This window comes from Achroia grisella, unplaced genomic scaffold, assembly GCF_030625045.1.
Source record: "Achroia grisella isolate CSIRO2021 unplaced genomic scaffold, CSIRO_AGI_Agris_v1 utg16252, whole genome shotgun sequence".
Taxonomy (NCBI): Eukaryota; Metazoa; Arthropoda; class Insecta; order Lepidoptera; family Pyralidae; genus Achroia; species Achroia grisella.
The window spans coordinates 56,206-128,294 of NW_026712664.1; the positions used below are offsets into that span (position 1 = coordinate 56,206).

General features: G+C 33.5%; 2 protein-coding genes across 2 annotated transcripts; both read left to right on the top strand.

The window, feature by feature from the left end:
- The first annotated feature begins 10,582 nt into the window (after window positions 1–10,582).
- Window positions 10,583–13,302, top strand: LOC131841376 (uncharacterized). Its single transcript, XM_059189693.1, has 2 exons — window positions 10,583–12,439; window positions 12,757–13,302. The coding sequence occupies exons 1-2, from the start codon at window positions 10,583–10,585 to the stop codon at window positions 13,300–13,302; spliced, it is 2,403 nt and encodes an 800-aa protein (XP_059045676.1).
- A 227-nt stretch (window positions 13,303–13,529) lies between these two features.
- On the top strand, window positions 13,530–14,702 carry LOC131841378 (uncharacterized protein K02A2.6-like). Its single transcript, XM_059189694.1, has one exon. It carries the CDS (start codon window positions 13,530–13,532, stop codon window positions 14,700–14,702), a length of 1,173 nt encoding a protein of 390 aa, XP_059045677.1.
- Window positions 14,703–72,089: the final 57,387 nt, after the last annotated feature.

A 72,089-nucleotide genomic window follows, 5' to 3' on the forward strand; every position in this document is an offset into this window, starting at 1 on the left:
TCCGCGTTGCTTATCTTTGACCATTTACGGACTGAAGTCCATACGGATGCAAGTGCACTAGGTTACGGTACTAATTCAAATAGGTAAAGACAGACACATATACGCAGTAGCTTTACAATATGTGCAGATCCAAGGTACTACTCCGGAGCTCGAGATACTTGCTGTTGTCAAGGCGTTGCAACATTTTCGTCATCTCATCGGAAAACATTTTTAGGGTAGTAACTAACTGCAGCGCCCTGAAAATTACACGAGGATTTCTTGCCTAGGGTAGTGCGCTGGTGAATGTGCCTACAGGATCGTAATTTGACGTTTGAATATCGTAAAGGTTAGTTCATATCTCACGTATCGAAATCCTTTTAATAACCTCACGAATCGTAGTAGCATATGCTGCTGATGAGGAAACTACTTGTACAAGGGCAGTTGAATAGTTTGCGATATATAAAGAAAATAAATCTTAAAGAAAATAATTATTAACATATCTCTATAGGAAAAGGTCGCGATTGTTATATTTTTAAAGACTACGTGTTGACCATATTGACGTGGAAACGTTGTCGAGTTCAAATTAGTTGACGGTTTCAAAGTAGGGTCCATCTTGTAAAGAAATACTATAGGGCACGGAATTGTTTGTTTAATGTGTAAACATGTTACCTTATATCTTATATCACGTTCCTGTCCACCCAATGTCCAGGTCCACTATACTTTCAATACCTTATGATGCAGTACATAAAATGTAACAAATACAAATATATTCTCGTACACACAGATGCTTTCTCTATTGTTCTAACCTATACAGAGTCAAAATAGTGCAGAGTCATAAAGGAATTTGAGTTTTTCTAATGTAATTTGTATTTTTGAGATAAATTTTATCGTAAGGTACTTAGGTAACACCTCGTGTAAGGCTTTGTGCAGCATCGAGCGTGTTATAGGATACACCTCGTGTAAGGCTTTGTGCAGCATCGAGTGTGTAATAGGTAGCACCTCATATAAGGCTTTGTGCAGCATCGAGGGTGCTATAGGATACACCTCGTATAAGGCTTTGTGCAGCATCTAGTGTGTTATAAGATACACCTCGTGTAAGGCTTTGTGCAGCGTCGAGTGTGTAATAGGTAGCACCTCATATAAGGCTTTGTGCAGCATCGAGGGTGCTATAGGATACACCTCGTATAAGGCTTTGTGCAGCATCGAGTGTGTTATAAGATACACCTCGTGTAAGGCTTTGTGCAGCATCGAGTGTGTTATAAGATACACCTCACCTCGTGTAAAGCTTTGGGCAGCATCCAGCTTGTTATAGGATACATCTCGTGTAAGGCTCTGTGTAGCGTAAAGTGTGTTATAGGTTACCTCTCGTATAAAGCTTTGTGTGGCTTCTATGTATACAAGCTTAGATCAGATTTAGATTAGTCCTTGTGAGGCAACGTGATCCTACTTCCAAAAATAAAATGCTTACCACTAACTTATGGTTCACAGGTTGTGAAGAGTCACTGTTGACTCGTCTCCGAGCAATAGCCCAGAGAATACCTTCAGCCTGGACAGAGCGCATAAGATTTGCAGTCGGACCAGACGACGCGCCGTGACCAGAAAGCATCGGGGACGATGCTCCGTCAGGAGAGGCCGTGTTAGGTGTAACTTCCTGTGGTGGCGCCACCGTCGTGCGGCGCGTCTATAAAAGGCTGCGAAACCCGGTGTGCGGCCTCTTTTGGTCGACAGACGTGCTCTCGAACGAATCTCCGTATCATACCGTGTTTGCTTTATAAGTTCTTTTACTGATTTTGTTAAAATTAATTATACGATTTGTTATCAGTTTCTTTTATTTAATTAAATTTAGAGGATACTCCTAACAATATATTAATTTACGAAAAAAATCTTTGTATTTGTATCAGTTGTGGGTACCAGACAACTGATACTTTTTTCGTAAATTAATAACACAATGTTCAGCTAGCTCAACTTGGGTCTAGATGAAGCTGTGTGAATTGTCCTGAGATTATTATTATTAGTATAATAAATCTTTTCAAATCAGCCGATGTTTATTTTTGCCATAATACGTGCTGTTACCGTGTGATAATATTATGTACTTACTGTTTGATAATGTGATAATATTACGTACTTACTGTTTGATAATGTGATAATATTACGTACTTATTACTGTTTTAAATGTGATGCGTTCATTATTTATATTTCCTTTGAATTAAAGACAAATGTATATATATATATATATACGCGCACTTAATTGCACACTGATGTTGATCCAGCCACGACCCGTAGACACATTTGCTGATTCCACTGTCTCTCTCTTTCTACCACTATAACGTTATGGTGGCGGAACGGCAACTTGTTGCCGTTCCGCGTTCCCGCGTGTTCCCTAGATAAAGTATTCGTCGATAGTACCTGTACTCGATATATATTTTTTCAACAATTTCCTGCAATAGTGACTCCGTATCACCAAAATTTTTTAAATGCACAAAAACTTTTTGGCTCTGTATATATTTAAAAAATCATTTACTTGTGTGTTGATGAATTTATATACTAGTACATGAAGTACCTAAAATACTTGTTTTGATCCGAATAGGTAGCGATATTATGAATTTATTATACGTAATCTAAAGATTTCGAATAAATAAGAGTAATTAGTTATATATATATAGGGGATATATATATATATATATATATATATATATATATATATATATATATAAATATAGCCACAAAGTGCCCAAGGGTGCACAACTGTCACGACGAGTAATAATAATAATTAAGCGATTTATACACGATTTTATACAAATCCACCTTTTTGGCATACGACCAGTTCTTGATCTAATTCAAACGGGCCAATCAGGGCGCAGCATTTGCCAAGGGCTTCCTCATTGGTACGTTTGGGCTATATTATGGCTACAGTAACTTAATAATGTCTAGCCAGTATTTCAAGAATAATAGTCTATCTAATCTAAATATTTATAGAAATCAGTCTGGAGTAACGTGACTCCAGATCAAACCTCAATACTTGTTATTTTTTGGACGGGAATCTTTTCTTTTGTAACAACGTTACTGAGAAAATGAAGAGAAGACGCAACGACGGATCCAGGGGGAGCGTCGTGGAGGTCTTGGGAGTCATGGGGGGTCATGGGGGTTGGTGCATTAGTATTAATTATAATTAAACATTGTTACTTAAAATATAACACTTAAAGTACTATAATACTAAAAGCAAAATAAGTAGTTTCAAAATACTTTTACAAAATAAATTATCTTTTGAGTTTTTGTCCAAACCTCAGATATTTTATTTATTTTAGGTACTATGTAGGTACTATGTAGGTACTAGGTAGGTATTTCATTACATAGTATAGTATAAAACAAAGTCGCTGTCGCATCTAACAAGTACATAAATAAAGAAAGAAGACTTTTTGGCTCTGAATATATTTCAAAAATCAATTACTTGTGTTAATCAATTTATATACTCGTTCTTATTTCATAGTACTTGTTTTGATCCGAATATATACAGATACCGTAACGGTCTATTAATTATGAATTTATTATACCTAATCTAGGTATTTTATTTTGACGAAACTCCGTGTAGTAGTAGTATCCGATAAGGGTATGCGAACCCTAAGTATTATTTCAAAATGGCCAGTAATTTCGAAGAAATAAGCCTTTGAATTTCAAATCAACTTACCAAACGGACGCTCAAGGTTCGATTCCCGCCATAGAATTTTTTTTTATTATTTTTTTTGTTTTGACTTTATTTTATATTTTAAATTAACTATTTTAATAATTAAATGAATTTAATCGAACAAAAAGTTGTCAAGTATTAAATTAATTTTAATTTACATTAACTATTATACTTTCTAAATTGTAAAGTAGCTAACAATTATAGTAAGATCTTATAAATAATTAACACAACATTTCAAATGTATTTTCTTTATTATTACAAAATATTTTTTGTGCACGCTATAATTGTTAATGTCACTTAAAATTTATTTAATATTTAACAACGTTTTTATCGATTAAATTCATTTAATTATTAAAATAGTTAATTTTAAATATTACTTTAAAAAAAAACAAAAAAAAAGTCAATGGTGGGAATCGAACCCGGGGTGTCTGTGTGGTAAGTTGGTACACAGGTACACTCCTAACTAGTAAAATTAATTTATACTTAACTAACGTTTTTCTCGTATAAATTAATTTAATTATTAAAATATTAAATTAAAAAAAAAAAAACAAAAGGAAGTAAATAACAATAGTCAATGGTGGGAATCGAACCCGGGATGTCTGTGTGGTAAGTTGGTACACAGGTACACTCCTAACTAGTAAAATTAATTTAATACTTAACTACGTTTTTCTCGTATAAATTAATTTAATTATTAAAATATTAAATTAAAAAAAAACAAAAAGAAGTAAATAACAATAGTCAATGGTGGGAATCGAACCCGGGATGTCTGTGTGGTAAGTTGGTACACAGGTACACTCCTAACTAGTAAAATTAATTTAATTATTAAAATATTAAATTAAAAAAAAAACAAAAAGAAGTAAATAACAATAGTCAATGGTGGGAATCGAACCCGGGGGTGTGTAAGTTCGTACATAGGTACACTACCAACTAGGCCATTCTGCTTTTGTTCATTCTTGTGAAAAAACTAGTATATATATAAGTTACACGTACAATTTCAAAGACTTATTTCTTGAAAACTACTGGCCATTCTGAAATAAAACTTTAGGGTTTGTATATGTAATGTTTGCATATAAAATATGATTAAAGGTTACCAGTGTATTTACACTTTTACTGAACAAACAGAGTTGTTTAGTACTGAAAATATTGTGTGGAAGCCATCAATTACTTTCAGTGCACTTATAGCTTTGATCTTTTCCTAATTATTATTATTAAGTTTTAAAGTGGTTGAATTTTGCGTAGAGTGTTTTTATACGTTATTTCTAATTACCATTTATTTTAAGTTTTTTAAACTCTATTCATCGAGACCAATCTAATGAGTCCAAACACGATATTTCTGCTGTAAGTTTTCGAAGAGTATGTTCATCATCTGATAATACTGGTGCCAGTATGAAGTCAAGGTTAACAGATAACTAATTACTCTTATTTCGTCAAAATCTTTAGATTACGTATAATACATTCATAATATCGCTACCTATTCGAATTAAAACAAGTATTTTAGGTACTTCATGTACTAGTATATAAATTCATCAACACACAAGTAAATGATTTTTTAAATAAATTCAGAGCCAAAAAGTTTTTGTGCATTTAAAAAAATTTGCTGATACGGAGTCACTATTGCAGGAAATTGTTGAAAAAATATATATCGAGTACAGGTACTATCGACGAATACTTTATCTAGGGAACACGCGGGAACGCGGAACGGCAACATGTTGCCGTTCCGCCACGATACCGTTATAGTGGTAGAAAGAGAGAGACAGTGGAATCAGCAAATGTATCTACGGGTCGTGGCTGGATCAACATAAGTGTGCAACTAAGTGCGCGTATATATATATATATACACTTGTCTTTAATTCAAAGGAAATATAAATAATGAACGCATCACATTTAAAACAGTAATAAGTACGTAATATTATCACATTATCAAACAGTAAGTACGTAATATTATCACATGGTAACAGCACGTATTATGGCAAAAATAAACATCGGCTGATTTGAAAAGATTTATTATAGTAATAATAGTAATCTCAGGACAATTCACACAGCTTCATCTAGACACAAGTTAAGCTAGCTGAACATTGTGTTATGGGTACCAGACAACTGATACAAATACAATGATGGTTTTTAACTTTATTTTTCTAAAATAAAAGTAGCCTAAGTTACTCCTTATTACATCAGCTACCTGTCAAAAAAGGTCCCATCAAAATCGGTCCAGCCATTTCAGAGATTAGCCGGAACAAACAGACAGACAGACAGACAAAAATTGTATAAAAATAAATTTTAGTATATGTACCGTATTTATATTCATATGCTCGTAGTCAAAAACTATTATTTCAATATTATAAACAACAGGCTTCAACATCCTCAAGTACCACAAAAAAGATGTTTTTATAAAAAACTAGCTGATCCCGCGATTCGTCCGCGTGGAATTTAACTTTATTTTTCTAAAATGAAAGTAGCCTAAGTTACTCCTTATAAATCGGTCCAGCCATTTCAGATATTAGCCGGAACAAACAGACCGACAGACAGACAGACAAAAAATATAAAAATTGTTAATTTGGTATATGTACCTTATATATATTCATATGCATGTAGTGAGGAACGGTTATTCCAATATTACAAACAGACAGTCCAATTTTATTTATATGTATAGATGTATAGATTATTATTTATTCATCCAAAATAATACAAATAATACAAATAGCCCAAAAATAGTTTTGTGTTTTGTATTTCAAATACTAAATGCAAAATAGGTATTTTCAAAATACTTTTTCAAAATAAAGTACCTTTTGAATTTTTGTCCAAACCTCAGATATTTTATTTATTTTAGGTATATCAATCATTACATAGTGTAGTATAAAACAAAGTCGCTGTCGCATCTAACAGTACATAAACAAAGAAAGAAGACTTTTTGGCTCTGATACCGTAACGGCCTATGAATTATGAATTTATTATACCTAATCTAGATATTTTATATTCGCAATGCTACCTACATTGTAATATCCGCCTCCATTCATTGTAACGGTGGAGGGACTAAATAGTTGAATAAAACTGAATAAGCAGTTGCTCCACTCTATAGGTACTGCGTCGTCGTCGTATGCTGTTCATTTTTTCACTCGTTTTGGCGCCAAGAGAGGGTCACATAGTCGTGGTCAAGTTAAGAACTTATAATTTAATTTTAATAACAATAGATACAAGTAAAAAGTAGGTATTATATTAATGTACGTAAGTACTGTACTTAAAAATATTTATTCTTCTTTCATTTGAAAAACTTAACACTTAAGGACTTGTACATATACACGTACATACTGCCATTTTCTCTTAAAGACATCCAGAGAAGCACTATTTATCAAATACGAGGGGTGCACCGACCTTTGACCTTATAACAGCTGATTCGCGCGTAACGAATTACATTGCTACTTTTTGGTGTTTTATAGTGGATATATCACTATAAAATATTATTATTTCTTTAGATTATGGCATAATAACATTGTTTACATGATTTTAAGGGAAACATACGATAAAAACAATTCCCGTCAAATGTAAAAGATAAAAAATGGTTATTTTTGGTTATCCTTAAGAGATAGAGATATACCATCACGGACTTTTTTGTTGACCTTATTTTGATACATCTCAAAGCACTAGACAATACGCATTTTCATTAAACAGTAGTGTATTTTTTTTATTTCTGTGACGTTAATGCACAAAAAAATTTGTACATGTGGGGGACTTAATATTTTGCCGCGTTATTTAACTGGCAAGCATGGGTGGTGCAGCGAAAGATTATTGGCGGTGCACTAATATAAATAAGAAATGTCAAAAAAAGATTTATAAAGATAAGCAAAATATACATTTCTATAAAAAAATAACAATATACATACATAAATATATATGTAAATATAACCCATAAATGTATAAATATTGTATATAAGTAAATACATAATGATCCGATAATCAAATTATAAGTACAGTACAGTACAAGAAAAACAGAAAATATAGAGAGAACTATAGGGATATAACAGAAAGATGTGAAAAAAGGAGAAGGACAGTAAAAAAGTTACAAATTTAAATAATGTTGCCGCAATTTCTGTTTAAATGAATTTATTACATTATTATATATATATTAGGCATACGACTAGCCTTATGACTGTTACTTTTTTTAAATCTATACATCTATACATGTAAATAAAATTGGAGTGTCTGTTTGTAATATTGAAATAACCGTTTTTTACTACTTGCATATAAATATAAATACGGTACATACACCAAAATAACACATTTTACAAGTTTTGTCTGTCTGTCTGTCTGTTTGTTCCGGCTAATCTCTGAAATAGCTGGACCGATTTTGACGGGACTTTTTTTGGCAAGTAGCTGATGTAATAAGGAGTAACTTACGCTACTGTTATTTTAGAAAAATAAAATAAAATTTCATGCGGACGAAGTCGCTGGGGCCAGCTAGTCTATAGATATACCGAGATTTAATGTTTAAGTTACTATTATGTTGTTGACAAAATTTTACTGTAATGTTACTATTACGTTATCCTACACAATTTGTATTATTTTGGATGAATAAATAAATAAATAAATAATAATCTATACATATAAATAAAATTGGAGTGTCTGTTTGTAATATTGAAATAACCGTTTTTTACTACTTGCATATGAATATAAATACGGTACATACACCAAAATAACACATTTTACAAGTTTTGTCTGTCTGTCTGTCTGTTTGTTCCGGCTAATCTCTGAAATAGCTGGACCGATTTTGACGGGACTTTTTTGGCAAGTAGCTGATGTAATAAGGAGTAACTTACGCTACTGTTATTTTAGAAAAATAAAATAAAATTTCACGCGGACGAAGTCGCTGGGGCCAGCTAGTCTATAGATATACCGAGATTTAATGTTTAAGTTACTATTATGTTGTTGACAAAATTTTACTGTAATGTTACTATTACGTTATCCTACACAATTTGTATTATTTTGGATGAATAAATAAATAAATAAATAATAATCTATACATATAAATAAAATTGGAGTGTCTGTTTGTAATATTGAAATAACCGTTTTTTACTACATGCATATGAATATATATATAAGGTACATATACCAAATTAACAATTTTTATAATTTTTGTCTGTCGGTCTGTTTGTTCCGGCTAATCTCTGAAATGGCTGGACCGATTTTGACGGTACTTTTTTTGGCAGGTAGCTGATTTATAAGGAGTAACTTAGGCTACTTTTATTTTAGAAAAATAAAGTTAAATTCCACGCGGACGAAGTCGCGGGAACAGCTTGTTTTTAATAAAAACGGTTTATTCGGTAGAAAATATATCTTTTTTGTGGTACTTGAGAATGTTGAAGCCTGTTGTTTGTAATATTGAAATAATAGTTTTTGACTACGAGCATATGAATATAAATACGGTACATATACTAAAATTTATTTTTATACAATTTTTGTCTGTCTGTCTGTCTGTTTGTTCCGGCTAATCTCTGAAGTGGCGGGACCGATTTTGATGGGACCTTTTTTGACAGGTAGCTGATGTAATAAGGAGTAACTTAGGCTACTTTTATTTTAGAAAAATAAAGTTAAAAACCACGCGGACGAAGTCGCGGGAATAGCTAGTGTATAATATATTAGAGATACCTACGTGTTTTTTTTATTGATGAGTAGCTGTACACGGGATTTCGTCCGTGTGGAATTTAAATTTATTTTTCTAAAATATAAGAAGTTACATTCCACGCAACGAAGTCGCGTGTACAGCTAGTTGTCGGTAGTCTAGCGATTTAGCTAGCACACCGCTTTGATTCCTGCTTGGTGGTCGAGGGTTCGATTCCTCGCACGCTGCAAACATTTGTATTCATGAGTATGATTGTTTGTAACGGTCTGGGTGTTTTCTATGTATAGATAATATATATTAATTTACGAAAAAAATCTTTGTATTTGTATCAGTTGTCTGGTACCCATAACACAATGTTCAGCTAGCTTAACTTGGGTCTAGATGAAGCTGTGTGAATTGTCCTGAGATTACTATTATTACTATAATAAATCTTTTCAAATCAGCCGATGTTTATTTTTGCCATAATACGTGCTGTTACCATGTGATAATATTACGTACTTACTGTTTGATAATGTGATAATATTACGTACTTATTACTGTTTTAAATGTGATGCGTTCATTATTTATGTTTCCTTTGAATTAAAGACAAGTGTATATATATATATATAAACGCGCACTCAGTTGCACACTTATGTTGATCCAGCCACGACCCGTAGATACATTTGCTGACTCCACTGTCTCTCTTTCTACCACTATAACGGTATCGTGGCGGAACGGCAACATGTTGCCGTTCCGCGTTCCCGCGTGTTCCCTAGATAAAGTATTCGTCGATAGTACCTGTACTCGATATATATTTTTTCAACAATTTCCTGCAATAGTGACTCCGTATCAGCAAAATTTTTTAAATGCAAAAACTTTTTGGCTCTGAATATATTTAGAAAATCATTTACTTGTGTGTTGATGAATTTATATACTAGTACATGAAGTACCTAAAATACTTGTTTTGATACGAATAGGTAGCGATATTATGAATTTATTATACGTAATCTAAAGATATTGACGAAATAAGAGTAATTAGTTATCTGTTAACCTTGACTTCATACTGGCACCAGTATTATCACATGATGAACATACTCTTCGAAAACTTACAGCAGAAATATCGTGTTTGGACTCTGTAGTATTTGATGCGGGTATTTGGGTTATTTCTTATGTCGCGGGTACATAATAAATATACTTGTACTTTTATCTTAATAAACCAGTTAGCGATAGACCGTCTTTCATTCAATACACTACATTGGCGCAGTCGTTTTACGAACTAGTTTACTTTATAAATTTAGAAAATTGTACAGTAATTTACCAGTGTAATTATGCCGTTAGGAAAAATAGAAAGTTTCGAAATAGGCAGTCATAATTGGGATACCTATTGTAGAAGAATAAGACAATATATGACATTAAACGGCATTGCAACAGAGTTACACGTGGCGACTTTAGTAACTCATGTTGGTGTGGAGTGTTATGAGCTCATGTGTGACTTGTGTGCGCCTGACCTACCGGAGATGAAGACATTCGAGGAACTCGAGCGCATAGTAAAGGAACATCTGGAGCCACAGAGGTCGGAGATCGCAGAAAGACACGTATTTCGGCAACGAAAGCAGGGACAGGGCGAGACAATAAACGAATACCTTCAAAATTTAAAACATCTCGCTAAGACATGCAACTTTGGTGGAACATTAGAAATAAACCTCAGAGATCAGTTCGTGTCTGGCCTGTACCATGAAGATATGAGATCTAGGCTTTTCGCTGAACGCGAACTAAATTACAAACGGGCGGTGGAGCTCGCACTGGCACTCGAGGCGGCCGATAGACACGCAGCCACGGCGGCGTCGGGCATGTCGAGCGCGGCGAGTGGAAGCACGAGTGCTGCAGCGGCGAGCGAGGGCTTGCATCGAGTGGCTCGTGCACGCGGCCCACGGACCACGGCGGCGGGCGGCGGTGGCGCGCCGGGCACGGCCACCGGCCGAGGCGGCGGCGGTGGCGGCGGCGGCGGCGGCGACCTCCACCGGGGCGACACGCGGCGCGCGGGACCGTGTCCGCGTTGTGGCAGGGATGGCCATGCAGCGGCAAAGTGTCGATTTAAAATGTATAGATGTGATCGGTGTGGTGAAAAAGGACACTTGAAGTCAGTGTGTAAGCATTCGCAAAGAGATAAAAGTCAGTTTTTTTTAAATGAATCTAATTCAGACTCTGAGATTGATTTGGATTTTTTTAATTTATCTTGTAGTGGCAAAGATGCACCTTATTATGTCAGCGTTAAGGTTGAAAATTGTAAAATTAAGTTCGAGATTGACACAGGTAGTAAAATATCGGCGATTTCGAAGGTATGTTATGATAAGTTGTTTTCACATCTTACATTAATAAATCAATCTCTTAGATTAAAATCGTACACAGGTAATATAATCAAACCCTTAGGCTATATTTTAGTGAATGTTATCCATGATAAATTTTCAGATAAGTTGCAACTATTTGTATTCGAAAATGGCGGTCCCCCGTTGCTTGGTCGAACATGGATAAGACGCTTACAGCTAAATACATTAGAATGTCATAATAATATAGCTGAAGTCAATCATAATAGTATTGTTAAAATGCTACGTGTTGAATTTCCCGAAGTATTTGCTGATGGGTTGGGAACCTATAATAAATCTTGCATACAATTACATTTAACTGATAAGACGCCCGTGTTTGTTAAGGCGCGTCCCCTGCCGCTTGCTTTACGCGAGCCAGTGGAACGAGAACTAGAACGATTAAAGCGGGATGACGTTATTTATAAAGTAGAACGTTCGGATTACGGGACACCTATTGTCCCCATTGTAAAAAAAAATGGTAGTATCCGTATATGTGGTGACTACAAAATCACTCTAAATCCACTGTTAAAAGATTTTCACTACCCGCTTCCGCGCGTTGAAGATATATTTGCTAACCTAGCGGGTGGTGAGCAGTATTCAAAATTAGATTTATCTCATGCCTATCAGCAGGCACTTTTGTCTGAGGAGTCACAGCCCATGACAGCAATCACAACACATATAGGGACTTTCGTTTACAAAAGAGTACCCTTTGGTTTAAAGTGTATACCAGAAAATTTCCAAAAATTAATTGAAGAAATCTTGAGTGGATTGCCCTCAGTGGTAGCATTCCAAGACGACATTTGTGTGACAGGAGTAGATAGGGTAACGCATCTTAAAAATCTGAGAGCTGTATTGTCTAGATTAAAAGATGCCGGGTTACATGTAAATTGGTCTAAATGCGAGTTTTTTCAATCTAGTGTCACCTATCTAGGCTATCGTATCGATAAGGCAGGCCTTCATACAGATAAAAAAAAAATAGAAGCTATATTTTCAGCGCCCACCCCTAAAAACGTTACGCAACTAAAAAGTTTTTTAGGTTTAGTAAATTTTTATGCTAAATTTTGTGCAAACATTAGTGATATATTGCATCCATTGTATACATTATTAAAAAAAATATCAAGTGGCATTGGACCGATCAGTGTGAACAGGCATTTATGGAAATTAAAAATACATTAAGTAAAAGTCCTGTGTTGGCGCATTACAATGCTAAGTTACCACTCGTGTTGTCGGTAGACAGCAGCGCGTATGGACTGGGCGCGGTACTCGCACACAAGTATACCGATGGCTCCGAGCGGCCGATCAGCTGTGCCTCGCGTACGCTCAACGAAGCGGAACGTAACTCACAAATAGATAAGGAGGCGCTGGCGATTGTTTTCGGTGTTACGAAGCACCACCAGTACATATATGGCAGACGTTTTATTATACGTAGTGACCACCGTGCTCTCAGTTACATATTCGGTAAAAATAAAGGTATACCGCAAACAGCAGCGAGTCGTTTACAAAGATATGCTGTACGGTTAGCGGCGTACAATTTTGATATTGAGTTTGTACCATCGAATAAAAACTGTGTTGCCGACGCGCTGTCTCGTTTACCTTTAGAATATACAAAACAGGTTTATGAGCAGGATTGTTATAGTTATTTGAATTTTGTAGAAGATAAATTACGATTACATTTAATCAGATAAAAAAAATTACGAGAACTGATACACAATTAAATAGAATTATAGGATTTGTTAAATTTGGTTGGCCAGACAGTTTACAAATTGTTAATGATAAAATATTTTTTTCTAAAAAGAACAGTTTGTTTTTAGAACATGGCTGTTTGGTTTGGGGATATCGGGTGGTTATACCGAGCAGTTTACGAGCAACAGTACTGAATGAATTACATTCTGGACATATAGGTGTGGTAAAAATGAAGCAATTAGCTAGAAACTACTTATGGTGGGAGGGACTGGACGCGGACATAGAACGTGTGTGTCGTGAATGTTCAGCATGTGCTTCACAGCGAGATCAACCTCCCCCAGCGCCCTTACATTCGTGGGCCTGGCCCACAGAACCTTGGGAACGCCTTAATATTGATTTCTTGGGACCATTTCGCAATAAGTATTACTTAGTTATCATTGACGCTCATTCTAAGTGGCTTGAAGTGGACAACGTTTCAAGCACTTCAGCAGCCGCGGTTATACACAGCTTGCGTAAGATTTTTGCACGTTTCGGTCTTCCAAAGTCCATCGTGAGTGACAATGGACCTCCATTTTCATCCGCAGAATATCTAAATTATTTAAACAGGAACGGTATTAAGCGTATATTAGTAGCTCCATATCATCCGTCTAGCAATGGAGCAGCTGAAAATGCTGTAAAATTAGTTAAACAGGTACTTAGAAAGGCGACTATGGAGCGGGAAGACTATGATACCGCGTTATGTAAATTTTTATTTACGTATCGAAACACGGAACACTGTACGACACAAAAGGAGCCTTCGTTAGCATTGTTGGGACATAGATTGAGAGGTAGACTGGATTTATTGAGGCCGGTTAACAAAGACTTAGTTCAGGCACGGCAAAATCGGCAGGCGACAGGTCGCGACAGAGTTTTGCGGGAAGTACTTCCTGGGGAGTCGGTGTTAGTACGGAATTATGGTAATAAAGATATTAAATGGAAGGATGCTACTGTGATAGAGAAAACAGGCCCCGTTTCTTATGTTGTCAAAACAAAAGATGATCATTTACACAAACGCCATATTGATCAAATAATAGGTAAAAATGTTAGAAAGTCTAGACATTCTCTACCTAATAGCAATAGCGACCCTGGTGTTCTAAAGGATTTGCCACGTAATCATGATGCATCTATTATGGAATATTACAATAAAGCGGATAGTTGGTCTACACCTTTAAGTCAAACTAATAATGACAGTCCCAGTGTCTCCCCTTCTAAAGATATCGATCAGTCAGAGAGCGAGTACGATCCGCAGCAGTCCATACCGATAGCACAGCCGATAGCAAACACAGATAATGATAGAGCAATTGGTAATTATCAAATTGATGCTGTTACTCACGGTATGACCTTACGGCCAAGAAAAAAATGATGTTGTTTTAGCGTTAAAATGTTAACTACATATAGACATAAATTACTTTATACATAAAAATAATAATGTGATACATAAGTTTATAATAATGTAAAAGTACACTTGTCATAATTAGCATGTTATTACTCCTTAAGATGTTTGTTTATTATAGAAATAAGTTAGTATGTAGTTTAAAGATTTAAGGTGAGAAAAATGTAGTATTTGATGCGGGTATTTGGGTTATTTCTTATGTCGCGGGTACATAATAAATATACTTGTACTTTTATCTTAATAAACCAGTTAGCGATAGACCGTCTTTCATTCAATACACTACAGACTCATTAGATTGGTCTCGATGAATAGAGTTTAAAAAACTTAAAATAAATGGTAAATTAGAAATAACGTATAAAAACACTCTACGCAAAATTCAACCACTTTAAAACTTAATAATAATAATTAGGAAAAGATCAAAGCTATAAGTGCACTGAAAGTAATTGATGGATGGATTGATTGATTGATATCCACACAATATTTTCAGTATTAAACAACTCTGTTTGTTCAGTAAAAGTGTAAATACACTGGTAACCTTTAATCATATTTTATATGCAAACATTACATATGCAAACCCTAAAGTTTTATTTCAGAATGGCCAGTAGTGTTGAAGAAATAACCCTTTGAAATTGTACGTGTAACTTATATGTATACTAGTTTTTTCACAAGAATGAACAAAAGCAGAATGGCCTAGTTGGTAGTGTACCAATGTACCAACTTACACACCCCGGGTTCGATTCCCACCGTTGACTATTGTTATTCATTTCTTTTTGATTTTTTTTAATTTAATATTTTAATAATTAAATTAATTTATACGAGAAAAACGTAGTTAAGTATTAAATTAATTTTACTAGTTAGGAGTGTACCTGTGTACCAACTTACCACACAGACACCCCGGGTTCGATTCCCACCATTGACTATTGTTATTTACTTCTTTTTGTTATTTTTAAATTTAATAATTAAATTAATTTATACGAGAAAAACGTAGTTAAGTATTAAATTAATTTTACTAGTTAGGAGTGTACCTGTGTACCAACTTACCACACAGACATCCCGGGTTCGATTCCCACCATTGACTATTGTTATTTACTTCTTTTTGTTTTTTTTTTAATTTAATATTTTAATAATCAAATTAATTTATACGAGAAAAACGTTATTAAGTATTAAATTAATTTTACTAGTTAGGAGTGTTCCTGTGTACCAACTTACCACACAGACACCCCGGGTTCGATTCCCACCATTGACTTTTTTTTTGTTTTTTTTTTAAAGTAATATTTAAAATTAACTATTTTAATAATTAAATGAATTTAATCGATAAAAACGTTGTTAAATATTAAATAAATTTTAAGTGACATTAACTATTATAGCATGCACAAAAAATATTTTGTAATAATAAAGAAAATACATTTGAAATGTTGTTGTGTTAATTATTTATAAGATCTTACTATAATTGTTAGCTGCTTTACAATTTAGAAAGTATAATTTACCATTTATTTTAAGTTTTTTAAACTCTATTCATCGAGACCAATCTAATGAGTCCAAACACGATATTTCTGCTGTAAGTTTTCGAAGAGTATGTTCATCATCTGATAATACTGGTGCCAGTATGAAGTCAAGGTTAACAGATAACTAATTACTCTTATTTCGTCAAAATCTTTAGATTACGTATAATAAATTCATAATATCGCTACCTATTCGAATCAAAACAAGTATTTTAGGTACTTCATGTACTAGTATATAAATTCATCAAACACAAGTAAATGATTTTCTAAATATATTCAGAGCCAAAAAGTTCTTGCATTTAAAAAATTTTGCTGATACGGAGTCACTATTGCAGGAAATTGTTGAAAAAATATATATCGAGTACAGGTACATTTGCTGACTCCACTGTCTCTCTCTTTCTACCACTATAACGGTATCGTGGCGGAACGGCAACATGTTGCCGTTCCGCCACGATACCGTTATAGTGGTAGAAAGAGAGAGACAGTGGAATCAGCAAATGTATCTACGGGTCGTGGCTGGATGAACATAAGTGTGCAACTAAGTGCGCTATATATATATATATATATATATATATATAAATATCCCCTTGGGCACTTTGTGGCTCAGACGTGCCGTATAGGTAGTTTTTTGTTGATCCTTTTTCACTTGTTGATCCGGAGGCCTTTTGATATTTATATATTATATATATTTATATATATATAAAAAATATATATGATCTAATGCCAGATGACCATATATAAATGTTGATCCCTTTTGAGCCACAACTGTCACGACGAGTAATAATAATAATTAAGCGATTTATACACGATTTTATACAAATCCACCTTTTTGGCATACGACCACTTCTTGATCCAATTCAAACGGGCCAATCAGGGTGCAGCATTTGCCAAGGGCTTCCTCATTGGCACGTTTGGGCTACTACATTATGGCTACAGTAACTTAATAATGTCTAGCTAGTATTTCAAAATTAATAGTGTACCTAATCTAAATATTTATAGAAATCAGTCTGGAGTAACGTGACTCCAGATCAAACCTCAATACTTGTTATTTTTTGGATGGGAATCTTTTCTTTTGTAACAACGTTACTGAGCGAATAAAGAGAAGACGCAACGGCGGATCCAGGTGGGTAGCGTCATGGAGGTCATGGGAGTCATGGGGGCGTCATGACTCTCCCCCCCCCTTAGCCCAGAACTTAGGTAGACCACTACTTGAACTAAAAAATAATGAAACAGCAAATTTTTTTGCACGATCGGAGTGTTGGTGCAGTAGTATTAATTATAATTAAACATTGTTACTTAAAACATAACAGTTAAAGTACTATAACACTAAAAGCAAAATAGGTATTTTCAAAATACTTTTTCAAAATAAATTACCCTTTGAGTTTTTGTTCAAACCTCAGATATTATATTTATTTTAGGTATATCAATCAATACATAGTATAGCATAGTACAGTCTGTCTGTCTGTCTGTTTGTTCCGGCTAATCTCTGAAATAGCTGGACCGATTTTAACGGGACTTTTTTTGGCAGGTAGCTGATGTAATAAGGAGTAACTTACGCTACTGTTATTTTAGAAAAATAAAATAAAATTTCACGCGGACGAAGTCGCTGGGGCCAGCTAGTCTATAGATATACCGAGATTTAATATTTAAGTTGCTATTATGTTGTTGACAAAATTTTACTGTAATGTTACTATTACGTTATCCTACACAATTTGTATTATTTTGGATGAATAAATAAATAAATAAATAATAATCTATACATCTATACATTTAATAAAAATTGGAGTGTCTGTTTGTAATATTGAAAAAACCGTTTTTTACTACATGCATATGAATATATATAAGGTACATATACCAAAATAACTATTTTTATAATTTTAGTCTGTCTGTCTGTCTGTTTGTTCCGGCTAATCTCTGAAATGGCTGGACCGATTTTGACGGTACTTTTTTTGGCAGGTAGCTGATTTATAAGGAGTAACTTAGGTTACTTTTATTTTAGAAAAATAAAGTTAAATTCCACGCGGACGAAGTCGCGGGAACACCTTGTTTTTAATAAAAACATCTTTTTTGTGGTACTTGAGAATGTTGAAGCCTGTTGTTTGTAATATTGAAATAACCGTTTTTTACTACTTGCATATGAATATAAATACGGTACATACACCAAAATAACATATTTTACAATTTTTGTCTGTCTGTCTGTTTGTTCCGGCTAATCTCTGAAATGGCTGGACCGATTTTGACGGGACTTTTTTTGGCAGGTAGCTGATGTAATAAGGAGTAACTTAGGCTACTTTTATTTTAGAAAAATAAAGTTAAAAACCACGTGGACGAAGTCGCGGGAACAGCTAGTGTATAATATATTAGAGATACCTACGTGTTTTTTTATTGATGACTAGCTGTACACGGGATTTCGTCCGTGTTGAATTTAACTTTATTTTTCTAAAATATAAGAAGTTAAATTCCACGCGGACGAAGTCGCGTGTACAGCTAGTTGTCGGTAGTCTAGCGATTTAGCTAGCACACTGCTTTGATTCCTGCTTGGTGGTCGAGGGTTCGATTCCTCGCACGCTGCAAACATTTGTATTCATGAGTATGATTGTTTGTAACGGTCTGGGTGTTTTCTATGTATAGATAATATATATGTATTTACGAAAAAAAATCTTTGTATTTATATCAGTACCCATAACATAATCTTCAGCTAGCTTAACTTGGGTCTAGATGAAGCTGTGTGAATGGTCCTGAGATTACTATTATTACTATAATAAATCTTTTCAAATCAGCCGATGTTTATTTTTGCCATAATACGTGCTGTTACCATGTGATAATATTACGTACGTACTTATTAAACTATTAAATTATTAACTATTTATACTGTTTTAAATGTGATGCGTTCATTATTTATATTTCCTTTGAATTAAAGACAAATGTATATATATATATATATATACACTTGCACACTTAGTTGATCCAGCCACGATCCGTAGATATTGCTGATCCACTGTCTCTCTCTTTCTATCACTATCTTTGTATTCTAATATGCGATGTTGCCGTTCCGGCCGAGACCATGCGTTGTTGCCAAAAGTATTCGTCGATAGTAGTAGATACTTATACTCGATATATATTTTTTCAACAATTTCCTGCAATAGTGAATCCGTATCGGCATTTTTTTTAAATGCACAAAGATTTTTTGGCTCTGAATATATTTAAAAATCATTTACTTGTGTGTTGATGAATTTATATACTAGTACATGAAGTACCTAATACTTGTTTTGATTTGAATAGGTAGCGATATTATGAATTTATTATACGTAATCTAAAGATTTTGACGAAATAAAAGTAATTAGTTATCTGTTAACCTTGACTTCATGCTGGCACCAGTATTATCAGATGATGAACATACTCTTCGAAAACTTACAGCAGAAATATCGTGTTTGGACTCATTAGATAGGTCTCGATGAATAGAGTTTAAAAAACTTAAAATAAATGGTAAATTAGAAATAATGTATAAAAACCCCTTACGTAAAATTCAACCACTTTAAACTTAATAATAATAATAATTAGGAAAAGAGAAAAGCTATACATGCACTGAAAGTAATTGATGCCTTCCACACAATATTTTCAGTATTAAACAACTCTGTTTGTTCAGTAAAAGTGTAAATACACTGGTAACCTTTAATCATATTTTATATGCAAACATTACATATACAAACCCTAAAGTTTTATTTCAGAATAGCCAGTAGTTTTCAAGAAATAAGTCTTTGAAATTGTACGTGTAACTTATATATATACTAGTTTTTTCACCATAACAAACAACACCAATATGGCCTAGTTAGTAGTTTACCTGTGTACCAATTAATAATAATAGTAATCTCAGGACAATTCATACAGCTTCATCTAGACCCAAGTTAAGCTAGCTGAAGATTATGTTATGGGTACTGATATAAATACAAATATTTTTTTCGTAAATACATATATATTATCTATACATAGAAAACACCCAGACCGTTACAAACAATTTAATAATAAGTTAATAGTTTAATAAGTACGTACGTAATATTATCACATGGTAACAGCACGTATTATTGCAAAAATAAACATCGGCTGATTTGAAAAGATTTATTATAGTAATAATAGTAATCTCAGGACAATTCACACAGCTTCATCTAGACCCAAGTTAAGCTAGCTGAAGATTATGTTATGGGTACTAGACAACTGATACAAATACATAGATATTTTTTTTTTCGTAAATACATACATATTATACATAGAAAATACCCAGACCGTTACAAACAATCATACTCATGAATACAAATGTTTGCAGCGTGCGAGGAATCGAACCCTCGACCACCAAGCAGGAATCAAAGCAGTGTGCTAGCTAAATCGCTAGACTACCGACAACTAGCTGTACACGCGACTTCGTCCGCGTGGAATTTAACTTCTTATATTTTAGAAAAATAAAGTTAAATTCAACACGGACGAAATCCCGTGTACAGCTAGTCATCAATAAAAAAACACGTAGGTATCTCTAATATATTATACACTAGCTGTTCCCGCGACTTCGTCCACGTGGTTTTTAACTTTATTTTTCTAAAATAAAAGTAGCCTAAGTTACTCCTTATTACATCAGCTACCTGCCAAAAAAAGTCCCGTCAAAATCGGTCCAGCCATTTCAGAGATTAGCCGGAACAAACAGACAGACGGACAAAAATTGTAAAATATGTTATTTTGGTGTATGTACCGTATTTATATTCATATGCAAGTAGTAAAAAACGGTTATTTCAATATTACAAACAACAGGCTTCAACATTCTCAAGTACCACAAAAAAGATGTTTTTTCTATCAAATAAACCGTTTTTATTAAAAACAAGCTGTTCCCGCGACTTCGTCCGCGTGGAATTTAACTTTATTTTTCTAAAATAAAAGTAACCTAAGTTACTCCTTATAAATCAGCTACCTGCCAAAAAAAGTACCGTCAAAATCGGTCCAGCCATTTCAGAGATTAGCCGGAACAAACAGACCGACAGACAGACAGACAAAAATTATAAAAATTGTTATTTTGGTATATGTACCTTATATATATTCATATGCATGTAGTAAAAAACGGTTTTTTCAATATTACAAACAGACACTCCAATTTTATTTATATGTATAGATTATTATTTATTTATTTATTTATTCATCCAAAATAATACAAATTGTGTAGGATAACGTAATAGTAACATTACAGTAAAATTTTGTCAACAACATAATAGCAACTTAAATATTAAATCTCGGTATATCTATAGACTAGCTGGCCCCAGCGACTTCGTCCACCTGAAATTTTATTTTATTTTTATAAAATAACAGTAGCGTAAGTTACTCCTTATTACATCAGCTACTTGCCAAAAAAGTCCCGTCAAAATCGGTCCAGCTATTTCAGAGATTAGCCGGAACAAACAGACAGACAGACAGACAAAACTTGTAAAATATGTTATTTTGGTGTATGTACCGTATTTATATTCATATGCAAGTAGTAAAAAACGGTTATTTCAATATTACAAACAGACACTCCAATTTTATTTACATGTATAGATGTATAGATTAAAAAAAAGTAACAGTCATAAGGCTAGTCGTATGCCTAATATATATAATAATGTAATAAATTCATTTAAACAGAAATTGCGGGAACATTATTTAAATTTGTAACTTTTTTACTGTCCTTCTCCTTTTTTCACATCTTTCTGTTATATCCCTATAGTTCTCTCTATATTTTCTGTTTTTCTTACTTTCAATTTGAGACTGTACTTATAATTTGATTATCGGATCATTATGTATTTATTATATATAATATTTATACATTTATGGGTTATATTTAGATATATATTTATGTATGTATATTGTTATTTTTATAGAAATGTATATTTTGCTTATCTTTATTATCTTTGTAAATCTTTTTTTGACATTTCTTATTTATATTAGTGCACCGCCAATAATCTTTCGCTGCACCACTCATGGTTGCCTGGTAAATAACGCGGCAAAATATTAAGTCCGCCACATGTACAAATTTTTTGTGCATTAAAGTTAAAGAAATAAAAAAAAATACAATACTGTTTAATGAAAATGCGTATTGTCTAGTGCTTTTAGATGTCTTAAGGATAACCAACAATAAACATTTTTTATCTTTTACATTTTACGGGAATTTTTTTTATCGTATGTTTCCCTTAAAATCATGTAAACTATGTTATTATGTCATAATCTAAAGAAATAATAATATTTTATAGTGAAATATCCACTATAAAATACCAAAAAGTAGCAATGTAATTCGTTACGCGCGAATCAGCTGTTATAAGGTCAAAGGTTGGTGCACCCCGCGTGTTTGATAAATAGTGCTTCTCTGGATGTCTTTAAAACACAAAACTATTTTTGTTTTTAGAGTGACATTTGTATGAATTCACTTATTTGATAAATAGTGCTTCTCTGGATGTCTTTAAGAGAAAATGGCAGTATGTACGTGTATATGTCACACACAAGTCCTTAAGTGTTAAGTTTTTCAAATGTACAATAAAGAATAAATATTTTTAAGTACAGTACTTACGTACATCAATATAATACCTACTTTTTACTTGTATCTATTGTTATCAAAATTAAATTATAAGTTCTTAACTTGACCACGACTATGTGACCCTCTCTTGGCGCCAAAACGAGTGAAAAAATGAACAGCATACGACGACGACGCAGTACCTATAGAGTGGAGCAACTGCTTATTCAGTTTTATTCAACTATTTAGTCCCTCCACCGTTACAATGAATAGAGGCGGATATTACAATGTACGTAGCATTGCGAATATAAAATATCTAGATTAGGTATAATAAATTCATAATTCATAGGCCGTTACGGTATCAGAGCCAAAGTCTTCCTTCTTTGTTTATGTACTGTTAGATGCGACAGCGACTTTGTTTTTATATTACTATGCAATGATTGATATACCTAAAATAAATAAAATATCTGAGGTTTGGACAAAAATTCAAAAGGTACTTTATTTTGAAAAAGTATTTTGAAAATACCTATTTTGCATTTAGTATTTGAAATACAAAACACAAAACTATTTTTGTTTTTAGAGTGACATTTCTATGAATTCACTGTCGATAGCGAGCGGTGCGATGGAAAAAGATAACCGTTTATAAAAATATAATAAATAGCCCTGGACAATTAACACAGACTGATACTGAACTGATATAGATATTTTATTTTGTAAATACATATATAATATACATATAAAACACCCAGACCGATGAAAACAATCGATGCGATGAAAACACCGTGCGAGAAATCGAACCCGCGACCATCGGATGTAAAGCGGTGTGACCACCGAGGCAGTCGAAATATATAAATAATCTTATGAATTTAATTTATTCTAATTTGTTTGTGTGCGCGGGGTGCGGTGTACGGTGCTCCCCCCTGCCTCCACCGTTGCTGGAGCTTGCATGTATGGAGCATTGCGAATATAAAATATCTAGATTAGTAAAGTAAATTCATAATTGATAGACCGTTACGGTATCTATATATATTCGGATTAAAATAAGTATCGCAATAAGGACCAGTATATAAAGTGATCAACACAATTAATTGATTTTTGAAATATATATACAGAGCCAAAAAGTCTTTGTGTATTCAAAAAATATCTAATTTGTTTGTGTGCTCGGGGTGCGGTGTACGGTGCAGGGGGGACCCTGCCTCCACCGTTGCTGGAGCTTGCATGTATGGAGCATTGCGAATATAAAATATCTACATTAGTAAATTAATAAAGTCATAATTGATAGACCGTTACGGTATCTATATATATTCGGATGAAAATAAGTATCGCAGTAAGGACGAGTATATAAAGTGATCAACATAATTAATTGATTTTTGGAATATATTCAGAGCCAAAAAGTCTTTGTGTATACCAAAAATTTAGCCGTTCGGAGCCATTCAGTCACGAATTATTAGTAAAAAAAGTGTCGAGTATATCGTACTATCGACGAATATATATGGCCACATCGCAAAATAGAATGCGACGTTGCCATACCGCCTGAGATATACGCGATAGAGGTCAAGTTATTCAGTGCAAAAGGTGGAATCAGCAAGTGTTTAGGTTGTGGCGTGATCAACAAAGTGCCCAAAGAGGTGTTTATATAAATATATATATATATTAATTAATAATTTCGAAGAAATAAACCTTTGAATTTTGAATTTTGATTTTAATAAGCCTTTGAATCAACTTACCAAACGGACGCTCAAGGTTCGATTCCCGCCACCGATTTTTTTTTGTTATTTTTTTTGTCTTTATTCTAATTTTACATTAACTATTTTAATAATTAAATGAATTTAATCGAACAAAACGTTGTTAAGTATTCAATTAATTTTAATTTACATTACCTATTGTACTTTCTAAATTGTAAAGCAGCTAACAATTATAGTAAGATCTTATAAATAACTAACACAACAAGTAAAACATTTTAAATGTATTTTCTTTATTATTACAAATATTTTTTATGCATAATATAATAGATAATATCACTTAAAATTAATTTAATACTTAACAACGATTTTATCGATTAAATTCATTTAAATATAACCCATAAATGTATAAATATTATATATAAATAAATACATAATGATCTGATAATCAAATTATAAGTACAGTTTCAAATTGAAAGTAAGAAAAACAGAAAATATAGAGAGAACTATAGGGATATAACAGAAAGATGTGAAAAATGGAGAAGGACAGTAAAAAAGTTACAAATTTAAATAATGTTGCCGCAATTTCTGTTTAAATGAATTTATTACATTATTATATATATTAGGCATACGACTAGCCTAACCATTTTTACTACTTGCATATGAATATAAATACGGTACATACACCAAAATAACATATTTTACAAGTTTTATCTGTCTGTCTGTCTGTTTGTTCCGGGTAATCTCTGAAATGGCTGGACCGATTTTGACGGGACTTTTTTTGGCAAGTAGCTGATGTAATAAGGAGTAACATACGCTACTGTTATTTTAGAAAAATAAAATAAAATTTCACGCGGACGAAGTCGCTGTGGCCAGCTAGTCTATAGATATACCGAGATTTAATATTTAAGTTGCTATTATGTTGTTGACAAAATTTTACTGTAATGTTACTATTACGTTATCCTACACAATTTGTATTATTTTGGATGAATAAATAAATAAATAAATAATAATCTATACATATAAATAAAATTGGAGTGTCTGTTTGTAATATTGAAATAACCGTTTTTTACTACATGCATATGAATATATATAAGGTACATATACCAAAATAACAATTTTTATAATTTTAGTCTGTCTGTCTGTCGGTCTGTTTGTTCCGGCTAATCTCTGAAATGGCTGGACCGATTTTGACGGTACTTTTTTTGGCAGGTAGCTGATTTATAAGGAGTAACTTAGGTTACTTTTATTTTAGAAAAATAAAGTTAAATTCCACGCGGACGAAGTCGCGGGAACAGCTTGTTTTTAATAAAAACATCTTTTTTGTGGTACTTGAGAATGTTGAAGCCTGTTGTTTGTAATATTGAAATAACCGTTTATTACTACTTGCATATGAATATAAATACGGTACATAATACACCAAAATAACATATTTTACAATTTTTGTCTGTTTGTCTGTTTGTTCCGGCTAATCTCTGAAATGGCTGGACTGATTTTGACGGGACTTTTTTTGGCAGGTAGCTGATGTAATAAGGAGTAACTTAGGCTACTTTTATTTTAGAAAAATAAAGTTAAAAACCACGTGGACGAAGTCGCGGGAACAGCTACTGTATAATATATTAGAGATACCTACGTGTTTTTTTATTGATGACTAGCTGTACACGGGATTTCGTCCGTGTTGAATTTAACTTTATTTTTCTAAAATATAAGAAGTTAAATTCCACGCGGACGAAGTCGCGTGTACAGCTAGTTGTCGGTAGTCTAGAGATTTAGCTAGCACACTGCTTTGATTCCTGCTTGGTGGTCGAGGGATCGATTCCTCGCACGCTGCAAACATTTGTATTCATGAGTATGATTGTTTGTAACGGTCTAGGTGTTTTCTATGTATAGATAATATATATGTATTTACGAAAAAAAATCTTTGTATTTATATCAGTACCCATAACATAATCTTCAGCTAGCTTAACTTGGGTCTAGATGAAGCTGTGTGAATTGTCCTGAGATTACTATTATTACTATAATAAATCTTTTCAAATCAGCCGCTGTTTATTTTTGCCATAATACGTGCTGTTACCATGTGATAATATTACGTACGTACTTATTAAACTATTAACTTATTATTAAATTATTAACTATTTATACTGTTTTAAATGTGATGCGTTCATTATTTATATTTCCTTTGAATTAAAGACAAATGTATATATATATACACTTGCACACTTAGTTGATCCAGCCACGATCCGTAGATATTGCTGATTCCACTGTCTCTCTCTTTCTATCACTATCTTTGTATTCTAATATGCGATGTTGCCGTTCCGGCCGAGAACATGCGTTGTTGCCAAATGTATTCGTCGATAGTAGTAGATATCTATACTCGATATATATTTTTTCAACAATTTCCTGCAATAGTGAATCCGTATCGGCAAAATTTTTTAAATGCACAAAGATTTTTTGGCTCTGAATATATTTAAAAATCATTTACTTGTGTGTTGATGAATTTATATACTAGTACATGAAGTACCTAATACTTGTTTTGATTTGAATAGGTAGCGATATTATGAATTTATTATATATATTCTTTATTGCACAGATAATAAAAAGATATTATAATTTAGAGACAATGTGAGCAAAGGTGGACTTATCCCTAGAAGAGATCTCTTCCAGTCAACTTAAAACAGTCGGATATGTGGTACTGAGTGGGTAATAATTGGTGCAAACAAAAAAAAAATGTCAAAGGATAGATACTAAATAAATTTCAAAGAACAAATTGTATAATCTAAAACAAAAGTAAAATACATAAATACGAATATACATAAATATAAATAGTAATACAAAAATATAGGAATAAACATACATATCATATAATACATAAATATATTCATCATAATAAACAAATAAATAATGATAAAAGTAATCATTCAATGGCAGATAGGTAGTATGATTTTAATCTTTTCTTGAAGGAACTAACAGACGGGCTCTGCTGAATACGTAACGGAAGTCCATTCCACAATTGAGCAGCACGAAAGGAAAAGGAGTTACCCATGAATTGCGACTTACAACTTGGAAGCTTAAGTGCCCTTGAGTGACGACAAAGGCGTTTGGGTCTCGAGGGAGGTGGTAACAATTGGAATCGGGAACGAAGGTAGCAAGGGGAATTGGGATCATTAAGAATATTAAATAACATGGTCAGGATATGCATATTAAGTCGTTGACGGATTGGGAGCCACTTTAACCGAGCGCGGAATTCGGAAACATGATCATATTTGCGCAAATTGAAAATGAATCTTATTGCTAAATTTTGTAAGCGCTCTAGTTTATTAAGGAGCTCCTCAGTCACGTCTAAGAAGCAGACGTCGGCATAGTCTAAAATGGGAAGTAAAATAGATTGTGCGAGCATAATTTTGGTACCGAAAGGAAAAAAAAAATTGGAGACGTTTAAGAGAGTGATATGAAAAGTGTGTCCGTCTACTAATATCATTTATATGAGAAGTCCATGACATTGTGCTGTCCAAAATTATACCCAAGTTTTTTACCCTATCCGCATATTCTATCTGAACACCCTCATAAACAAGTGGAGGTACTACAGACCAATTCACCTTACACCTTAGTCTGCTACTACCAATTATCATAGCTTGAGATTTAGACGGATTAACAATGAGGCCAAACGAACTGGCCCACGATTGAATGGCCAAGAGATCACAATTTAAAGCAGCAATTGTTTGTGTCACCTCTAACAATGAGCAGTGACGATACAATTGCAAGTCATCCGCATACAGATAGAAGGGAGAAGTAATGGCTCGAGAAATATTGTTGATAAACACAGAAAAAAGTAATGGAGAGAGTACACCGCCTTGAGGTACACCAGCAGTTAAAGTAATCCAGTCAGAGGAACCCTCATTAATCTTAATACATTGCTGGCGACCGAAAAGAAAAGAGGAGAACCATTCTATAACAGAACTAGAGATATTAACGGCACGGAGGGTACCAAGGAGAATGTCATAATCGACAGAATTGAACGCACTGCTAAAATCTAATAAAATAATAGCAGTCAATTTAGTGTCATCCATAGCCTGTCGTATATCCTCGGTAATATTGAGGAGTGCCCCGGTAGTGCTGTGGGAGGGACGGAAGCCTGACTGGAACGGACATAACAGATTATGGGTGGAAAGGAATTTGTATAGCTGATTGTGGACAATTGATTCGAGAACTTTGGATAGTAATGGAAGAATGGATATGGGGCGAAATTGGGAGAAGCATTTTGGATTGGTGGATTTAGGAAGCGGAATGACAAAAGCCTTTTTCCACTGTGATGGAAAGACACTGTGCACAAGTGAAAAATTAATAATGTGAGTGAGCACAGGCAAAATGTCCTCCAACACAGGAATGATCATATTGAGACTAATGTTGTCACTACCAATGGCTTTAGTGGAAAGGGAATGAATGCACTTCCCAACAGCATTTGCGGTGACGGCACTGAAAATAAATGAAGGGCAATCGGGTGGGGCAAGATTCGAAAGAAATGAGAGTGAATTAGCTTTGGTCAGACTACTGAGAGTAATAGGAGAAGAAGAAAAGTGCTTATTTAACGCATTGAGATCCAAATCACTCTGACAAGATTCAGAGGACTTGCCAACACCCAGCGATTGGAGAAATTTCCATACTTGAACCTGATTAAGGTTTAATATAGTAGAATGAATATATCGGCGTTTAGCATCCCTACACATTCTGTTGCAGATGTTGCGGAGCTTTTTGTAAATATCGAAGTTAACTTGTGATCTCTCGTGCTTGTATCGACTTTTAGCCCTGTCACGTTTGGCCATACATCTCCTAATAATGGGAGTAAGCCAAGGCGCAGGAGCATGTTTAACACGGACAGGACGAATCGGTGCGTGTTTATCATAAATTCTCAGCAGTTCTCTGTTTAGTATCTCAATCATTGTGTCAATATTATTAGCAAGATATACAGCAGACCAGTCTACACTCTTCATATCCTCTCGCAAACGCTCAAGATCCATATGCCGAAAATCGCGAAGAAAGTGAACCTTACCCTTATTCTTTGGTGGACGTACCTCATACGATAGATAAATTAGATCGTGTTGAGAAAAAGGAGAACTCATTTGTCCATGAGATACCGTCAAGTTAGGGTGTGATACCATTATCAAGTCAATAAGGGAAGGCTCACTATTATGAAAATAATGGGTAGGATTAAGCATGGGTAAAATCTGGAGGTTGAGGGCGGATGTTAAACCAATAAGTTTTCCCGACCTATAGTCACTTTTCAATAGACAAGTATTTAGATCCCCCATAACAATCACATGATCAAAACGGGGGACCAAGGCTTCAAGAGCATTTTCCAAGGTATTGAAATAATCAATTTTGTTATTTGGACTGTATAGAACACCCAGTAACAATTTTTTGTGATGGACATTAATGGAAATAAATAAATATTCGAGAGAAGTAGAAGGTTGAGGTTGCGATACACAGACCGATTCAGCTGAAATATGGCTTCTAAGATAAATCGCCACTCCCCCGCCGCCAGAAGTGGTACGATCATTTCGATATAGTTTGTAACCCGGGATAGAGCAACAGGTAGAAGGAAGAGATGGTTTAAGCCAGGTCTCTGAGACTAAAATACCGTCGACTATGCCGGCGCTAAATGACATGAGAAGGTCGGTATGATGTGCTAATAAGCTCTGTGCATTTATATGCACAAGGGAAAGTAATTTGGAATGATCAGCAAAAACAGTCTGTAGTTTAATATCAAGAGGGTCACAATCGGTAAGAGAGGAATTAAGACTCGATGCAGACTCAAAATCATCAGAAGAGGAACAAGATAAATAATCATCGTATACAGCCATAAATGAAATACTAAATAAATAATAATAAAATATTGAATATATAAATATATATAATATATAGATGTATCTATATACCAAAATTAAATCTAAGATAAAATAAAATCCACAGGCACTACACTGACTGCTTAGGTTGACTAACGAGCTCATTACACTTACTTAAAAATACAAGAAAACAGTATTGATATAATAGAGAAATGAACCTATTAGCACTAAAGTTATACACAAAAATATATATATATATATTTAACATATAATTAATCCAATTATAATAAAGTAAATGCAGACAACTAAAAAAAAACAGTAACAATATACATAGTAATTAGTGGCTACTTGAAAAAACGAAACGCAAAACTGCTGTTAATGTGACAATGACAAGATGACATTTCTGTCATTCTGTAGTCGGTAATTAAAAAAAATGACACTAAAGTTAAAGTGACATATGACAGTGTTTAATTGTGTAGTGTAATACAAATATCCACTTAAATTAAGATGGCAAATTAAAAACTAATAAAAAAAAAAAAAAAAAAAAAAACAAGAACACATTCGTGTACCCTGAATAAATGACCGAAGTGAAAATAAACCGACAAAATTAAAGTGGTCACATACTTAAGTGTTCTTAGGATGCTGTGAAATGAGTGATTTTAACTCAGCCATGGATGTAATTTTCTTGCGTTCTTTGTTAGGGAGAAGAATGACTATGTTACCATCTGCAGACCAGCATTTCTTCATCCCGAAATAATTTCGTGCCGCAACAAAAACGCACTGCCTAGGTTTTGTGAGGAACTCAGAAATAGATATTTTGGAGCCCTTTAAAGTAGTTTTAGCCTTCCATATCTCGGAACGGAATGGCACAGAAGTAAACCGCACAAGAATTGGCCTAGTAGATTCCTTCTTGGCCCCCAGTCTGTGGCATGATTCAATAGCAACAGAGCTTACAACATTCAACTTCATTTTATTCGTAACCACCTCCATTAACTTCTTAGTGGTATCTTCTCCAGAAATTTCTTCAATACCGTGAAACAGTAAAACCTTTCTTCGGGAGTGAGTGTCTATACGATCTAACTCAAGTTGTAACATCTCCACCTGGGACTTGAGTAAACCGAAACATTTCCATATAAATGCCTTAAATGAAGAATAATCGGCGGATAACCCTTTCACGGTGGTACCTGAAGATGTTGAGGCCTGTTGCTGCACGCCTTTTTCAAATTCCTCCATTCGGCTGCTAAATAAAGATGATAGTTCGTCCATGTTTTTCAGAAGTTGCTCAGCTGTGATGTCCATTATAAAGTAAGTGATGAAAACTTGTTAGAGAGAGAGTATCAGGAGTCAACCAGGTGCAGGTTAGATTAAATTTATTTCATAGAATGAATTATAAATATAAATAAAATAAAAAAGAGGAGCACAAAAATTTATGACTTTTCGTTTTAATGTCTACCCACTGTCTCTTTATTATACGTAATCTAAAGATTTTGACGAAATAAAAGTAATTAGTTATCTGTTAACCTTGAATTCATGCTGGCACCAGTATTATCAGATGATAAACATACTCTTCGAAAACTTACAGCAGAAATATCGTGTTTGGACTCATTAGATAGGACTCGATGAATAGAGTTTAAAAAACTTAAAATAAATGGTAAATTAGAAATAATGTATAAATACCCCTTACGTAAAATTCAACCACTTTAAACTTAATAATAATAATAATTAGGAAAAGAGAAAAGCTATACATGCACTGAAAGTAATTGATGCCTTCCACACAATATTTTCAGTATTAAACAACTCTGTTTGTTCAGTAAAAGTGTAAATACACTGGTAACCTTTAATCATATTTTATATGCAAACATTACATATACAAACCCTAAAGTTTTATTTCAGAATGGCCAGTAGTTTTGAAGAAATAAGTCTTTGAAATTGTACGTGTAACTTATATATATACTAGTTTTTTCACCATAACAAACAACACCAATATGGCCTAGTTAGTAGTTTACCTGTGTACCAATTAATAATAATAGTAATCTCAGGACAATTCACACAGCTTCATCTAGACCCAAGTTAAGCTAGCTGAAGATTATGTTATGGGTACTAGACAACTGATATAAATACAAAGATTTTTTTCGTAAATACATATATATTATCTATACATAGAAAACACCCAGACCGTTACAAACAATCCTACTCATGAATACAAATGTTTGCAGCGTGCGAGGAATCGAACCCTCGACCACCAAGCAGGAATCAAAGCAGTGTGCTAGCTAAATCTCTAGACTACCGACAACTAGCTGTACACGCGACTTCGTCCGCGTGGAATTTAACTTCTTATATTTTAGAAAAATAAAGTTAAATTCCACACGGACGAAATCCCGTGTACAGCTAGTCATCAATAAAAAAACACGTAGGTATCTCTAATATATTATACAGTAGCTGTTCCCGCGACTTCGTCCACGTGGTTTTTAACTTTATTTTCCTAAAATAAAAGTAGCCTAAGTTACTAGGTAGTAGCCTTATTACATCAGCTACCTGCCAAAAAAAGTCCCGTCAAAATCGGTCCAGCCATTTCAGAGATTAGCTGGAACAAACAGACAGACGGACAAAAATTGTAAAATATGTTATTTTGGTGTATGTACCGTATTTATATTCATATGCAAGTAGTAAAAAACGGTTATTTCAATATTACAAACAACAGGCTTCAACATTCTCAAGTACCACAAAAAAGATGTTTTTATTAAAAACAAGCTGTTCCCGCGACTTCGTCCGCGTGGAATTTAACTTTATTTTTCTAAAATAAAAGTAGCCTAAGTTACTCCTTATAAATCAGCTACCTGCCAAAAAAAGTACCGTCAAAATCGATCCAGCCATTTCAGAGATTAGCCGGAACAAACAGACCGACAGACAGACAGACAAAAATTATAAAAATTGTTATTTTGGTATATGTACCTTATATATATTCATATGCATGTAGTAAAAAACGGTTTTTTCAATATTACAAACAGACACTCCAATTTTTATTAAATGTATAGATGTATAGATTATTATTTATTTATTTATTTATTCATCCAAAATAATACAAATTGTGTAGGATAACGTAATAGTAACATTACAGTAAAATTTTGTCAACAACATAATAGCAACTTAAATATTAAATCTCGGTATATCTATAGACAAGCTGGCCCCAGCGACTTCGTCCGCGTGAAGTTTTATTTTATTTTTCTAAAATAACAGTAGCGTAAGTTACTCCTTATTACATCAGCTACTTGCCAAAAAAAGTCCCGTCAAAATCGGTCCAGCTATTTCAGAGATTAGCCGGAACAAACAGACAGACAGACAGACAAAACTTGTAAAATATGTTATTTTGGTGTATGTACCGTATTTAATTCATATGCAAGTAGTAAAAAACGGTTATTTCAATATTACAAACAGACACTCCAATTTTATTTACATGTATAGATGTATAGATTAAAAAAAAGTTACAGTCATAAGGCTAGTCGTATGCCTAATATATATAATAATGTAATAAATTCATTTAAACAGAAATTGCGGGAACATTATTTAAATTTGTAACTTTTTTACTGTCCTTCTCCTTTTTTCACATCTTTCTGTTATATCCCTATAGTTCTCTCTATATTTTCTGTTTTTCTTACTTTCAATTTGAGACTGTACTTATAATTTGATTATCGGATCATTATGTATTTATTTATACATTTATGGGTTATATATTTATGTATGTATATTGTTATTTTTTTATAGAAATGTATATTTTGCTTTGTATTTATATATCTTTTTTTGACATTTCTTATGTATATTAGTGCACCGCCAATAAGCGATCGCTGCACCTCTCATGGTTGCCTGGTAAATAACGCGGCAAGATATTAAGTCCGCCACATGTACAAATTTTTTTGTGCATTAAAGTTAAATAAATAAAAAAAATACAATACTGTTTAATGAAAATGCGTATTGTCTAGTGCTTTGAGATGTATCAAAATAAGGTCAACAAAAAAGTCCGTGATGGTATATGTCTATCTCTCAAGGATAACCAACAATAACCATTTTTTATCTTTTACATTTTACGGGATTTTTTTTTATCGTATGTTTCCTTTAAAATCATGTAAACTATGTTATTATGTCATAATCTAAAGAAATAATAATATTTTATAGTGAAATATCCACTATGAAATACCAAAAAGTAGCAATATAATTCGTTACGCGCGAATCAGCTGTTATAAGGTCAAAGGTCGGTGCACCCCGCATATTTGATAAATAGTGCTTCTCTGGATGTCTTTAAGAGAAAATGGCAGTATGTACGTGTATATGTACAAGTCCTTAAGTGTTAAGTTTTTCAAATGTACAATAAAGAATAAATATTTTTAAGTACAGTACTTACGTACATTAATATAATACCTACTTTTTACTTGTATCTATTGTTATCAAAATTAAATTATAAGTTCTTAACTTGACCACGACTATGTGACCCTCTCTTGGCGCCAAAACGAGTGAAGAAATGAACAGCATACGACGACGACGCATACCTATAGAGTGGAGCAACTGCTTATTCAGTTTTATTCAACTATTTAGTCCCTCCACCGTTACAATGAATGGAGGCGGATATTATAATGTATGTAGCATTGCGAATATAAAATATCTAGATTAGGTATAATAAATTCATAATTGATAGTCCGTTACGGTATCAGAGCCAAAAAGTCTTCTTTCTTTATTTATGTACTGTAAAGTACTGTTAGATGCGACATCGACTTTGTTTTATACTACACTATGTAATGATTGATATACCTAAAATAAATAAAATATCTGGGGTTTGGACAAAAATTCAAAAGGTACTTTATTTTGAAAAAGTATTTTGAAAATACCTATTTTGCATTTAGTATTTGAAATACAAAACACAAAACTATTTTTGTTTTTAGAGTGACATTTCTATGAATTCACTGTCGATAGCGAGCGGTGCGATGGAAAAAGATAACCGTTTATAAAAATATAATAAATAGTCCTGGACAATTAACACAGACTGATACTGAACTGATATAAATAGATATTTTTATTTTGTAAATACATATATAATATACATATAAAACACCCAGACCGATGAAAACAATCGATGCGATGAAAACACCGTGCGAGAAATCGAACCCGCGACCATCGGATGTAAAGCGGTGTGACCACCGAGGCAGTCGAAATATATAAATAATCTTATGAATTTAATTTATTCTAATTTGTTTGTGTGCGCGGGGTGCGGTGTACGGTGCTCCCCCCTGCCTCCCCCCTGCCTCCACCGTTACTGGAGCTTGCATGTATGGAGCATTGCGAATATAAAATATCTAGATTAGTAAATTCATAATGGATAGACCGTTGCGGTATCTATATATATTCGGATTAAAATAAGTATCGCAGTAAGGACCAGTATATAAAGTGATCAACACAATTAATTGATTTTTGAAATATATATACAGAGCCAAAAAGTCTTTGTGTATTCAAAAAATATCTAATTTGTTTGTGTGCGCGAGGTGCGGTGTACGGTGCAGGAGGGACCCTGGCTCCACCGTTGCTGGAGCTTGCATGTATGGAGCATTGCGAATATAAAATATCTACATTAGTAAATTAATAAAGTCATAATTGATAGACCGTTACGGTATCTATATATATTCGGATGAAAATAAGTATCGCAGTAAGGACGAGTATATAAAGTGATCAACATAATTAATTGATTTTTGAAATATATTCAGAGCCAAAAAGTCTTTGTGTATACCAAAAATTTAGCCGTTCGGAAGAGCCCAAAGAGGTGTTTTATATATATATATATATATATATATATAAACACCTCTTTGGGCACTTTGTTGATCACGCCACAACCTAAACACTTGCTAATTCCACCTTTTGCACTGAATAACTTGACTCCTATCGCGTATATCTCAGGCGGTATGGCAACGTCGCATTCTACTTTGCGATGTGGCCATATATATTCGTCGATAGTACGATATACTCGACCCTTTTTTTACTAATAATTCGTGACTGAATGGCTCCGAACGGCTAAATTTTTGGTATACACAAAGACTTTTTGGCTCTGAATATATTTCAAAAATCAATTAATTGTGTTGATCACTTTATATACTGGTCCTTACTGCGATACTTATTTTGATCCGAATATATATAGATACCGTAACGGTCTATCAATTATGAATTTATTAATTTGCTAATGTAGATATTTTATATTCGCAATGCTCCATACATAGTAACTCCACCGTTGCAGAGGGGAGCACCGTACACCGCACCCCTCGCACACAAACAAATTAGATATTTTTTGAATACACAAAGACTTTTTGGCTCTGAATATATTTCAAAAATCAATTAAGTATGTTGATCACTTTATATACTCGTCCTTACTGCGATACTTATTTTCATCCGAATATATATAGATACCGTAACGGTCTATCAATTATGAATTTATTAATTTACTAATCTAGATATTTTATATTCGCAATGCTCCATACATGCAAGCTCCAGCAACGGTGGAGGCAGGGGGGACCATACACCGCACCCCACGCACACAAACAAATTAGAATAAATTAAATTCATAAGATTATTCATATATTTCGACTGCCTCGGTGGTCACACCGCTTTACATCCGATGGTCGCGGGTTCGATTTCTCGCACGGTGCAAACATTTGTAGTCATCGGTCATCGATTGTTTTCATTGGTCTGGGTGTTTTCTATGTATATTATATATGTATTTACAAAATAAAAATATCTATTTATATCAGTTCAGTATCAGTCTGTGTTAATTGTCCAGGGCTATTTATTATATTTTTATAAACGGTTATCTTTTTCCATCGCACCGCTCGCTATCGACAGTGAATTCATAGAAATGTCACTCTAAAAACAAAAATAGTTTTGTGTTTTGTATTTCAAATACTAAATGCACAATAGGTATTTTCAAAATACTTTTTCAAAATAAAGTACCTTTTGAATTTTTGTCCAAACCTCAGATATTTTATTTATTTTAGGTATATCAATCATTACATAGTGTAGTATAAAACAAAGAAAGAAGACTTTTTGGCTCTGATACCGTAACGGCCTATCAATTATGAATTTATTATACCTAATCTAGATATTTTATATTCGCAATGCTACATACATTATAATATCCGCCTCCATTCATTGTAATGGTGGAGGGACTAAATAGTTGAATAAAACTGAATAAGCAGTTGCTCCACTCTATAGGTATGCGTCGTCGTCGTATGCTGTTCATTTCTTCACTCCTTTTGGCGCCAAGAGAGGGTCACATAGTCGTGGTCAAGTTAAGAACTTATAATTTAATTTTGATAACAATAGATACAAGTAAAAAGTAGGTATTATATTAATGTACATAAGTACTGTACTTAAAAATATTTATTCTTTATTGTACATTTGAAAAACTTAACACTTAAGGACTTGTACATATACACGTACATACTGCCATTTTCTCTTAAAGACATCCAGAGAAGCAATATTTATCAAATACACGGGGTGCACCGACCTTTGACCTTATAACAGCTGATTCGCGCGTAACGAATTTCCTTGCTACTTTTTGGTATTTTATAGTGGATATATCACTATAAAATATTATTATTTCTTTAGATTATGACATAATAATATTGTTTACATGATTTTAAGGGAAACATACGATAAAAAAAATTCCCGTAAAATGTAAAAGATAAAAAATGGTTATTTTTGGTTATCGTTAAGAGATAGACATATACCATCACGGACTTTTTTGTTGACCTTATTTTGATACATCTCAAAGCACTAGACAATACGCATTTTCATTAAACAGTATTGCATTTTTTTTATTTATTTAACTTTAATGCACAAAAAAATTTGTACATGTGGCGGACTTAATATTTTGCCGCGTTATTTACCAGGCAACCATGAGTGGTGCAGCGAAAGATTATTGGCGGTGCACTAATATAAATAAGAAATGTCAAAAAAAGATTTATAAAGATAATAAAGATAAGCGATATTATTTTAGAAAAATAAAATAAAATTTCACGCGGACGAAGTCGCTGGGGCCAGCTAGTCTATAGATATACCGAGATTTAATGTTTAAGTTGCTATTATGTTGTTGACAAAATTTTAATGTAATGTTACTATTACGTTATACTACACAATTTGTATTATTTTGGGTGAATAAATAAATAAATAAATAATAATCTATACATCTATACATATAAATAAAATTGGAGTGTCTGTTTGTAATATTAAAATAACCGTTTTTTACTACATGCATATGAATATAAATACGGTTTTTACAATTTTTTACAATTTTTGTCTGTCTGTCTGTTCCGGCTAATATCTGAAATGGCTGGACCGATTTTGACGGTACTTTTTTTGGCAGGTAGCTGATTTATAAGGAGTAACTTAGGCTACTTTTATTTTAGAAAAATAAAGTTAAATTCCACGCGGACGAAGTCGCGGGAACAGCTTGTTTTTAATAAAAACGGTTTATTCGATAGAAAAAACATCTTTTTTGTGGTACTTGAGGATGTTGAAGCCTGTTGTTTATAATATTGAAATAATAGTTTTTGACTACGAGCATATGAATATAAATACGGTACATATACTAAAATTTATTTTTATACAATTTTTGTCTGTCTGTCTGTCTGTTTGTTCCGGCTAATCTCTGAAATAGCTGGACCGATTTTGAAGGAACATTTTTTGACAGGTAGCTGATGATAATGAATAACTTAGGCTACTTTTATTTTAGAAAAATAAAGTTAAAAACCACGCGGACGAAGTCGCGGGACTAGCTAGTGGATAATATAGTAGAGATACCTACGTGTTTTTGTTGCTTGAGGACTAGCTGTACACGGGATTTCGTCCGTGTGGAATTTAACTTTATTTTTCTAAAATATAAGAAGTTACATTCCACGCGAACGAAGTCGCGTGTACAGCTAGTTGTCGGTAGACTAGCGATTTAGCTAGCACACCGCTTTGATTCCTGCTTGGTGGTCGAGGGTTCGATTCCTCGCACGCTGCAAACATTTGTATTCATGAGTATGATTGTTTGTAACGGTCTGGGTGTTTTCTATGTATAGATAATATATATTAATTTACGAAAAAAATCTTTGTATTTGTATCACTTGTGGGTACCAGACAACTGATACAAATATAAAGATTTTTTTCGTAAATTAATAACACAATGTTCAGCTAGCTCAACTTGGGTCTAGATGAAGCTGTGTGAATTGTCCTGAGATTACTATTATTAGTATAATAAATCTTTTCAAATCAGCCGATGTTTATTTTTGCCATAATACGTGCTGTTACCGTGTGATAATATTATGTACTTACTGTTTGATAATGTGATAATATTACGTACTTACTACTGTTTTAAATGTGATGCGTTCATTATTTATATTTCCTTTGAATTAAAGACAAGTGTATGTATATATATATATACGCGCACTTAATTGCACACTGATGTTGATCCAGCCACGACCCGTAGACACATTTGCTGATTCCACTGTCTCTCTCTTTCTACCACTATAACGGTATCGTGGCGGAACGGCAACATGTTGCCGTTCCGCGTTCCCGCGTGTTCCCTAGATAAAGTATTCGTCGATAGTACCTGTACTCGATATATATTTTTTCAACAATTTCCTGCAATAGTGACTCCGTATCAGCAAAATTTTTTAAATGCACAAAATCTTTTTGGCTCTGAATATATTTAAAAAATCATTTACTTGTGTGTTGATGAATTTATATACTAGTACATGAAGTACCTAAAATACTTGTTTTGATCCGAATAGGTAGCGATATTATGAATTTATTATACGTAATCTAAAGATTTTGACGAAATAAGAGTAATTAGTTATCTGTTAACCTTGACTTCATACTGGCACCAGTATTATCAGATGATGAACATACTCTTCGAAAACTTACAGCAGAAATATCGTGTTTGGACTCATTAGATTGGTCTCGATGAATAGAGTTTAAAAAACTTAAAATAAATGGTAAATTAGAAATAACGTATAAAAACACTCTACGCAAAATTCAACCACTTTAAAACTTAATAATAATAATTAGGAAAAGAGAAAAGCTATACATGCACTGAAAGTAATTGATGGCTTCCACACAATATCACACACGTCAAATATGTTCTGTCAAATTCATTCATGTCATCATAGTGTTGTCTGTAATAAAGTAACTAATATTTGCAACGTTCCGTTACATGCACTTATAATCTTTAGATATTTCTATAGGTTGTTATTAGTATTAAATATACATATATATATATATATATATTTTTTTTAATTTAATTAACAGGTAGATAAGATCTTGGGATCTTGATTTAAGTTTAATTACATTAGTAATAAGTTTAGTACTTTTATAGATAATTCTTTTTTTTTTTTTTGTTAACTTTTTCTTGTATAGGTATAATATATATTTATTAAGGTTTATTTATGTTGGAAGATGATAATTATTCTTCGTCTTCAAATTCATCTTCTAGTTATAATTCTACATACTGTGATATTATTCCCCTTAATGAGATTTTAAATGTCAATTTAGATAAAACAAATAAAAATTTTAATGTGGTGCATATTAATGCCCAAAGTATTCCGGCCCACTTTCCAGATTTTTTAACATCTTTCAATGTTGAGAATTTACACGCGATTTTGATATCAGAATCATGGCTAAAGCCGTGTCTCCCATCAGTGTCATACTCTTTACCCGGCTTTAATCTGATTCGTAATGATCGAATAAAGGGGGGTGGTGGAGGAGTTGCCATCTATCTTCGTGCTCATTTATCTTATAATATTATCCTGTCCTCTGATATTTCCAATCCCTCCCTTGAACCAGAATTTCTTTTCATCAATGTTGATTTCTCACACTCTAAAACTCTTCTAGGTGTTTTCTATAGTCCCTCGTCCTCTATTGACTACTTCTCTTTTCTAGAAAACACTCTTGAAAGTCTAATCCCCTCCTTTAATCATACCATTATTATGGGTGATTTTAATACATGCCTCCTTAAAAATGACTACGACTCTTACAGCTCTACGACTCATTTCTTTCCTAACTGCAATCCTTCCCTTCTAGACCTTATGCTTGTCTCCTCTCGTGATCACGTGGCTAGACATGGTCAGTGTTCCGCTGAAGCTTTTTCCTACCATGACCTCATCTATATTTCCTATAAAATCCGTCCTCCTAAAGTTAGGCATAAATTCTTAATGCGGCGTAGTTTTGGTAACATTGATCAGGAAAGTTTGAGGAACGATGCAGCTGCAGTCGACTGGGTAGCAGTTCATAATACAAAATTGGTTGACGACCAAATTAAATTATTCAACTCTATTTTATTGGAACTATATGATCGGCATGCTCCCGTACGACCAGTACGAGTTAAGCATCTCCCTGCACCTTGGTTGACCGACGAGATCAAAACCCTTCAAATAAAAAAAAATAGAGCCAAAGCCAAATTTAGGTCAAACCCCGATAAATACCGAGAATATTACATTCGGGCAAGAAATCTCTGCAATAGAGCTTGTAGGAATGCTCAACATCGCCACATTCATAATTCTGTAGAGGATAGTGATCCGGCTAAGGTCTGGAGATTTCTTAGATCACTAGGAGTTGGAAAAACCCATAGTCCCGGACAGAATAACATAGACGTCGAAAGTCTTAACAAGCATTTCTGCTCTTCTGTTGTGTTTGACAACAACGATAAATTAAGCACACTAAATGTTCTTTCTACCTTCTCAACTCCTGACATATCTCCTTTTTCTTTCAGTCAATTTACCGATTGTGATGTTAAGAAGAATATACTTGCCATAACCACGAATGCCATGGGTAATGATAGTATTAGTCGTAATATGATCATTCCTATCCTTGACATTATCCTTCCTACTGTAACAATTATACTCAATAATTCTATTTCCTCTGCCATATTTCCTTCCACGTGGAAAGATGCACATATAATACCTCTCCCCAAAAATAAAAATCCTTTGACCTTTTCAGAATACCGACCCATCTCTATTCTACCATTCCTATCTAAGGTTTTAGAACGCCTTGTTCACAAACAGCTATATAATTTCCTTTCTGTGAACAATCTCCTTAATCCACTCCAGTCTGGTTTCCGTCCTGGTCATAGTACGACTACCGCTCTCATCAAGATCACCGATGATATTCGGCTTGGCATGGACAAATCGCAACTGACAGTGCTAACGCTATTAGATTTCAGTAATGCGTTCAATACTGTTGATTTCGACATATTACTCAGTATACTTAGTTCTCTTAACATATCTCCAACGGTGATTGATTGGTTTCATACTTACCTGTATGGGCGCCGGCAGCGTATTCGTATCGAGGATATCTTTTCATCCTGGTGCACAACGACTGCGGGCGTACCTCAGGGTGGCGTTTTATCTCCTCTTCTCTTCGCATTGTTTATCAATTCTATCACACTTCATCTTCGTTCATCCTACCACCTCTATGCAGACGATTTACAAATTTATTCTCAAGGCACTTTGTCCAATATCAATGATACGATTCGTGATATTAATCTTGACCTCATCTATATCTCTGATTGGAGCAAAGCCTATGGCCTTATTATTAATCCAAAAAAAAACACAATGTATCATAATTGGAAGCCCATATTTTATGTCTAAATTAAATAAAACAAGTCTCCCGCCTATTACCTTCAATGGCCATGTCATTGAATTCAGTGCCCAGGTAAAAAACCTCGGTATTTATTTCGATGAAACATTATCATGGTCGCACCAAATTTCGCAATTAAGTCGTAAAATATTTGGTCTCTCGGAAGCCTAAATAGATTGCGAAATTTCCTGCCAGTAGTTACCAAGACTGCGCTCGCACATTCGTTGTTACTCCCAATCCTAGATTATGCAGGTTCCTGCTATGTAAATCTTACTGAAGAACAATTGAATAAACTTGAGCGACTCCAAAACATTTGTATACGATTTATATTTGGTCTTCGTAAGTATGACCACATATCTCAATTTCGCAAACAACTCAAGTGGCTTCCCATTCGTCTTCGCAGGAACTACCATATTCTATCCCTCCTTTATACAATCCTCTCCCACCCTCATACTCCTCAATATTAAAAAGGAACTTTCAGTTCCATTCTAAACACCCGGGTTCTGAATTACGTAGCACAAGAAGCCTCTGTCTTACCTTCCCACCTCATTCTTCTAAATATTACGCTGATTCTTTTACTGTACAAGCTATTCGTCTCTGGAACTCCTTACCACTTCCCATTCGATCAGCACAATCATATGCCATTTTTCAAAAATTATTAAAATCGCATTATCTATCCCTGTAATAGAATAATAACACGTCCTCTCGTCCATTATTATGTAGTATATGTATGTATATTGTATGTATTGGTGTGTAAGTTTATTTATTTATGTTTATAAAATGTATGTTTATCTACAATTGTATAATAAATAGTGTTTAGTGCGCCTCCTACCTTCTCTCTTTATGTAAATACTCTCTGTTAGCACCGGGTTGTCTGTAAGAGATTGCTGATAGCGATAAGACCGCCTTTTGTAAAACATTTATTTTCATTGTTTTATATCTGTCCTATGTTTATGTATGCGCAATAAAGAGTTATTATTATTATTATTATTATTATTAAAAGCCGGAGTACCGCAGGGTTCCACCTTGGGTCCCACTCTGTATCTTATGTACACTGCAGACATACCAACATCGGATAATATATTATCTACTACGTTTGCCGATGACACTGTCGCACTTTGCAACAATGAAAATCCGAACATTGCGTCCATGGTTCTATAGAGTCACCTGAATAAAGTACATGAATGGATGGAAAAGTGGCGCATTAATACGAGCTCCAGCAAATCAGTACATGTCACCTTTACAGCAAAGAATTCCATCATAGAGATTTTGCAACGGTTTCAGAATAAAGCACTCAAAATAAAAAAATAACTGCTGCACCTCTATACATCAGAACAACTTAATTGCATGAGTACACAGGAATGAGAACAGTCAGAGAAGAAATAGAGCACAGAACAAGATTAGTATGCGCCCCTATACGATCGACGAGATACGAGGACGCAAGTACATTACTATTTATATTTGAATATTATGTTCAATATTCTTAAAAAAATACGAATTTATTTTTTATTTTTTTTAATCGATTTTAACGTGGTTATGTATCAAGATATTCCAATTATGACTAGACTCTACAGGTTGTAGATTACAAAGTAATGAGAAAGAATTTTTTTTACCTAAACCTGTTGGTGTAGATCGGATGTCGAGCCCTGAAAATGGAGTGGAGCTGTGGCTAACGAGCCGATATTATATCGATAACAATTTACATACAAGAAGACATAAATAACAAATAAGTGAACACTATAATATGTGTACTAATTCGATTTTATTTTGACATAAAGACATACATTTGATTATGTGCACATAACATAATATTTACATTTGGTATCCGCTGGTCGGTCACTGTTCTGATGTTAGTCTAGATGTCGCTGGCAGCGGGTGGCAGGACTAATATGTCAAGGACAGAGGCTATTATTATATGTATTATAATTATATTTACGTATATCCGCTGGTTGGTTATGGTTCTGATATTAGTCCAGATGTCACTGCAGCGGGTGGCAGGACTAATATGCCAAGGACATAGCCCAAATATTTAATGGTTCATACAATTTGTTTCTAAGTATTATACGGTCTCGAAGTACGAGAGCGAAGTACCGTTCAGCATGGCCTTGATAGATAATTATGAAATTGTACTAGTTTTCTTTATAAATGTGTTGGTCAAAATGTGTTTCTTATATTCTAATTTATACTGAAATAAGTAAATATTGTAAGGTATATAATTATATTAATAAGTACATTATATAATACCTAAAAATGTAATGTATTAATGTCATAATAGGTTATTGTAATCGTAATTATAATAATAAGTAATAAAACTGTAATATCATGTCATCTTATTTATTTATTTATTTATTTATTTAAGCTTTGCATTCCATAATTTTACAGTAGATAGATAGACAGGTACATTTCAAAGTAGGTTAATTATGGACCCTGTTGGGCACAGCAAGCGGAAGAGAAGAGAGGAGGACGAGTTATTTTTTATATAATATGCAAGTTAGTGGTTCATTTAACGTCCCGAAATGCATATACAAACCTAGACACTTTACTTTTTATTTTCTTGATATGCGATTTCCAATTTATTTGTGAGTCAATGGATATACCGAGGAGCGTGAATTCATTGACCACTTCCAATTGCATTCCGTTATACACGAAGTCAACGTCAAGTGGTCTTCTTTGACGTGGGTGGAAGGTCATTAATTTAGTTTTATTATAGTTAATATCTAAGTTATGGTCGCGCATCCAATTAGACGTTCTATCAAGAATCGAATTAAGTTGGGCATCCAAGTCTGTACCATTTGGCACGATGTAAGCTGAGAGACATCATCCGCGAAAAGAACACAGGGCTCTTGTACAATTTTAGGGAGATCGTTTATATAAATTAAAAACAATATACAGCCGATAACACTTCGTTGAGGAATTGATGCGTTTACCACTTTATTATCCGATCTTATCATTTCAATCATGTTCTTACTATTATTGAAGTATTCGATTTCAACTATTTGCTCTGTTTTTCAAGTAGGATGCAAACTATTTATGTGGTATTCCTCGTATCCCTACACCGTGTAACTTATCTAATAATATGTTATATTGTACTTTGTCGTAAGCTTTGGTCATGTCTAATAATATTCCAATAGCGTACTGTTTATTGTTAATTATATTTAATATTTCCTGTATATATTTATAGATAGCCAAGGTTGTTGATCTATTTTTTCGGAATCCATTTTGACTGTCGTCAAGTATTTTGTATTTTTCACAGTAGGAATGGATACGGTCACACATGGCTTTTTCACATATTTTAGAAGCTGGGGGCAATAGGGCAATAGGGCGAAATTGATTAATATTGGTTTTTATATTATTTTTAGGAATGGGTTTTATAAGAGCTTTTTTTAGGCGATCAGGAAAGACGCCTTCAGAGAAAGATTGATTTATTAGCATATAAAACGGTAGAGCCAATTCATCTGCACATTGCCTTAGTAAGGCAGAGGATAGATCGTCAATGGCGTGGCTTATTTTGTTTTTCAACTGTTTAATAATGTTATGTACTTCATGATACTGGATTGGGCTCAGATACATAGAGTTTTCAGTGGGATAAAGTACAGGTCTCCCACGTGGATGTGGCGAAGTAGTATTACATTCCCCCACTGACGCAAAAAAGTTGTTGAAAGCATTTGCTACCTGTTTTGGGTCTGAAATTACGCAGTTATTTATATTTAATTTTATATTACATTTATCTTTAGTAGATTTTTTATTCGTCCGTTGGTTTATTATGTTCCACATTGTTTTTACTTTATTTATTGATTTATTTATTACATTTGCATAGTGTAGTCGCTTCGCTGTATTTACTACCCCTTTTAAAATTTTTTCATATTTTTTATAGTATTGTGATAATACTGCATTATTTGTTTTAGATGTAAGTATTTTTAGTAATCTTTTATTTTGACAAGATTTTTTTATACCTACAGTTAGCCAAGAGTTTTTATAGTTATTTTTTAATTTAATTTTACGTTTTGGTATGCAGTAATTTAAGGTTTTAATTAAAATGTCATGAAAAGTGTTATAATTTTCGTTTGCATCTTTATTTATTAATAATATATTGTTAGGTGTAACTTCCTGTGGTGGCGCCACCGTCGTGCGGCGCGTCTATAAAAGGCTGCGAAACCCGGTGTGCGGCCTCTTTTGGTCGACAGACGTGCTCTCGAACGAATCTCCGTATCATACCGTGTTTGCTTTATAAGTTCTTTTACTGATTTTGTTAAAATTAATTATACGATTTGTTATAAGTTTCTTTTATTTAATTAAATTTAGAGGATATTCCTAACATCAGAAGTGGGATTCGAGGCCATTTTGGTCGCGAATAACATTTTTGACTAAGGATTGATTACATGTCGAGTAGAAAACGCCCATGGTTACGAGAGCACGCGTCTCCGTTCTCCACCTATCAAATATAGGTGAACTAGCAGCGTTAATGGACGCAAGTCTCAACAATTGGTGTCGCTGGAACAACGTGCGGTAGCTCAGCGAAACAGGGGTTCGCATATAGCTGCCGACGTAGATGCTGACGACGTGCCTGCGCCGGCACCGGCCCCGCCGCGCTGTCGCCGCCCGCGCAGACAGTCGGCGCGCCAGCCAGACCCGCCAACACGGCGCCAACGAGTGCACCTGGTGCGGTGGCGCGATCGGTAGCTAATCAACAGACATTACGTCTTATCGACGCTTAATGTCATGAATCTGGTGAGATCTTTCCATTTTTATATTTCATACTTTTAAGTATGCGCAACATTGACGAATAGTTGCGATGAAGTAGATCGTGGTCATACAGTGAACCGACAGACGGTGTCAGTTTTGTCGTTAAAAGGTGAAGCAAGCGCGTAGTAACGTGAGTGGGCTAGTGATGATCATACTTGGTCATATATGATAGCAAACTACCTACTAGTAGATTCTCAAATACGGTGCTATAGTTGCAATATAGTCGGGTATAGAAGTAAATTTAGTTCTTTTGAAAAAAAAAAATAACCTACGGACAAAATCGTATATGCGTTTTATAAGAAGATAGGTCATACTGAATACGTTTACTTTACAAAGAAATAATCTGAATTAGGCTAACGCAAATTTTCGCCGTGACTTGGACTAGTGATAATGCACATCGCGACGAAATTATTATTATTATTAATTAATATGCGGGTACCCACAGATGTATAGTACGATAGTGGTTCAACAACTTCTTTTAAATCAAATGATCGTTTTGTGTTGTAAGGTGCACATATTATGCTGTTTAGACGAAACGGATATGCGGCTGATTATACCCACAAATGTTTAGTACGATAGTAGTTCAACTTCTTTTAAATCAAACGATCGTTTTCGTGTTGTAAGGTGCACATATTATGCTGTTTAGACGAAACGGATATGCAGTTTGATTATACCCACAAATATTTAGTACGATAGTGGTTCAACAACTTCTTTTAAATCAAATGATCGTTTTCGTGTTGTAAGATGCACATATTATGCTGTTTAGACGAAACGGATATGCGGTTTGATTATTTTCTTACTTTATCTGCGAAATTCATAACATCTCACAAGAAGTAACTTAGTACCTTGTGATTATCTTAAAGATGCCAGTACTCATTGGTAATGATATTTTTAATATTGAAAAGACATTGCGTATACGAAATAACGATTTTTAGCGTATTGTTAGAAACCGCTCTTTTGAAAATGATACAGCGCGTAGTGAATCGATAGCGCGACTTCAATTGATAAATACACCGTTTCGTGGTGATGAAAAAGAAAATTTGTAGTCTTAATGAATAAACATTCTGAATACTTTTTAGTGGCTTAGTCACAGCTATGGTCAATACCGTATAGAGATACACATTAGACTACTTGTTAACGAAGTAGCGTTATGTAGGTACGACGGTTAATTACCGAATCCATATAAATTATTTTACGGTTATAAATTAAGCATGCGTGTGAAAATGCAGGTTTACAATTAATTTCCGCTTAGTGTAATTACCTCGCTCCTGAGGTTGTGTATCCTAGGAGACTGGAACTATTTGTAAGAGTCAGGTCAGGCCGAGCGTATACAAATAGAAATGATGGATTCTTCGTTCAAACAAATTTCAATTTGAGCACTTCATTCATTCATCAAGTAATACTTATTTTTGAATCTTCCGCGTGAACTATCTTATCGTATAAGGAACGAGTGAGTAAGACTAAGTCTGTTGCTCTTTTGAACACTTGTGGTAACTCTACATTTTAAGTTCAAATGTGTGAATACAAACTGCGAATTAGTACTAAATCATTAAAATCTAAATATTAAATACGCAATCAATTGGGTGATTAAGTAAATAAGATTAAAGCGGTGTTAGAGTAGGAAAGTCCCTACAAGCAGTCCTCGTTCATGTTCATGAACTGATCAAATGCAAACAATAAGATGTAAGGAGAGCTGACACGGTTTGTACAGTATTTAGTGGATAGCATTTAGTGATACTAGTCAGCTATCTTAGGCGGTATATCCCGTGATACACCCAAATCGCCTCTTGAAATTTTAACGGGGGAAAGAATAGAAACTAAAGAGATGAGATCATCTCTATATAGGCTAGTCAATCCGCGTTGCTTATCTTTGACCATTTACGGACTGAAGTCCATACGGATGCAAGTGCACTAGGTTACGGTACTAATTCAAATAGGAAAAGACAGACACATATACGCAGTAGCTTTACAATATGTGCAGATCCAAGGTACTACTCCTGAGCTCGAGATACTTGCTGTTGTCAAGGCGTTGCAACATCGTCATCTCATCGGAAAACATTTTAGGGTAGTAACTAAATGCAGCGCCCTGAAAATTACACGATGATTTCTTGCCTAGGGTAGTGCGCTGGTGAATGTGCCTACAGGATCGTAATTTGACGTTTGAATATCGTAAAGGTTAGTTCATATCTCACGTATCGAAATCCGGTTTTTTAATAACCTCACGAATCGTAGTAGCATATGCTGCTGATGAGGAAACTACTTGTACAAGGGCAGTTGAGTAGTTTGCGATATATAAAGAAAATAAATCTTAAAGAAAATAATTATTAACATATCTCTACAGGAAAAGGTCGCGATTGTTATATTTCTAAAGACTACGTGTTGACCATATTGACGTGGAAACGTTGTCGAGTTCAAATTAGTTGACTGTTTCAAAGTAGGGTCCATCTTGTAAAGAAATATTATAGGGCACGAACGTTTAATGTGTAAACATGTTACCTTATATCACGCTCCTCTCCACCCAATGTCCAGGTCCACTATACTTTCAATACCTTATGATGCAGTACATAAAATGTAACAAATACAAATATATTCTCGTACACTCAAATGCTTTCTCTATTGTTCTAACCTATACAGAGTCAAAATAGTGTACAGTCAAAAAAAGAATTTGAGTTTTTCTAATGTAATTTGTATTTTTGAGATAAATTTTATCGTAAGGTATTTAGGTAACACCTCGTGTAAGGCTTTGTGCAGCATCGAGCGTGTTATAGGATACACCTCGTGTAAGGCTTTGTGCAGCGTCGAGTGTGTAATAGGTAGCACCTCGTATAAGGCTTTGTGCAGCATCGAGGGTGCTATAGGATACACCTCGTATAAGGCTTTGTGCAGCATCGAGTGTGTTATAAGATACACCTCGTGTAAGGCTTTTTGTGCAGCATCGAGTGTATTAGAAGATACACCTCGTGTAAGGCTTTGTGTAGCATCGAGCGCGTTGTAGGATTCACCTAGTGTAAGGCTTTGTGCAGCATTCAGCTTGTTATAGGATACATCTTGTGTAAGGCTCTGTGTAGCGTAGAGTGTGTTATAGGTGACCTCTCGTGTAAAGCTTTGTGTGGCTTCTATGTATACATGCTTAGATCAGATTTAGATTAGTCCATGTGAGGCAACGTGATCCTACTTCCAAAAATAAAATGCTTACCACTAACTTATGGTTCACAGGTTGTGAAGAGTCACTGTTGACTCGTCTCCGAGCAATAGCCCTGAGAATACCTTCAGCCTGGACAGAGCGCATAAGATTAGCAGTCGGACCAGACGACGCGCCGTGACCAGAAAGCATCGGGGACGATGCTCCGTCAGGAGAGGCCGTGTTAGGTGTAACTTCCTGTGGTGGCGCCACCGTCGTGCGGCGCGTCTATAAAAGGCTGCGAAACCCGGTGTGCGGCCTCTTTTGGTCGACAGACGTGCTCTCGAACGAATCTCCGTATCATACCGTGTTTGCTTGAAAAGTTCTGTTACTGATTTTGTTAAAATTAATTATACGATTTGTTATAAGTTTCTTTTTTATTTAATTAAATTTAGAGGATATTCCTAACAATATCATTCCAATTTATTTTTCTTAATTCTGATTTAAAAAGTTTTATGTTTAAATTATTGTATGTTCTCTTATATGTATACCAATAAGAATGTTTTATTTCTTTTGGTATGTGTAGTATTGTAGCCATATGGTCAGAAAAACCAAATTCCTCCACTGTTGTGGAGAGGGTTTTTTCATCAAAATTCGTGAATACTAAATCTAAGCACGTTGCTGTGGTCTTAGTAATGTGGGTGGGTTTTTTTACAAATTGGGAGAATTTAGTTTAGTTTCATTTATTGACCAATGTAAAAAACATCTTTACATATATATATATATATATATATATATATATATATATATATATATAAATATCCCCTTGGGCACTTTGTGGCTCAGACGTGCCGTATAGGTAGTTTTTTGTTGATCCATTTTCACTTGTTGATCCGGAGGCCTTTTGTTGATCTAATGCCAGCTGACCATATATAAATGTTGATCCGTTTTGAGCCACAACTGTCACGACGAGTAATAATAATAATTAAGCGATTTATACACGATTTTATACAAATCCACCTTTTTGGCATACGAGCAGTTCTTGATCCAATTCAAACGGGCCAATCAGGGTGCAGCATTTGCCAAGGGCTTCCTCATTGGCACGTTTGAGCTACTACATTATGGCTACAGTAACTTAATAATGTCTAGCTAGTATTTCAAGAATAATAGTCTATCTAATCTAAATATTTATAGAAATCAGTCTGGAGTAACGTGACTCCAGATCAAACCTCAATACTTATTATTTTTTGGACGGGAATCTTTTCTTTTGTAACAAAGTTACTGAGCGAATAAAGAGAAGACGCAACGGCGGATCCAGGAGGGAGCGTCATGGAGGTCATGGGAGTCATGGGGGCGTCATGACTCTCCCCCCCCCCCCCCCCCCCCCTTAGCCCAGGACTTAGGTAGACCACTAATTGAACTAAAAAATAATGAAACAGCAAATTTTTTTGCACGATCGGAGTGTTGGTGCAGTAGTATTAAATATAATTAAACATTGTTACTTAAAACATAACAGTTAAAGTACTATAACACTAAAAGCAAAATAGGTATTTTCAAAATACTTTTTCAAAATAAATTACCCTTTGAGTTTTTGTCCAAACCTCAGATATTTTATTTATTTTAGGTATATCAATCATTACATAGTAAAGTATAAAACAAAGTCGCTGTCGCATATAACAAGTACATAAATAAAGAAAGAAGACTTTTTGGCTCTGAATATATTTCAAAAATCAATTACTTGTGTTAATCAATTTATATACTCGTTCTTATTTCATAGTACTTGTTTTGATCCGAATATATACAGATACCGTAACGGTCTATTAATTATGAATTTATTATACCTAACCTAGATATTTTATTTTGACGAAACTCCGTGTAGTAGTAGTATCCGATAAGGGTATGCGAACCCTAAGTATTATTTCAAAATGACCAGTAATTTCGAAGAAATAAGCCTTTGAATTTTAAATCAACTTACCAAACGGACGCTCAAGGTTCGATTCCCGCCACCGATTTTTTTTTGTTATTTTTTTTTTGTCTTTATTCTAATTTTAAATTAACTATTTTAATAATTAAATGAATTTAATCGAACAAAACGTTGTTAAGTATTCAATTAATTTTAATTTACATTACCTATTGTACTTTCTAAATTGTAAAGCAGCTAACAATTATAGTAAGATCTTATAAATAACTAACACAACAAGTAAAACATTTTAAATGTATTTTCTTTATTATTACAAATATTTTTTATGCATAATATAATAGTTAATATCTAATAAATACATAATGATCTGATAATCAAATTATAAGTACAGTCTCAAATTGAAAGTAAGAAAAACAGAAAATATAGAGAGAACTATAGGGATATAACAGAAAGATGTGAAAAATGGAGAAGGACAGTAAAAAAGTTACAAATTTAAATAATGTTGCCGCAATTTCTGTTTAAATGAATTTATTACATTATTATATATATTAGGCATACGACTAGCCTTATGACTGTTACTTTTTTTTTAATCTATACATCTATACATGTAAATAAAATTGGAGTGTCTGTTTGTAATATTGAAATAACCGTTTTTACTACTTGCATATGAATATAAATCCGGTACATACACCAAAATAACATATTTTACAAGTTTTGTCTGTCTGTCTGTCTGTTTGTTCCGGCTAATCTCTGAAATAGCTGGACCGATTTTGACGGGACTTTTTTTGGCAAGTAGCTGATGTAATAAGGAGTAACTTACGCTACTGTTATTTTAGAAAAATAAAATAAAATTTCACGCGGACGAAGTCGCTGGGGCCAGCTAGTCTATAGATATACCGAGATTTAATATTTAAGTTGCTATTATGTTGTTGACAAAATTTTACTGTAATGTTACTATTACGTTATCCTACACAATTTGTATTATTTTGGATGAATAAATAAATAAATAAATAATAATCTATACATCTATACATACAAATAAAATTGGAGTGTCTGTTTGTAATATTGAAATAACCGTTTTTTACTACATGCATATGAATATATATAAGGTACATATACCAAAATAACAATTTTTATAATTTTAGTCTGTCTGTCTGTCGGTCTGTTTGTTCCGGCTAATCTCTGAAATGGCTGGACCGATTTTGACGGTACTTCTTTTTGGCAGGTAGCTGATTTATAAGGAGTAACTTAGGTTACTTTTATTTTAGAAAAATAAAGTTTAATTCCACGCGGACGAAGTCGCGGGAACAGCTTGTTTTTAATAAAAACATCTTTTTTGTGGTACTTGAGAATGTTGAAGCCTGTTGTTTGTAATATTGAAATAACCGTTTTTTACTACTTGCATATGAATATAAATACGGTACATACACCAAAATAACATATTTTACAATTTTTGTCCGTCTGTCTGTTTGTTCCGGCTAATCTCTGAAATGGCTGGACCGATTTTGACGGGACTTTTTTTGGCAGGTAGCTGATGTAATAAGGAGTAACTTAGGCTACTTTTATTTTAGAAAAATAAAGTTAAAAACCACGTGGACGAAGTCGCGGGAACAGCTACTGTATAATATATTAGAGATACCTACGTGTTTTTTTATTGATGACTAGCTGTACACGGGATTTCGTCCGTGTGGAATTTAACTTTATTTTTCTAAAATATAAGAAGTTAAATTCCACGCGGTACAGCTAGTTGTCGGTAGTCTAGCGATTTAGCTAGCACACTGCTTTGATTCCTGCTTGGTGGTCGAGGGTTCGATTCCTCGCACGCTGCAAACATTTGTATTCATGAGTATGATTGTTTGTAACGGTCTGGGTGTTTTCTATGTATAGATAATATATATGTATTTACGAAAAAAAATCTTTGTATTTATATCAGTTGTCTAGTACCCATAACATAATCTTCAGCTAGCTTAACTTGGGTCTAGATGAAGCTGTGTGAATTGTCCTGAGATTACTATTATTACTATAATAAATCTTTTCAAATCAGCCGATGTTTATTTTTGCCATAATACGTGCTGTTACCATGTGATAATATTACGTACGTACTTATTAAATTATTAACTATTTATACTGTTTTAAATGTGATGCGTTCATTATTTATATTTCCTTTGAATTAAAGACAAATGTATATATATATATATATACATTTATATAAACTTGCACACTTAGTTGATCCAGCCACGATCCGTAGATATTGCTGATTCCACTGTCTCTCTCTTTCTATCACTATCTTTGTATTCTAATATGCGATGTTGCCGTTCCGGCATGGTCTCGGCCGGAACGGCAACATCGCATATGTTGCGCGTTGTTGCCAAATGTATTCGTCGATAGTAGTAGATACCTATACGCGATATATATTTTTTCAACAATTTCCTGCAATAGTGAATCCGTATCGGCAATTTTTTTTAAATGCACAAAGATTTTTTGGCTCTGAATATATTTAAAAATCATTTACTTGTGTGTTGATGAATTTATATACTAGTACATGAAGTACCTAATACTTGTTTTGATTTGAATAGGTAGCGATATTATGAATTTATTATACGTAATCTAAAGATTTTGACGAAATAAAAGTAATTAGTTATCTGTTAACCTTGACTTCATGCTGGCACCAGTATTATCAGATGATGAACATACTCTTCGAAAACTTACATACAGCAGAAATATCGTGTTTGGACTCATTAGATAGGTCTCGATGAATAGAGTTTAAAAAACTTAAAATAAATGGTAAATTAGAAATAATGTATAAATACCCCTTACGTAAAATTCAACCACTTTAAACTTAATAATAATAATAATTAGGAAAAGAGAAAAGCTATACATGTACTGAAAGTAATTGATGTCTTCCACACAATATTTTCACTATTAAACAACTCTGTTTGTTCAGTAAAAGTGTAAATACACTGGTAACCTTTAATCATATTTTATATGCAAACATTACATATACAAACCCTAAAGTTTTATTTCAGAATAGCCAGTAGTTTTGAAGAAATAAGTCTTTGAAATTGTACGTGTAACTTATATATATACTAGTTTTTTCACCATAACAAACAACACCAATATGGCCTAGTTAGTAGTTTACCTGTGTACCAATTAATAATAATAGTAATCTCAGGACAATTCACACAGCTTCATCTAGACCCAAGTTAAGCTAGCTGAAGATTATGTTATGGGTACTAGACAACTGATACAAATACAAAGATTTTTTTCGTAAATACATATATATTATCTATACATAGAAAACACCCAGACCGTTACAAACAATCCTACTCACGAATACAAATGTTTGCAGCGTGCGAGGAATCGAACCCTCGACCACCAAGCAGGAATCAAAGCAGTGTGCTAGCTAAATCGCTAGACTACCGACAACTAGCTGTACCGCGTGGAATTTAACTTCTTATATTTTAGAAAAATAAAGTTAAATTCCACACGGACGAAATCCCGTGTACAGCTAGTCATCAATAAAAAAACACGTAGGTATCTCTAATATATTATACAGTAGCTGTTCCCGCGACTTCGTCCACATGGTTTTTAACTTTATTTTTCTAAAATAAAAGTAGCCTAAGTTACTAGGTAGTAGCCTTATTACATCAGCTACCTGCTTAAATATTAAAAAAAAAGTCCCGTCAAAATCGGTCCAGCCATTTCAGAGATTAGCCGGAACAAACAGACAGACGGACAAAAATTGTAAAATATGTTATTTTGGTGTATTATGTACCGTATTTATATTCATATGCAAGTAGTAAAAAACGGTTATTTCAATATTACAAACAGACACTCCAATTTTATTTACATGTATAGATGTATAGATTAAAAAAAAGTAACAGTCATAAGGCTAGTCGTATGCCTAATATATATAATAATGTAATAAATTCATTTAAACAGAAATTGCGGGAATATTATTTAAATTTGTAACTTTTTTACTGTCCTTCTCCTTTTTTAACATCTTTCTGTTATATCCCTATAGTTCTCTCTATATTTTCTGTTTTTCTTATTTTCAATTTGAGACTGTACTTATAATTTGATTATCGGGTCATTATGTATTTATTTATACATTTATGGGTTATATATTTATGTATGTATATTGTTATTTTTTTATAGAAATGTATATTTTGCTTTGTATTTATATATCTTTTTTTGACATTTCTTATTTATATTAGTGCACCGCCAATAATCTTTCGCTGCACCACTCATGGTTGCCTGGTAAATAACGCGGCAAGATATTAAGTCCGCCACATGTACAAATTTTTTTGTGCATTAAAGTTAAATAAATAAAAAAAATACAATACTGTTTAATGAAAATGCGTATTGTCTAGTGCTTTGAGATGTATCAAAATAAGGTCAACAAAAAAGTCCGTGATGGTATATGTCTATCTCTCAAGGATAACCAACAATAACCATTTTTTATCTTTTACATTTTACGGGAATTTTTTTTATCGTATGTTTCCCTTAAAATCATGTAAACTATGCTATTATGTCATAATCTAAAGAAATAATAATATTTTATAGTGAAATATCCACTATAAAATAGTAATGTAAGTAGCAATGTAATTCGTTACGCGCGAATCAGCTGTTATAAGGTCAAAGGTCGGTGCACCCCGCGTATTTGATAAATAGTGCTTCTCTGGATGTCTTTAAGAGAAAATGGCAGTATGTACGTGTATATGTACAAGTCCTTAAGTGTTAAGTTTTTCAAATGTACAATAAAGAATAAATATTTTTAAGTACAGTACTTACGTACATTAATATAATACCTACTTTTTACTTGTATCTATTGTCATCAAAATTAAATTATAAGTTCTTAACTTGACCACGACTATGTGACCCTCTCTTGGCGCCAAAACGAGTGAAAAAATGAACAGCATACGACGACGACGCATACCTATAGAGTGGAGCAACTGCTTATTCAGTTTTATTCAACTATTTAGTCCCTCCACCGTTACAATGAATGGAGGCGGATATTACAATGTATGTAGCATTGCGAATATAAAATATCTAGATTAGGTATAATAAATTCATAATTGATAGACCGTTACGGTATCAGAGCCAAAAAGTCTTCTTTCTTTATTTATGTACTGTTAGATGCGACATCGACTTTGTTTTATACTACACTATGTAATGATTGATATACCTATGTAAAATAAATAAAATATCTGAGGTTTGGACAAAAATTCAAAAGGTACTTTATTTTGAAAAAGTATTTTGAAAATACCTATTTTGCATTTAGTATTTGAAATACAAAACTATTTTTGTTTTTAGAGTGACATTTCTATGAATTCACTGTCGATAGCGAGCGGTGCGATGGAAAAAGATAACCGTTTATAAAAATATAATAAATAGCGCTGGACAATTGACACAGACTGATACTGAACTGATATAAATAGATATTTTTATCTTGTAAATACATATATAATATACATATAAAACACACAGACCGATGAAATCAATCGATGACCGATGAGTACATATGTTTGCACCGTGCGAGAAATCGAACCCGCGACCATCGGATGTAAAGCGGTGTGACCACCGAGGCAGTCGAAATACATAAATAATCTTATGAATTTAATTTATTCTAATTTGTTTGTGTGCGCGGGGTGCGGTGTACGGTGCTCCCCCTGCCTCCACCGTTGCTGGAGCTTGCATGTATGGAGCATTGCGAATATAAAATATCTAGATTAGTAAATTAATAAATTCATAATTGATAGACCGTTACGGTATCTATATATATTCGGATTAAAATAAGTATCGCAGTAAGGACCAGTATATAAAGTGATCAACACAATTAATTGATTTTTGAAATATATATACAGAGCCAAAAAGTCTTTGTGTATTCAAAAAATATCTAATTTGTTTGTGTGCGCGGGGTGCGGTGTACGGTGCTCCCCCTTGAAACGGAGGAGTTACTATGTATGGAGCATTGCGAATATAAAATATCTACATTAGTAAATTAATAAAGTCATAATTGATAGACCGTTACGGTATCTATATATATTCGGATGAAAATAAGTATCGCAGTAAGGACGAGTATATAAAGTGATCAACATAATTAATTGATTTTTGGAATATATTCAGAGCCAAAAAGTCTTTGTGTATACCAAAAATTTAGCCGTTCGGAGCCATTCAGTCACGAATTATTAGTAAAAAAAGTGTCGAGTATATCGTACTATCGACGAATATATATGGCCGCATCGCAAAATAGAATGCGACGTTGCCATACCGCCTGAGATATACGCGATAGGTGTGAAGTTATTCAGTGCAAAAGGTGGAATCAGCAAGTGTTTCGCTTGTGGCGTGATCAACAAAGTGCCCAAAGAGGTGTTTATATATACATACAATAATGATATTTATAAAATTTAAATTCGATTAGAATTATATTATTAAATAAAATAAAATAAATTAATTACGTACACAATACACGGTATAAACAATTATAATACGTCATAATAATGTTTAAAAATCATGATTACGGTATAATTATATAATTACATTTTGAGTCATATATTCTGTTATATTATAAAAAGGATGTTTTTCAAAATAATATTTTATTTTCAATTTAAATTCTTTTGAAGGTAATTGTCTGATAGTAATAGGTAGCTTATTATACATTTTTATTTTTAAAGTAATGCCATGTTTAAAAGTTTTATCGAGTCTTGTTTTTGGCAATTGTATATTATCGTGTGGTAATTATGATTATCTGAAATCTTACTTAGCTCATTTCTTTTATCGTGTACATTTAATAAACTGTGGTAGATGTACAATGAAATTACAGTCATAATTTTTTCTTTTACAAAGTGTGGTCTGGCCGATATGAGTTTGTGGAGACCACAAATAATTCTTATGGCTCGTTTTTGCTGCCTGAGTTTGTTTACATCGCTAGCGTTGCCCCAAATTGTCACTGCATAAGTAATTAAAGACTGGATGTAAGCATAATATACAGACTTCAGAGCTTTTTTATGAACTAATGATTTTAATTTGCTTAAGGCAAAATTAGCTGACGCGAGTTTATTACATAATTTTCCGATATGCGATTTATGACTCAATTTATTATCAATAGTATATCCAAGGAACGTTGTCTCTTTACTGCAAGATTGTTGGCTTATATTTCCTATGTATGATCTGTTGGTAGTGTTATAGGTCATAAGAACATTTTTATCTGTATTAAGTACAATTCCATTTGATTTAAACCAATCATTTAGAATAGTAGTGACCGAGTTTACTTCATGTTCTAAAATGTTTTTAGTTTGGGATCTTACGCCCACATGTGTGTCATCGGCAAATAATGTTACAAGGCTATTAGGGGGCAGATTTGCCGGTAAGTCATTAATATATACTAGAAATAACAGCGGACCAAGAATAGAACCTTGTGGTATTCCTATCTCAACTTGTGCTTTCTGTGAAACAATATTATTCACCGAAACTACTTGAGTTCTATCACTTAAATAGGATTTTATTATTTTTAATGCATTACCTCTAAGGCCATAAAAATACAATTTGTCAATTAATATATCATGTCTCAAACAATCAAATGCTTTAGATAAATCACAGTAAATACTAGCACATTTCATTGACTTATCCAAAGATTCAAGTATATATTCAACGGTAGTAATAGCCATGGTTGTAGATTTCCCTTTTCTAAAACCATATTGTGCAGTAGTAAATAAATCGTTATCTTCGAAGAATTCAACTATGGATTTCTTTAGGATGGTTTCCAGAACTTTTGATAAAATAGGTAAGATACATATTGGACGATAATTAGATGGATCTTCAGTATCCCCCTTTTTAAATATAGGTGTTATTTTACCAAATTTAAATACATCTGGAAACACACCTGATTCTATACAAGTATTGAGTACATGTAGTAATGCAAGCATTAGTTTTTCATTATTTAATATCAGTTTTATTATTTTAGAATCCATATCGAAAATATCTTTTGACTTCTTGCTTTTCAGTTCTATCATAATTTTCTTTAAATCTTGGAGCTTAATTATTTCCAAATGAAGCTCAGTCTTAACATTTTTAGCATTAATGAGATATTGAATACATTTGGTTTTGTCTATTTTGATATTACAACTTATATTTTTTGCAACATTACAGAAAAAGTCATTAAATATGTTTGAAATTTTTTTTGCATTAGTACTAGGTACACCATTTTTGTCATTTATTTTTTCTATTCTAACTTTACTATATTTTAATTTATTTGTTAATTGAGATATCGTGTTCCATGTTGCCGCTATTTTATTCTGAGATTTCATAATTTTATCCGAGATTTGCAGTCTTTTCGCTGTTAATAAAACTTTCTTAAAGCATTTCCTAAATTTCTTTATTCTTAACTTACGTCTTTCAGTAGGATAAATAGATTGCAACAGTTCCAGTTTATTCAACGTGTCTTTGGATTTTATGATGCCTTTAGTTTCCCAGTATCTTTTCTTATTTACAATATAATTCTTCTTCTTTGGGAATGCGATTTCGTAAAAATATTTTATGCCTAATAAAAAAGTTTCAGCTTTCCTTTTAGCGTCATCACAATTATAGATATCAAAATAATAAGTTTGATTATTATTAAGTAAGTAGTGAAAGTAATTGCAGTTATTTTTTGAGAATTGACGTCCAATGTAACTCTTTTTTACATCCTTTTTATAATTATACTCTATTTTAACATTATAAACTAATTCAATAATACTGTGGTCAGAGATCTTATATTCAAGTACTTTACTATGCATACTATTGTCACAAAAATTTGTAATAAAATTGTCTATACATGTTGCACTGCCTTCGACTATACGCGTGGGACTAGTAATTAAAATATTATTCATGTTAAAGTTCTTTAAAATTAATTTAAAGTTGATTAAGTTTTTACTTTTATTCAGGAAATTTATATTAAAGTCGCCGGTTAAAATTATTTGCTTGTTTTCTTTATTAATTTTAAATAAAATTTTTGAAAGTGTATCATAAAATATATTGATATCATAATTTGCACGATATATGCAGATTATTACAGTTTTCTGTGACTTTAATTCAATTGCCGCAGCTTCACAGTGTAGTTCCTGTGACAAACAGGTAATATCACTGCGAGTGCGGAATTTGACTCCGTCCTTAATAAATATAGCTACACCACCATGTTTATTATTTTGTCTACAAAAATACGAAGCTAAGCTGAAGTTATTTATATGTAAAACATTTATTTGTACATCCGATAACCAGGTTTCACTTATACATAATATATCGCAATTTAGATATTCAATTAATAATTCAATTTCCTCGATTTTATTATTAATACATTGTGCATTTGAATGCAATATTTTTATTTTATTATAATTATGTTGTTCTTGTATTGAAAATCCTCTTGAATGACAGCTTCACGTTTGGGAAATGCTAGTGTAGTTGTATGTTGAAATTGTTTCTGGACAATCTCTGACAGAATATGTAGTATATCATTACAACTGCATATTTCTTCATGTTCTGTATTATTAATCTCTAGATATTTGATTTTATTATTATATCTGGCTAAATTATAAAGCTTTTTGTTTATATTAAATATATTATAATTGTTTCGTCCCTCGTATTCCAGACTTAGTAATACTGTGTTATATATTCGATTTTCGTTAGAAACTAAAAGTGTATTTAGTAATTTTATGTAGTTTTCTGATTTTGGGTGAAATTTACTAATCATAATTATAACAATGTCATTTGTATCGAGATCAGATGTGTAACTTTTGAAATTTTCTAATATTTTATCAGCACTTGCATGGGGTTTACAAATATTAGTTATATTCAGTTTTCCTGAACATTTATGGTTTATATATTTGGCAGCATTTTTCCCAGTTATGTCTGAAAAAATCAACACCTTTTTCGCATTTTCTGTGTACAAATTAATATGGGACGGTACTACCACGGTATTCATTTCGATGCTGTAGTTATTTGTTTGATCATCAGCAATAATTTGCGTGTGGTTATCTAGATTGTCGGTATATACAGTATTACAATTAGGTTTCTTTTGTGTTTTATTAAGTCTTATCAATTTATTTTGCAGTGTTTTGATTTTTTTCGTTTGATATTTTATCTTTTTAATCAATCTGCGGTTTTTATAAATCTTTGATCCTTTTATGTTTATCAATGATTGTGTTTTTAATTCTGTTGTCATTCTCAAAGTATTACATTCATCCATAACTTTGTTTAGTTTTATTTGTAGAAGTCTATTTTCAGTGTTTATGTCATTTAATTGTTTTTTCAATGGTGTAATCAATGTATTATTTATTGAGACTACTTCTTCGCATTCAATATTAGTTTTCCTGTTTGCTTCTTCTATAGTAATAAGATCATTTTGTAAATCAAAAATTTCGGACTCTTTAATAGTTATACATTTCTTCAGGTTTTGATTTTCTTTACACAGTCTCTCAAATTCAATACTATTTTGTTCGTGTTCCTCTTCCATAATTTTTATTAGTCGCATTTTTTCTTTAAGTTTTATATCTAAGTTGCATATTAATTGTTCGTATGTCTTAAGACTTTCGTCTTTAGATTGAATTTGTTTATTTAAATCATTTATGATTTCATCTTTTGCTTGTATTGATTGCTGCAATCGAGTTTCAACACCTAATCTTGGATATCTATTCATTTTTTAATTTGTTGTCTAACTACGTGCACAATGTTTTGATGAATGTACTATAAGATTTAACTCGATCTGGTATTTTTTCGCACAAAAATTTTATCGCTGTTCAGATTCGAAGGCAAGACCTCTCAGCTCAAAAGCAGGTGCCCATCAAACTGGGCCAATGTGAATGTTCGGTTTTTTTGCGAAATTACGTATCAATATCTAAGCCTATATTTTGTCGTTATATTGTTTCTTTTGAATGTAATGTTCAAATGTCACTGGGTTTGTTGTACCCTGCACTTTTATAATAAAAATAAAGTTTATAGATCATTAATTTAACACTTTTATTTTACAAATTATATGTTTTTGTAGTACTGAAACTGTTTAATAGCACTTATTTGTAAAATATTTAACTTAACACGTCACTTTAGTTATGTTTTCATAGTGGCTAATTAGTTCGATTATTATCACTTATATATTCACTATTTTAATATATTTTGATGTACAAATAATATCACTTGTTTTTCAGAACTTAGGTTATTAAATAAATTAATAGTTTCTCGTAAAATCTTTCGTTTTATATTTTTAAAGAATAATTTAACTGGGAGCTGTGTTTACACTTAGGAGCGCCACCTGGCGAGTGGCGCTTTATATTCCAACATAAGATCTAGTAGTTTATTTGATTTTAAGTTGTCTAGTAAAATATTTATATTAAAGTCGCCTCCTATGATTATGTTTCTTTTTGTGTATTTATTATTAATGTAACGTAAAATTTGTTTTAATTGTTTATAAAATATGTCTTCCTCTCTCCTATTCCAATACATTGTTATTAGTAATAGATTTTCGTCGAGTAACTCCGTCGCACATATTTCCACTATATATTCTATTGACATATCCATTATATCTGTCTTTTCTATACTTTCAATATGGTCCCTCAACAGAATACATACACCTCCGCCGTTTCTTCTTTGTCGGCAATATGATGCTGCAGTTTTATAGCCGTTAATTCGGATTAGGTCTAATTTTTCAGGGGAACACCATGTTTCTGTAATGCATAGGGCTTGATAGATAAAATTTTGATCAATAAATGTTTCTAATAGATGTTGTTTGTTATTGAGACTTTGCATATTTTGAAATAATATGTTAAAATGTTGTTCTGAATTTTCGAAAGGAATTATTTTCTCTGCTGCCAAGTTCCAGTTTATGTATGTCGTTTTTGTTCATGTTCTGTATACCGGTTTGTTCCAATGATTTTGTATTTAAATGCTGGCGTTTATGAGTTTCCATATACGTTTCTATTCTTTTGCCTTCTATAAATAATTTGTTATTCCGTATAATTGCATATAATCCTTTTTTCCGCGCTGTTTGCATTTCTTCGTGCATGAGTTTTCTTTCTTTTCGTGCACTTTCATCTAAAAACTCTGAGATTGACAAACGGGAGCCTCTGAAGAAATGACTATTTTCTAATATATATTTAGTCATCCGTTTACTTATAAGTTCAATTACTAGTGGGCGATCTCTGTATGATTTTGTGTTTGTAATATCTTGTCGATTTATTAAATACACACTTTATATCCCCTACAACTGTGTAGGGGATATAAAGTGATGGTCGGTGGAGGGGTTTACTAGTAATCTAACTATCAACTAGAGCAGAGCTCTCTGCATATATATAACAAGGACTGCGGACCACGTGATCACTAGATATACTTTGTTAGTGCTGTTTGTATTATTTTCATGTATTAATGATATTCGGTGGTAATAATTTCATCACCTACTCTTCACCCCGCGTTAAAGTCGCTGGTTCAGGGCGTCTACAAATATACCTCTGCCATTTCCTATTGTCTAATCACTTTGGTGTACTCGAAATAATAAATAAAATATAAAATTGTCCCTATACTCACCCCAAATACACCAAAATATCCGCCAATTTGCACCAAGTTTTTAATATGACCGCCATAACCGCCGTTCGTTCCCGCGATCGAATTTGTCACTCGTGTTGCGCGCCGCGTCCGCCAGAGGGCAGGATTTTTTCTAATCCCCAATATTAAGACTTTATAGGGACGTATATATACATTTATAGTGTAGGTTTGTTGTGGTATGTTGAAGGTGTAGTGCCGCGAAAAATGACAATAATTGCAGGTAAATTACACACTGTTAATATATTGAAAGTCTGAAGAATTAAGAGAAGTTAAGTACCTTTTAAGTGTTATTATTTATGTGATTATTTCTCCATATATATTTACAAAAACCCAAATAAATATATTGCAAATATACACCTGATATTTCACTTTCTGCTTTTAGAAATTTGAAATTACAGCTATTTAAAATTGTAGTATATTTCTACCTTTTTTAGTAATGTAGTAACATATATATAGATAGATAGAAAAAAATCTTTATTCGTATCCTGATAACACAAACAAAGAGAGTACAACCAAAATTCAAATAACACATAAGAATAGTTAATAATTATAAAAAAAACAACACATAACACTTTAACTTCCAAATAAACATTAGAATACATATTAGGTGCCACAGGGATACGAAAGGGTTGAGCTACTCAGTGAAAAATTTGCTCAACGAGTTAAAACACTGATTTTCAGTAGCAGCCCAGCGGTGGTGCGATCGCATGCAGCGACATATTCACTCAACAATCTTAATGTTACCAAAATTTAATTAATAAAAATAATATAAGAAAAAAATAAAATAAATAAATAAATCAAAATGTATATCAATATAAATTCAAATACAAATGACTGTTGACGCAGACCATCACCTAAGCGACCAAAGGCTTTCAAAAAATAATAATGTCATCAACAGTTATTCATGATTACAATATTTGTTCTATTTTAATTACCTGAGAGCAGTACGCTTCTTTATCATATTCAATAACCACTTATCTAATTGCATTGTTAAAGTAAAAGTAAGTGTATTGATTATTTAAAAACCGGGAGCTACCTCCCAGTTTTCTATTCTACAATGGCGATGAGATCATTAAAATTGCAGCGAGCGTTACGAACGGACTTGTGGAAAAGATTTTGTAAAATACTGTTGAAAATATAAGAAAAGTGATTATTAACTGTAAGTATTGTTTTATTTATAAAGTTATCTTGTTAATATCATATAAATCCAATAGAATACCATCATCCATGCCTATGAAGCTGACTTTTTCAGAAGTGAGATCGGAATCTTACAATGTGCCCACGAATAATTCTGAAACTTAATATATAAATATATATTTTTTCTTTTCTTTCTTCGCCAACTATTGTTACCTAATAGTGATTAGTTATAGGATTAATATATACTTATAATTCCATGGAGCTCAATGACCATTGACGAATTTGATCTCATAATTTATATACCTCACTAACTGCATAATTTTGGATTAACCATAGTAAATTATTTAATTAGCACTTGTATAGTTTTAATAGTACCTTTATTAAAGGACTACGTAAAAGCAGTATTACAATTATTTTTTAATTTTCTGCTAACTTTAACTGTTATTTCTCATAATGTGAATTAAAACTAAAGGAGTAAATTTATGTAATGAACTACTTATGCACTAAATATATTTCATACTTAGATATACCACAAATTTTATTATTTTATAGTAAAAATATATGAAGTGTCTATAGGACACTATGGTGCATTCGGTGTTAACAGTTAGCTGCGCGAATTATATTGGTATGATTTCAGTAACAATCTTCTTAAGTGACTGACGCACGACCGACATGGAGCGTCGTTCATGCAGATACCAGAGTCAAACTGGTGAAGTTTGACTCTGGCATCGCGCAGGCTGTCACGATTTACTACTCGGAGTAGATCTTCAACGCGCAATCTGGCTAATAAAGAAGGATATTGCTTATGTGGTAAGGAGAAGGAACTGCGAAGCCAGAAATTAGACGGTCGGTGTTATGACGATGAAAATAGTCGCTATTGTCTACGAGTGCATCGGCCTTCACAAAGCACTACTCACCGACGGTTACACAGCCGGTTTTGCCAGGAATGCAGCTCTGCTAACTTCGGAGCACGCAGCCGTGAGCCTCAGCAGCGTAGCCAAACACACGAGGAAGTCTACAGCTTCACCAGTCACCCAACCAAAATCATCGAGCAGCATTATCGGTAAGAAAAGTCCTGGGTAGTAATAATTATACTTTAGCCCACATTCTAGAAGGCATTAGACCAAGAGATCATAATAATAGGTACTTTTGATAAATTAGCTAGGATGCAATATACCATGCCCGAGTTTGACCCCGCGAGAAAATAACAAGCGATGACTATGTGGTTTCATAAAGTTAACCAGTGTGCTATTTACTGGTGGTCAGAAAAGTTTCTTATATATTACCGAATACAAAGTATGCTTCGCATACTTTGCATTACCGAAATTAAGCGAAGTGTCACAGCGGTAGTACGAAGGCTTATCATCGGTTCATTTCTTTTGGGAGAAATGGTAATCCAAATTGTTAGCTGCGTTCTCCTCCGATGAAAACTATGGACAAATGCTTAGTGACATGCTGACTGTGCGAGCCCGTTTCGGTGACTCACTGGAAGCACATTACTACGACAAAATTGTATTGATAAATAGGTGCGGCATATTTGGAAAACACGCCGTGGAATGTATATGACACGGAATCGATGGCCGTTTCGTTAGGCTAGGTACAGAGGCTGCTCCGTATGAGCATCTAGATAAGCTGTTAGCATATCCGAAATAGCAGGCCACAAATCGATCGCAAATTCCAAACAAATAATAGGATGGTTAAAATTAAGAGGTCAACTAGGCAATTCTGATGTTTTAATTGCAAGCAAGAAGGTCACATTGCTAATCGATGTCCACAACCGATTAAGAAATGTGATATATATCTTAGGATGGGTCCCGATAGTGAACAATGTCACACAAAACTACCGGTGTCTGCTGTTAGAAATGTTATGACAATTTCGAGGAATAAGTAATTTAAATTTATTTATTTAAAATAATTCAAATTGGTATTTTAAAACGGATGACATCGATATCGTTTTATGTTAAGCATTTACTATATCAATCTATAATCCGACTGTTTGATTTTAAGCGGTTCGATAAATTTGTGGTACAGATATTAGGAATTGTTATATAATAGGTGAAGTCGAGACTAAAAACTGACTGACTTCTTCCACCAGATGTAGTTATGCATATACCGGTTATGATTGGACAATCATTCAAGAAGAGCCTCATGCAATGGTATTCAAAACAAATTAAATAAACAACTAAATCATTTAGTTATTTATTGAATTATTACAATATAAACTTACAGCTAATTCCCAACACGTTTATATTTTATAACTATTATACTTAACTATAAACACGACTTAACTATATAAAGAGAGTACATTCTAATTTTATCTATTATAAAAGACAGGACTGTATACACGTCAGCATTTTGAATTATACCCAACATTAAGTTCAAAAGACATACAACTCGAACGGTGGGACAGTTATTAACGTGGCTTATGTAATATAATAATTAGTTACAAAGTAAAACTTTTCTTAGCTTACTTAGTCAGATATTATCTGAAATAGGGAAATAAATGTTAATACTATCATAGCCGGAATATATTAAGAGATATATCGGAGTTAGGCCTGATATTTTGCTTGTAGAGTAATTTAGCTGAATTAGGTACGACTATACTGGGGAATTATCTATACGCCTATCCTTTGATATTAACTTAACTATAAAACTATCGGAGTGTTTATTCTTTAATCCGAATGTCGCTTAAATGACATTCGAGTTTTCAAAAGAATGTATACGACAGGGGTCTAGGAAAATCGAAGCTGTAGAAATATTTCCGAATCCTTTGTATCAACACAGCAGTTTAGAACTAGTCAGTTCCTTTCGGCGCTTTGTGTCTGAATTTTCTATAATATCCTTTAATTCAGCTATAACAAAATAGAATGTTTGTTGTTCTGGAAAGCAAACCAAAATACAGCATTTCGAGTAGAATAACTAAACTCCATATCGATGCGTGTAAAATACCCGTTCCTGGTATTCTTCTGCAATGTGACGAATCCGGACTGCTTAGCCCCGTACCTTAGCGAAAAGACTACCCCTGAGGGATTATACTAGTCATCATACGACCTCAAGCAATCATACACTACAGTAATTAAGAATGTGCATTATTAATAGTATAAAATTTAAAATAATTACGGATCATAATTTTTTATGTGCAACTATTTAGAGAGATATAAAGAATTGTTAAAAGTCTTTAAACGAGCTTAAAGACTTTAACACGTTACTCTTGATAATGTGTGTAGTTGGCCCAAAAGGCAAGATTGAAACTTATTTATTAGTTATTTTAGGTTATTTAGGTTCATACGTGAGATGGTGAGTAACGAGAGGTCCTGGTCAGCTGTCGTCGCATACTGCGAGTCGGTAATGACCAAAAAGGAGGCGGCAGAGAGAGGACGTGAAATTGCATCCTCCGCCGACCCAAATCGTCGGAGACGAGCTAGACGGAGGAGTGATGTTGTTCCTCTCCCTCCGCAAGGGCCAGGGGCGGCGGCCGTGGGGGCGGCTGCCTCCCCGTCGACATCGCAGCCTTGAGAAGGTGCGCGCGTGTACCCGCGCTACTTCTTCTGAAGAAGAGTAATGACCCGTCTACTGATATGGGTCCCCGCCGTCGGAGCTGCGGAAGAATGCTCGCACACACCCGGAGCTCCGGCAACAAGCAGTAGAGGTATACCTTGGGGTTTTAGCCGGTAGGAGTCCGGCAGTACCCGCTCGTTACCCCTGGAGCGGGAGGGTCTCCATGACGGATTTCCCCAAAAAAAAAAAAAGGTTATTTAGGTTCAACTGCTCGTATCCTACTAGAAGGAAGGACACCGCTGAAGAGAAGGAAGGACACCGCTGAAGACGGAGAGCTGCCCGGCACCGAAGCCGTCCAAGTTTCGTCCGCTGCCCCAGAAGGGGGAGAGTGCGATAGAGGGGACAGGAGTAGAAATAATTTGTAGGGATCAAGAGAATGCGTGCTTTTCAGCGCGCATTCCCCGCAGATTCGGCCAGTATAACCGAGAGGTTGGAATGGCCATGGGTTGGTGGAGGGTTGCTCGCATCCTACATTACATCGCATTCATGAGCATGATTGTTTGGAATTGTTTTCTATGTATTAATATGTATTTATGTAGTTAAAACAAAATCATCGACTTCTATAAGTTATCTAGTAGCCATAATCACACAAGCTCTGCTTAGCTTGGGATTAAAAGGCGCCATGCGAGTCATTATTACTTATGTTATATACATAAGTAATAATCCAGCGTGATTATTGGTATTCAAAAAATTCAAAAGGTACTTTATTTTGAAAAAGTATTTTGAAAGTACCTTTTGAATTTAGTATTTGAAATACAAAACACAAAACTATTTTTGTTTTTAGAGTGACATTTCTATGAATTCACTGTCGATAGCGAGCGGTGCGATGGAAAAAGATAACCGTTTATAAAAATATAATATATAGCCCTGGACAATTAACACAGACTGATACTGAACTGATATAAATAGATATTTTTATTTTGTAAATACATATAAAACACCCAGACCGATGAAAACAATCGATGACCGATGAGTACAAATGTTTGCACCGTGCGAGAAATCGAACCCGCGACCATCGGATGTAAAGCGGTGTGACCACCGAGGCAGTCGAAATATATAAATAATCTTATGAATTTAATTTATTCTAATTTGTTTGTGTGCGCTGGGTGCGGTGTACGGTGCTCGCCCCTGCCTCCACCGTTGCTGGAGCTTGCATGTATGGAGCATTGCGAATATAAAATATCTACATTAGTAAATTAATAAATTCATAACTGATAGACCGTTACGGTATCTATATATATTCGGATGAAAGTAAGTATCACAGTAAGGACGAGTATATAAAGTTATCAACATAATTAATTAATTTTTGGAATATATTCAGAGCCAAAAAGTCTTTGTGTATACCAAAAATTTAGCCGTTCGGAGCCATTCAGTCACGAATTATTAGTAAAAAAAAGTGTCGAGTATATCGTACTATCGACGAATATAAAGAGGTGTTTATATATATATATATATATATATATAAATATCCCCTTGGGCACTTTGTGGCTCAGACGTGCCGTATAGGTAGTTTTTTGTTGATCCATTTTCACTTGTTGATCCGGAGGCCTTTTGTTGATCTAATGCCAGCTGACCATATATAAATGTTGATCCGTTTTGAGCCACAACTGTCACGACGAGTAATAATAATAATTAAGCGATTTATACACGATTTTATACAAATCCACCTTTTTGGCATACGACCACTTCTTGATCCAATTCAAACGGGCCAATCAGGGTGCAGCATTTGCCAAGGGCTTCCTCATTGGCACGTTTGGGCTACTACATTATGGCTACAGTAACTTAATAATGTCTAGCTAGTATTTCAAGAATAATAGTCTATCTAATCTAAATATTTATAGAAATCAGTCTGGAGTAACGTGACTCCAGATCAAACCTCAATACTTGTTATTTTTTGGACGGGAATTTTTCCTTTTGTAACAACGTTACTGAGCGAATGAAGAGAAGACGCAACGGCGGATCCAGGGGGGAGCGTCATGGAGGTCTTAGGAGTCATGGGGGGTCATGACTCTAAGCCCAGGATTTAGGTAGACTACTAATTGAACTAAAAAATAATGAAACAGCTAAATTTTTTGCACGATCGGAGTGTTGGTGCAGTGGTATTAATTATAATTAAACATT

What these genes read in the sequence shown, in the direction of transcription:
- LOC131841376 (XM_059189693.1), top strand. Translation starts at nt 10,583, where the DNA reads ATGCCGTTAGGAAAAATAGAAAGTTTCGAAATAGGCAGTCATAATTGG. An exon ending in GTGTGACAGGAGTAGATAGG is followed by an intron (nt 12,440 to 12,756) that starts GTAACGCATCTT and finishes TGGACCGATCAG; the next exon opens with TGTGAACAGGCATTTATGGA.
- LOC131841378 (XM_059189694.1), top strand. Translation starts at nt 13,530, where the DNA reads ATGAAGCAATTAGCTAGAAACTACTTATGGTGGGAGGGACTGGACGCG.